Source organism: Numenius arquata, chromosome 9 (assembly GCF_964106895.1).
Source record: "Numenius arquata chromosome 9, bNumArq3.hap1.1, whole genome shotgun sequence".
Lineage (NCBI taxonomy): Eukaryota > Metazoa > Chordata > Aves > Charadriiformes > Scolopacidae > Numenius > Numenius arquata.
Genome location: NC_133584.1, coordinates 16,059,460 through 16,131,548, shown reverse-complemented (window position 1 = coordinate 16,131,548; position 72,089 = coordinate 16,059,460). Strand labels below are relative to the sequence as shown.

Genomic DNA, 72,089 nt, shown 5'->3' with positions numbered 1-72,089 from the left:
ACCTGGGAATTAAAGAATTGAAAGGAATTATTCCTCAAAGGGAACCACCCATGTAGTTAATTAGCAATGAGCCCTACCATGACAGGGTTCTTTTCCATAATTTTACTTTCACTGAACTCAAATGAATTGTATATTAGCTTTTAAAAATGCTTTGAAATGAAGATTTTTGGACTTAATATAAGCAGGCATAAGAGAATGTAAAGGGGGTTAAAAGTTCAGGAAGATACTTGAGACAAATAATTGCATAAAATGTGTCAGTACATTCTTGAGGAGGAGAAAAAGCAATGGTCGTTTATGAATGTTTAATGATTTTACTCTGGGATCAGTGAAGTCTTAATCAAAGTGGGATGCATACTTAGCCTGATCAAATAACGCATGGAGATTCAAATATTCTTTCTGAATACTAATGTGGCATTATACTTGGACTTTTAAGTAATCAACATTTGAAAAATGTCAGAAGACCTCCAGAGCCCATGGAAGAAATACATGATTCAATTAAACATTTTAAATTTCATGTCTTAAACATGGATATTATCCTATTTACTGAAATTAAAGTGTCTACTAAATGTTCTTTCCAAGCAGAATCAGGAATGATGAATACCATTTGGCAGAAAGGTATCTGAATATTCTCTTTAGCATCTGAAGCTGTTTATCTTCACCAAAGAGTACAGCAGGCAATAGTAACACATGCACAGGAACGTTGAAAGCTAGGAAACCCCACCCTTCCGTCTTATGGTGAGATTGCTATATTTACCCTACATCCAGCTCACATCCCCTCAAATTGTTCCTTCAGTGGGAGGCGTTTCTATTTTATTTTTATATGGAATCTGCAATACGCATATATGTATGTATAGATTAATAGAGCAAGTCACAAGACAGGTCCACAAAATCAGATATGTGCCTTTAGGTGTCCATAATATCACAAATAAGTATTTTTTTCTATGTTGAAAAATCCTTCTGTCTGAAACTCTGTGGATTATATGCAGAATAACTGAAATCTGAATTGACATTCCAGGTAGGTATTGTCTGCTGACACACTCTGTTCAACCAAAATAATATTTATTAATACCTAAAAAATATTTTTAGGCAGTTTGGGTTTGGGTTTTTTTTGAGGGAGGAGCAAATTTAATATTAAATGGAAAGATTTCAAAGTTTTCACTTAATTGTTTCCTCCAAATGTACTTGTGCACAGTACACAAGTCTGTGCATCTGTTTTCCCTATTTATGCCACGAGGAGTTTCATTGAGGGACACTGAGGCTCCCCTGAGTCTTACCTGTCTCCAATGCTATGATCCTGTATGCAGACACAGGATAAATGCTAATAGCTTGTGCTAGCACAAGGATATTATTTGCTCCAAAAAGACATGAAAACGGCTAAGTATTTTCTGGGAACAAAAGGAACCGGCAGGAGAAGTATGCTGCTGGCTTGGTTTTGTAAAACCTTTTCTTTTTTAATACTTAATAACATTGATTAGAAAGCAAAGTAAATTGCATCTAACTCCAAATATGACCTAACAGTTTACTAGGTTTTGTAGTGAATCAAGGCTACAGCTACAACAAAAACAATTTTGACTTGTCTCTGCTAAATTGGCCGTTTTCTGAAGATACCTGGTATGAGTGCTTCTGCACCCCTGGGCTTTGCTTTTATAATTTTCACTGTTATTACATATGTATACACACATTGCCTAAACCTGAAATAGAAATGATCATGAAATCACAGCAGTAGTAACATCATCCACCCATGATTTGCAAAGCTCCCTGTAACCCCTCTTCCTATCAGGAGGAGACTGGCTAATCACTTGCATGGAAGTTCAGCGATGGCCAATGATCACAAGCCAAACTCTCTTACTGTCAAGACACTAGGTCTATACAGAGAAAGTCAAGGATATTTAACAGCATGCAGTACAGTCTAGCCCATATATGCATTTATTTTAATGAGAAGAGCTTGATCTTAAGGTTCCCAATGCAGAAATACTTTTCATAGTGTACATGTCCCACAAAAGCACATTTAATATTTTAATATTTATTTAAATTATATACACAGGAAAAAGCCTAGCATCCCATTGTAAGAGAGAAAATGGATTGAGCTACGTAATGATTTTAATAAGCCAGGTTTGTGCAGCTAATTTTTGGGGGCTGAAGAGTTGGCTGGATAGATTACTTATGAAAGAGGGTAGTGTTCATATGATTTTACTATAGAGAGACTATCCAAAACCTATTCCTTGATAAATATATACCATATAAATCCATGGAAAAGATATCAAGCAGAGAGAAAACTCAGTGAATGTATAAAGACCAACAAAATGCACAGGACAAAGAACCGTTCATTCTTAAACTTTAGGAAATGGATGTTTGTCCCTTGTTTACTTTAATAATAAAAAAAAAAAAAAAACCAAAACAAACCACTAGGATTAGTAGTTCCTTCTTGTATATACACTGAAATAGCTTGTCCTTTTAGGAAGGAAATTACTAGGTTCTTGTCACTAACAAAAACTGCTCTGCAGTACTTTTTGCTGTCTAGTACTACTATGAAGTAGGTTTTTTGCCTACATCCAAATGTGTCATTAGAATGTTAAAATAAGTTATTCTAATACGCATTTAGAACTACTTGTGATCCACCCACTTTGCTTGTCCTTTTCTAGGGTCTTTTAAAGTGTTTGCTGGAAATAATTCCACTGTTACGATAGAATACCTTGCTTTAAGCATTATAGGCTGTGATGTAAAAAACGCAAACTAGCCATGCCTAAGGAGAACTGGACCCAAACAGAATTTTCTGACATTTATGTCTGTGGTATTTCCTTCTATGGCTTGATGGAATAAATCTTGAAAGTATGAAAATCATCAGCACTCATAGCAAACTCTGGAAAATATTATGAGCACTGTGTTGTTGAACTTCTTTTTTGGTCCTGGAGGTGGCCCTTTCAAAACACAGCTGAGCATCTTTGCCAGTGCTCAGTGCCAGCGTTGGTATTGCTCATTCTGTGCATACACTGAGCTCATGGTTTCCACCTCTGCTGACATTTGGCAGAATTTCTTTTTAGGAAGAACAAAGAGAAATCCTTATTTCAATGGAATATCTGAAAGAGCAGCTTTTCAAACAACAAAAAAAAAAATCTAGCACAGCTTTCTAAAGTTAGGTGCTTCTGGAACTTTACAGAGTTTCAGAGGGAAAAGGGTCCAATCGATTCAAATCAACAGCGTCTTGCCCCTACCAGGTTTTCCAGGATGCTGGGTTTGAGGGTTAATGGCATTAGTTGTGTCTAGCCGAAAAGGATACTACAGCTTACAGTCTTATGGATTCCTTATTCAATAAAGGAGTTTGGCACCAAATATTTGATGTTGCAGTCAAGAACCGATTTCTTGTCCCTGCTCCAAGTGGTTAGAGGAATATGCAAGGGAGACACAAACACCAGTTCTAAGGCTTGTCTCTTCAGGACAGCACTGGAGTATTGCTGGAACTAATGGTTCCTGACTGTCAGTTCCTGACAACCAAGAGCACAGACTTATCTATACTTGCTGGGCTTTTTGCAATTAGATTAACAAATCCTCAAAAAATTTAGATAATCTGAAACTATTAAAATAGTTCTTGTTTTACTTCCTTTCCTTTATGGTATTTATTTTTGAAAAATCATTGTTTTCTCCCCTAGGAATGCAGATATTTTGAACTAATAAAGTAAATTTAATATATAGGGCCATCTATACTGCTGCTTCCCCAAAATGGGAACATCACATGCTCCTTGTAGTTACCATTTGCAGATAGATTGGCTCCTTGACTGTTCACTTTAAAATGTTTTCATAAGTTTTTTTATCCAGAAGTGACATTTCTGCTCAAAATATCAGTAGAAACAGCAAAAGAAAAGGTTGGTTTATTATCTATGGCTCTCTACTGGAGGCTTTTTTTTCTGTCACTGCACAAATGCTAAGTGTTTAGATCTTAAAATAGGTATCAATTATTAACAAAAAGATGGTGGAGAAAGAAAGCACAGTTTTTCTGACAAATTACACCATAAGCAGAGTTCCATAATCCTTCATGCTGCATTTTCATTCTTCAGAGGACAAAGAGAAGAATGACTAATACATCAATTTCAGTGCTGCTCCCTCGCTCTTTTTGAAAAGCACCTTGCTATCTAAGACCACCCTTAATTTACCATCTTTTGAAGACAGAAAATGTAATGAAAACATCCATCTCTGGTTTCTACTAGCCCGTAATATTAAACATTAGAGTAATAGTTATTCTCCACCCACTCATCAATCACATCCCTGCTCCATGCATACTCCTCTGCTCTTCTGACGCCTTATATAAACTACCTAAAACGGACACCGCTTCTTCTCCTTAAAGAAATTTCTGTTGCAGAAGGGAATGAAAACTCTGAACTCTCTGAAGATAAGATGTACAGTACTTTCTTTACACTGATGATCCAGAGCTTAGTATTTTAATTCCTTAGTGCTGTTAGGGATTTTAGAATTCCTGGACTTCAACTCATCATGACATGCCGAGTGCCAAAATCCCACAGCAAGAGGTGTGTAGGAGCTACATAGCCAGGCACTTCAGGAAAATTAAGGTATTTATATTTATATATAATTTTCTTTTTCCTATATATGATACTCAGAGCCAACTCGGGTTCTCTCTGTCTGTGCCTCGGAGTGGCAGGACACAAGCCAGCCCTGATCTAAAAGCCACCTGACAGCATGAGCGTGGCACAGAGCCCACATTCACACGCTTGTTTCTCTGCAGGACTTACTAACTCAGAATTAGTGCCATGCTAATATGGTGATCTAGCTCTCAGCTGGCTCAGAGCACCACCAGGGTGGGCCTGTTTCTGCCCCATGACATGTCACCATACCCGCCTAAGGAGCAGGCTCCCTGGTCTGTGAAGCACAGCTGGATCATGGAAAGATTTACGAGACATAGCCGAACAACACTGGTCTCTGTGTTGCAAAAACTAATGGCAATTTCCTTTTAGTTTCAGTAGTAGAGACTGTGCTTTTCAGCTGCGCAAACTCTGCTGGTTAACCTCACTGCTGCCACAAGGTTCTCTGTGGCCACGATGTGCAGCCTCCTACTGACTAGTCTGTCATTCCAAGACTCCCACAGCAGCGCTTTACCAAGCTCTCTCTATTTTCCCAGCCTTTCAAAGGTGTATCTGGGGGTTTATGCCTGTAGTCACTCAGTACTGGTCCCAGAATGCTTTGTAGAGTCCCTGACTCCTCCTCCACAGTAGGGGAATAAATTTCAGATCATTTATGAATGCTCAAGGGCTAGGAAGTCGGGTGTCTAAGGGAGTACCTATGAGGGTGCAGTGCATGCTGAGCCCCCCATTTGTGTGTGCGTGTGTGTGAACGAGTGCAGTTGTGTCTTGAACAATTTTTTCAGTGAATGAATTTGGAAACATCAGTTTTCTCATCCTTTCATCTACTTCATTGACCTAGGCATAGACTCTGCATATCCTGAGTAAGACGATCACTACAGCCCTATGGACTTCTGCCAGGCCTTAGTTACTCCTGAAGGTCTCAACAGCAGTGAATCACAGCCTAGTTCTGGCATACATACCAGGGGCCCAGAGGCCAAGGATCTAATTGAAATCAGTGAGTTTATACACAAACGCACATACATGCACACAAAAACACATGCTTCACTTTGAAATGCATTCTTTTTCAGCTGAAAAATCAAACCAAGCCAGAAAGTACTCACAAGTACTTGCTAGCTGCAAACTACTGGGCTGGATACCATCCTGACTGGTAAGTTTGATGTGTGCAGCTTTGTGCAAGAGGTTGTCATCGTTGTTTAATATCTAGAAATATGTTATCTGATGCTTTTGATTTATCAAGGCTATGGAGTAAGGAACAGAAGTCCTTCATGTTTATGTTGAAACAATACTAACCCCTGTAACAACACTCTTGCCAGTCCCCTCCAGTTTCACATTTTCCTCTACGTTTTGCCATTTGGCAATTTTTCATGTAGAAACTTGGGCTATAGCTGGATCTAGTCCAAATATTTCATGTTATTTGAAAGCAGAGGGGGGGAAAACGAATATCTGATTTCCATACTACATTATCCCACTTGCTATATATCAACTGTCAAGGAGAACTCAACACTCACTGGCACTTCTTGTAGCAACAGCCGCAGTTTGAGGCAGTCAGGGTAGATTGTACTCATCTGAAATAAAGTCTTAGCTACTGCTGTTATGCTAACCTAGGGTTTCTAGCTGTAAACCAAGGAGTGAAAGGGAGGCCTCTGGCAGGCCAGGGATTGCTTCACCCACTGTGCTCACCTGGCTGAGCACTAGTGTCTTCCTCTGCTGCAGGGACACCTATAGCCAGAGAAGGTGCTGTGTTAGACACAAACTTGAGCCCTCCTCCTTCCCATCCACAGTGTGATCACACCTTCACATTTTCATGTGTTCACCTCCATGTGCTTCTTTTGTGGCCTCTGCCCTCGACCCCTCCTTTTTTTTTTTTTTTTTTTTTTTTCCATTTGATATACCTGACTGCTCTCATCTTCATTGGGCAGTCTTCCCCCATAAAGATGCATGAAGCATCTTGCTCCCATTGGATTTTGACAAAGAAGTAGGAGGAGGTGAAATATGAGTGGGATAAATCCCCTGACACCCTTCCACATAAGCCACCAAAAATAAGTCAAATGCACATATAGATGCTGAAGTCAGTTTAAACAAACCTTCTCTGCTAACCAGCTGGACTTGTTTGTGTTTGTTTTGTGGTGGTTTTTTTTTTCAAGTTATTTTATTAGCATAATTGAACTTTACATAAAAGCACTAAATGTTTTTATTTCTCACCTTGAAACAGACCGTTCTGATTAATCTCTTAGTATCTGTACTCAACCTTTGTTTACAATGAGTTGAGTAAATGCATCTTAAAGACCTACACTTCTTACTGGCAAGGCCAGGACAGAACAGACAAACAAAAAACTGTTGTTAGAGAGTCCAACAACACAAGGCCAACAGAGTAGGTTTGAAGGCCAGATAATTTCCAGATTTCCAGACTGATTTTTTTCTTTTTTCTTCTTCATTAAAGCATAACACTTTAGCATTGTTTTCAAATGCAAGTCTGGCTCCCAAGGACCCAAAAAGGGCATTTGCTGATAAAGAATGAAATAGACACGGACCTGTTCTTCTACTTGAGCCTTTTTGAGTCTCTGCAAGATTGCTAGTTTCCCAAAATGTCGATCCACAGAGACTTAATCTTACTGGCTATATGAAACTATATATCTGCCTCTGGCTAAACTAGAAGTGATACACATCCAAACAATTACTTTTCTAATAAAATACTAGAAGGTATCCTTCAAGCACCACTCCATCATCTATAATGTCCTGTCAAAGCTGTTTTAGTATATGCCAATATACTTTGTGAGTCCTTAGAAGAAAAAATAAAGGGAAAAAACAGAGGGGCAGAGGGGAGGCCTAGCTCATTCTTTCCTGCTTCAAACAGTAAAACAAGACTTCAAATATTATCCACTTGTAGAAGCATGGAACTTGGCACAAAATCCATGCCTTGTTATAGACTCCTGTTTTTCACTTTCAAAAATGATTTTAGCCGATATGGCTTGGGGGGGAAAAAAAAAAGCGTCCAAACTACAAATTTTGTTTGAATTGGCAACATGTTTTCTCTATGAGACTGCAAACTGCCTGAATGAATATCTCTTAACCATACCATTAATATCCATGCAGTATGGGCATAAAACCTGAAAACTCCCTCAACCTGACTCTAGATCAGTCAGTCTGACAGACGACACCACTTCTACTAAACAACTTTGCCTTGTTTATACCTCCAGATCATTTTGGTTAATAACACCAACGTTGTTAGTGCGGGGTACACCACAACCTCCAACTGGGTCTCCACCCCCCCTACAGAAAAGGGCCTGAAAGTTCAGGCCCCCAGGTAATTTCCCTGGCAAAACCAGTTTTGCCAGCCAAAGGGATACAGCAGAGGTGAGGTTTGAAGAAAGGTTTGTGATGTCCCTGTTGCAGCTGCCGGCCCTCTCTGCCTTCCTTATCTCTCAGTACCAGGTTGGCCATCACTTGGGGCTCAGCACCCTCCAGTGGAAATGGGTACCAGCCTGTAGAGTAAGCCCGTGCTTATTGCACCTCCTTAGGCATCTCTTTACTAACTTTTTAGCCACTTATTCTTTACAACTTTTCTCCATTTCATCTGCACAAAAGGTTTGTAGCAATAATGATAAATATACGCCCATGATAAAAGAAGCAAAACACCTCAGTCCTGACCTCCTCATCCAGCCTGAGACCACAGCTCACAGGCTCTGTGCTTGGAGCAGCCTGTTTGTCTTGCCCTCCTAAAGGTCTCTGCACCCTTTCATGTATCAGCATGATGCTCAGTGCTCACGTTCCACTTGGCTAGCCCAGAGCTTCAAGGTAGGTAGGGTGCTGCATGTGCTTCTTGGGCTGCTCTGCCATGCTCCAGTTCTGAGCCTACTCACCCCTGCCCAGTAATAAAGGCAAAGGTACCAAACACCTGCTCCCGTTCCTGTCCTGACATGCCTTTGTTCCTCTTTACTGTTTCTAGCATGTTCCACTACCTGTACAGAGGAAGAAATGCTTTATTTTAGTAAGTGACTGCAACCTGAAAACATCGCACATCCAGAGCCTCAGAAAGCATGAGTGCCAAACTCCCTCTGATCTGGCTTCTAAGCCTCTCAGGATCTGGCATATCTACCTCATTTCTCAGCTCCTCCAGAGTCAGGCTTCTCAGCCTCCCAAAGCACGTAGCTCCAGACTGTGATCAGAATCTATGTAGAATACAGCTTATTGCAAAACAAGAACCCTTTGTGCAGCAACATTTGCTGTATTATTATGACTAGTGAAAAGTACCCACATTAAACACTTTAGCTGATACATTGCCCAAATAACTGAACTTCAAACCATCAGTATCATGCAATTCTCAGCCTGTGATCCTTGTAATGCACTCCTTAACATACATACACTCTTCAATAATTCCACAATTCAAAAGCATAATCCTAATAATCCGTTTTCCTCAACAAAACACTTAAATATGCAGTATAGTTTGGGAACAGAAGCATGAAGAAAAAAAACCAGAGCTACCATCTAACAAACAACTTTGCCTTATTCTTCACAACACATTCTTGTTGGCCACAGATGACAAACGCAATTTAAGACAATTACAGATTAACCACAAATACAACCAAACACCAAGTCAGAGTTGATGCAGACCGACACACCACTAAACAGCCATAGTCTATAATATCTCTAAATTAGATAATTAGTTTCAATTCATTAATTCTTAAATTAGTAAACTGTACACCTGCTTTGGCAAAGCCTGTTAGCTTCAGCTGCAGCTCGATGTTGCCCTCCTGTGGGCCGAAAAAAGGAGGAGCTGTTGTGTTTCTTCACGCCTTCGCCATATCAAGAGAAATCTGGGCATGGTCCGCTCCATTCCAGCTGAGACAGAGTAAGCACAGATGAGCCAAGTCCCTGTGAATCATGTAAATGTAACATTGTTCTCCAGATTTAATCACTTCTGGACAACTTTTGGTAAAAGTCTTTTCCAGATTAGCCACAGGAATAAACATTTGCATCTTGCCAAATTAGCCACAGTTTACAGTAGCGTATTTGCCCATTCTTCCAGCTGAGGGAAGAGAGCTGATCGGTTTGCTGGAATGAAAAGCTACTTTTCATTTTTTTCAGCAGGTTTGAATGGCAGGGTGAATTTTTTTCATCCTTTGCCTCCTGACAGTCTGGGTGCCTGACAATGGGGTTTTTAGTCTTGAGGACCCCAGGCATAAACCATTTTTTCTTCTAATTTGATGAAGGCCTCTCCCGTGCCTAGGCTGGGGTGGATTTGTCTGCAACAGCCTCGTAATAACACAGTTAAGTGCTTGTCACTTGTGTGATATTTCCCATGTTTTTGTCATTTGGGGACTGTAGGTCCCCGTTTCTGTAACAGACTGAATTGGGGACCTATTTGAATTCTGAACTATGTTTGAGTTGACTTGGGGATGGCAGGTAGTTAGGCTGGTCTCCAGTTAGTCTTCCACTTCCTAAGGATGGGTTAAAGGGGCCAATTCCCCACCAGTAGGGGGTAGGAAATGCTCCAAAACCAGTGACTTATGAAACAGACAGCACTTAAAAATTGGGAAGATAATTATTGATCTCTTCATGACTGAAGCAACAGCCAGGAGACAAGATTAGAGTACCTGGGCTACATGAGAAAAGATCATACTCCTTTTCTTGTGCATGATGCACAAGTAGTGAGAGCCATGAGGAATACAGGGTAGTAGGGCTTGTTTTGTTAGTTAGATCGGTAATTAATAATTCTTCCTGAATCAAAGCCCCTAGGAAAATATTCATAGTGCTGTCATGGCTGTCACTCTAGCAAGGTTGACTCCCCTGAGACTACTTCAGGATCTGTGCAGTGCTAAGGGGAGGAAAAGGTGTTTGAGGCAGCCACAGGCAGTAACTGAGCTTCAGTTCCTCTTATCAGAGCAGCACAGCTCAGGTCTGTGCCAGGATCACTGCAAACCTCAGGGAGAGATGGTCTCACTTCCAGCCTACAAAGTGAGACTGTCCTCCTTCCTGAGATTATATTTATGGCACTCTGGAGCAAAATCACATCAAGCTCAGATTTTCAGTTCATTTATTTTCACCGAAGATGCAAGTTGCCTACAGCATTGTTCGAGACAAAAAAGGGTGTTAAATCTTTAGCAATAGAGTTTGACTCTACACTTAGTCAACATGAAGCAATAAATTGTGTAGTCTTGGATGACTGGTAAAATCCACCTCCCAATTCAGAAATGAACTCTGTGGCTGGGTTTGACTGTTGCTATAGGCCAAACCAACATCTCAAATCCAAACATAACCTCAAACTGAGGAAGCTGAGGTCAGACAATTGCGGCTTGGGTTCATGTCTAGTTGCTACCAAGTCAAAGGCTTCCCTCTGGAAAACAGAGTGCTAATGATCAAGTGACAATCCAAATGCAAACAAGAAAGAAGCACCGAGAAAACATCTGGAAGCAATACTGCAAGGAAGAGAACATGGAGACGTGGCCAAATGCTTCACTGCCAAAGAGGGGAAAAAAAATAAAAAAAATTAATGACAAGGGGCTTTTCCCTGACTGCATTCAAAGAGCATCAACAGAGCATCTGTGTAGAATAAAAGGCTAGGAGAGAAAGTACATACGTGGCTAGGGAATGGAGAAAGAAGCAGCTGCTAGAAAAGCAACTCCAGAGTAGCTAAGGAAAAGACAGCCAATTAGCACGCAGTCAGTTGAAATCTACACAATATATAGCATAATCAGCATTCAAATACATCTGTCCAATAAAGCCTGTAAGAGCCACCATTTTTCCTTAGCAAAATCAACAAGTTTATATCAGAAATTACCACGCACTGGAAAACCAAGTAAAATTTCTGAAATCTTTCTTGCCACAATTGATCTGTTGATTAAGCATCAGGATAATGCAAAAAGTCAAATTAATGAAAGCCACTGGAAACTTTTATATTAATACTTAGGCTATGGTGGCTGCTGACACAATGAATTTAAATGAATTCCAGAGACCGGCTGGCAAAGAAAATATGTTGAAGCAGAGGGAAATTTTTAAAGCAAATCTGTGCATTTCCTGAAAAGGTAATTTTGCTGGCGCTTGTTTCTGAAAGAAAAATTAAAAAAAAAAAAAATTAAAAAAGCTACTTTTCACTCTCCTGCAGCAGTTTTAACTTCAACAGAAACATTGCTGCTTATTGAAGAGCCAGTTCTTACAGAGGCGCCCCTTCAGGGCAGACTTCCAAATATTAGCAGATGGACAGAGATGCAGCACAAACATTTATTCTGTCCTGTGAGGTAGAAAGTAAGGGGCAGTAAAACACCGGTTTGTTATGTCTTATAAAAAGAGAGAGATGCATGTTGCCAAGAGCACCCATAGCTTGGTTTCCCTTTCCCAGCTCCCAACCCGTCTCTGCAGGAGGCTGTGGCTCCCACCGGGGTGGGGAGAGCCCACCGCCCGGCTGCGGGCAGGGCTCATCGTCTGTGTCCTCGGGAATAAGCTTTGGCACATGCCTTTGAGCTGAGCTTCTTCCTCACAGGCTGCAAATACGGGAGCCAACACCCCTCACAAAACATCAGGACACAGGAAAATCTGTTGTCCGAATGAGCTGCTTTTAGAAGAGCTGGTTCTGCAGCTGAAAGCACTTTTAACCTACTATCAAATTATATAATGGAGCAAGGGACAAATTACTGCCTCTTTCCAGCCCTGCTCAAAACGAGTTTCACAGGCTTTGTTCTTCCTCTGAATCACTTCAGCTCCAGCACAGTCTTCCAGTTGTTAAAAAGCCATTTCTGGAAGTGCCTTCATCCAAATGACAATTCAAATAAAATATACTACATGCAGACATTTATTTGTCCTTAATAGCACCTTCCTTGATGGATATATAATTTCCATACATCTAGGAGATGAAACCTGACCAGAGATGTGAAGAATTTGCGAGGAGGCAAGATCCGATGAGTAAGCAGCTGGTTTATTAGCAGCCGTACAGCTCTTGATTTAGAGGCTTCCTTCACTCGGAGCTGAGGAACATCTTCCGTGCCTGGTGCTATAAATGTCGGTCGGGACTAAAAATGGCAACAGGACATTTTTGTTGTTGCTTCCCAGCCGTGTCACCCGAGTCCAACAAAGCTGAACGGGTGATAGAGGAAACGGATCCTCTGGCAGTGGCGTACCAGTCCCATCCCTCGCATCCATGCCTCCTCCTCCTCCTCTCCCACAGCGGGGACGGCTGTCGAGGCAAAGCAGAGCCATGAAAACAAACAGGTCTCCCAGCGACCGCCCGGCAGCTCTGTGCGCACACCGAGCTCTGCATCTCTAAACTTTCCACCGATGTGCTGAAAGCCTGGTCTCTCCAGAACCACTTCGTACTTTCATAACTATCTGGATTGTCAGACCTGTATTCATTCCCTGCCAAGAATGACCTCTTAAGATAAACAAAGTATGAATTACCCAGCTGACAGCCCAGCTGTGGTCAGAGTGCTGCAGGATAACCAGGGCATCCAGTGGGACGCTGGAGAAGACCAGCACCGTGGTGTTTGTGAAACAGTGCTGACACGTCGCACAAGAGCAGCTCAATGCACCTTAATTTTTCCAGCATCCTGCTTTCTTTTTAAAGAAAGCTGTTCTTCCCTCCTTGCCCCAGCAATTGCTTTAACCTGACTCAGTACAAGCAACCACATAAGCCCCTGGGTAATTAAAAATATACTTGCTACATTTTCCATTCTTATACGAAAGAATGTATAACCCTTTATGGTCCTTTGGTTTTTAGTGCTTTTAGAAGGAGCAGAACGTTAAGTAACCACCAAACAAGTTAAAGACTAATCCAGCAAAAAATCCTTAAGGCTCATATATGAATTTCTTTATTTTGCAGTCAGTACTTTGAAAATGCTATTCCAGCTCACCACACCTATAAAGGAAACCCACAGCATGAAAAGACTCCATGTGATTCCAAACTGTAACTTTTCAGCTCACATAGAAGAGGGAGTTAATAATCTCCAATAAGAAAACAATTCTGCAGTTGTATTCTCTGATCTGTCACACCCATAAATTCACACACCAACCCAGAAAAAGCAAACTGGCTTTACTCACTAAGAAATTGCCTCTTCTCCTGATAATGACTTCCTTTGACAACAAAATTACATTGGAACAACTGAACTTTGCCAATAGAGAGTTTATGAGAGAGAAAGTGAAATCTTTGTGCTATGAGAGTCACGGCTCAAGATCTAGTCCAGAGCAGTTAGGGGAAATGGCATTATTATTAACAATGAATATTTATAAAACATAATAGACCAAGCATTTTAGAGTTTTAAGGCATAAAATGTAAACTATTTTTCCATTTTGTCTTTTCCTCTGCAGCCTACAAACCACATAACCCTGTTAACATATCTACTGAAGTATACAGTTTCCATTTAACTTCTTTCTACTTGACTAAAATGAGTAGACAGACCCATCAAATTAGAGCTGATAAAAATCGCTCTATCCATCTACCTCTTGTTGTTAAAAGACTTCAAGAAACAGTTCTGTGCAAATATTTTTTTAGTACAGTTTCAAGTTCTATCTTTTTTTGATCTGGCTTTGACAAGGTAAAATCAAACATATATATCACTGGTCACTTGAAATTGAAATATTTGATGGTGTTTTGGTAAGGACTGGAGACATCAAAACAAAAAAACAAAAAAAAAATTAAATAGGGGTTTCAATCTTTAGAACAGTAAGTGGTATCAAAGAAACATGATGAAGTTTTACTTTTAATTCCAGAAGGTAACAGCTATTTTCTCACATCCAAAACATTAGCAGAAAAGCTTGGAAAAGGAATCCCATCTCTCCAGGTACTTCACACTTCACCACACACACATCCAACCAATATCTAGGAAAACAATAAACAAGTTATTTGCTCCATTATGTACTAACACTGCCCCTGTATATTAATATTCAAACAGCAGCGTAAGAGTCAGAAATAGGATTTCATTAGAATGTCAAACGAGTACCCAAGTGCCAGGTGCAGCAGAGATTGTGTGCAGCGCAGGGAGGTGGAGGGCTCCCCGCAGACAAGAGGAGGGAAGGGAAGAGATGCTCCCACAGCACTGCTTTGGCTGGAGACGCTCTTGGCTCCTACAGTCCGGCAGATTCTGGTTTCATACCAGAAGACATTTTTAGAAAGGCACAGAATAGGACTAGGGAAGAGATCCCACACCAGACATCAGCCTGTTGGGAGAGTTTTGTCTTACTTTTTGCTCCGCACATCGAGCTGGCAGAGAGCTCTGTCTGGTATTTGAAGCATGTCCCTCCTCGCAGCCCCCTCCCGTCCCACCACCCCCAGACTCGAGTGGGACTGCTGGGAAGGCGGTCGGATAAATCGTGGATGCTTGCCTGGCTACTGAGTCACTCAGCTGGAGGTCAAAGCCAACCCTGCAAACTGAGACTCTGCAGTCTCTTCCCAGATCAGTTGCCAAACGGTATGAACAAATCAGTTTTTCTGAGCTTCAATTTTCCCATCTACTTACAAAATACTTTGACGCAGTTAGATGAAAAGCTATGCAAGTACTGCTCCATTACCAGACACTATTTCACCCTCTCTCAGGTTATAAATTGCAACTACCACATAAAAATGTGCATATGCAAGTATTTTTCAAGCCTTTTGAGGTTTTTAGGTATACATGTACAAATGCACACTGCCCAAATGTGAACATATGACTAGACTTGCATTCTAAAACTGTATCTTAACTATTATGTTTTAGTATTTTTGCAGCTATTATTTCTATCCTAATTTCTATTATCCAGACCCCATCATGCCTTTAATAAGCATCTGTAAAATTCGATTTTGGCCACAGGATGGCAGAGTATAAAAGCACTATTTTACCTTCAACTTCTACTCACCAGGGAAAAAGTATATACCTAGGGCAGACTGGTTTTTCTTCCCACTGTCTCTGTTTGCTCATACTTTTATTAACTAGGTTAAATACTCTGACTTCCCCAGCAAATTACAGAAGACAGTTTCTAGAACAGACATAGCATGAGATTAAATTAAGAAAGGTAATTTACAAAAAGAAGTTCAAAGTCAGAAGTGCAGAAATTCAGCAATTCACAGGCATGGCCCCAAACCAGATCTCCTTATTTTATTTTTCACACATACAGCTATTTTAATTGTGTTAAAATTATAGTTACTTTTACTTCCATTTTACTTAGCAGAGCTTTTAAGATTATCCTTGCAAGCAGCTTTAAGTAACCACCAACTGAATTAAATCATGTTGTATATTTACTCAATACATACCCAAGATAGCAGAATAAATGACCAGAAGCTTAGCAGACAGAAGGTTATTGTGGGACTACCCAAAACTCACTCCTAAATTATAAGCATTTTTTCTTGGTCTTATTATTCTTGGTTTAAGTTCAGTGAATTTGAGATTTGTAATAGCCTTCTGCCACAACTTCTAAAGAAAATGAGCACGCAAAGCACCATTAAATATTGCAGAGGGCTTTCTTTGAACTTCATGTGCCATGACTTAACCAAAGCATAATGCACTCCAACTTGCAGAGGGCAGCAGTTCAGTTCAAAGAGTTATAATGCTTCTGTAAATTATTTCCTGAGCAATAAATAACTACAAGATTGACACTGACCATTATTCCAGTATCTATGTCTCTACACACTGCTGAACCTATTGCTGCTCTAAAAAGGAAAGTGAAGTTTTTCTTTGGCATTTGACTACTTTTATTTCCGAGTTGAAGGAGGGATGGAGACAAAGAGAGGAACTGGAGCCTGGAGAAGCATACCATGAAGAAACCATGCTTCTCATTTAAGTAGCATTTATATTGCCAATGATACTGGCCGTGTTGCTGGAGTATTTTCTCCTTTCCCACAACACACTATTACAAAGAAAAACATTCATAATTCAAAACTGAGGAGGTTGGAAAGCTAGCTGAAAAGGATGAATATTCTCTTTATCAAGGTTCATTTTATACAGAGGGCTACCAACATGCTGAACTAAAGCCAGGTGGGAACGCAGAAAGCAGCTCTGTATCTACTACCAATTTCCAGGAATTTGAAAGAAGTGAAATGTTTAATAAAGTGGTAAGGAAGGACTGCAGGCACCTCTGTAATCACTTTACCAGTGGACCACAGGCATTTAGGAAAATACTGGATTCAAGAGAGAAGCTGGCATGAAGTATGGAGAAATGTCATGTCTTAGTACTCTGCTTGCACCATGAGACACTCCACCAAGCAACACACACTGAGGGCAGCACAGCAGAGTTACAAAACAATGAACCAACGTCATCTAAAAGCTGGTGAAAAGGAAACATAAAAAAGTAAACTGAAGTTGCAGGCGAGGGCAAACTAGGAGTTCCAACTGGTTGCCTTATGAATAAACCTCAGTGTTTCAACTGACCAAATGTGACAAATGACAGCAGAGGTGTTTGTTGGGGATTCAGCTTCTTAGAGCAGAAAAATAAAAAGACAGCAGACGATCTGCTAATTTCTGACGTGATCAATATATTTCACTGTCCATTATAGCTTGGCGACTGGATTGAAAAAAGACACTACGCTTCATGCTATTTTTCTCATGAATGGTAGAGCATGACGTGCAATGTTGTCACTAGCTTACTCAGTTCCACTGCCTCGCACTTCTAAAATCATTTCCAATGCATGAACATTTATAACTTTACTTTGTATACAATCAGTTGACTCCATTATAAAAAAAAAAAAGTTTTATTTCTTTCCATGTGAAAAGCAAAACTGAATTCCAAACCAGTTTTCTTCAGTAGGTTTTTTTTTTTTTGGATCTGTAAGCTTCGTTAGTGAAAGGAAAACATTCTTACAATTAGCAATAAACTCTCTTATCTCTTCCTAGATATTTAAAAGAGAAAAGATAAAAATCCAGTAAAGTTTGCTATAAGTTTTTATCATGAGAAAATATTCTGTGGAAGACATTCAGTCCGAAAGAGCTTCCTTGGCTTGTCTCTGAAGTAAAGCAGCAGCACTGCAATACAGCATGTTGCACATAAAATCCTCAGCTTGAAGATAAAGACATCGAAAATGAGAGAGCAGAAGCAGTATTTTTACATATGGGAAAGATAAAAACCAATCTACATTTATAAAATAAAAGTAACTATACAGTAGCGGTATTTATGTATGAGTAATAATAAATGCAATATAAAATAAATATATAATAAACAAAGTTTATTTTCTAATGTTTCTTTGTGAAGTAAGGAAATACTTTTTCAGCCTCATGAGACCAATTTCTTTTGCCTTAGCAAAGAGCCGCAGTTTTACTTTGCACATATTTAACTCCATTATCTAAAGAAATCAATTAATTCTGTAAGGGTATTTCCAGCAAAAAGAAAAAACTTTGCTTACTGCAGGCAACCTAAACTTTGTCAACAGGAATTTCTTTATATTTGAACACTCTGATTATGTATTTTATCTCTTTCCCTGCAAGAAAGCGTTTGCTTCTCACGTGTTAACACATTTCTGTAGTTCTAATGATTTACACTGTTCAAGAATTATTAGCTTCCTTCATTCCCCAAGTTGAAAACAAGACAAAATTAAAAACAAGCAACAACAACAACAAAAACGTATTAAACCACCACAGACCAATACCATGACAAACACCACCTCCTCTCTTCCGGGGACTTTACTCTGCCTCAGTGCCTCTGCTTGGATGTCCATCAAGCCCTGGTGCTATTCTACAGTTGCCAGGCCATAGATTCACAAGAAACGCCTCAGAAACAGAGAGCTCTCGCTGGGTTTCTAAAATACTAAGACAAGAAAAGCTTCACTCACCCCTATACGCAAGGAATGTGTCTTGAATTCCAAACTGTAAGAGTCAGGTGAGATCTCAGCATCCTTTGAGATAAGTCTTCCATTCAACAACTGTCTCATTTATCCTAAAGGTGCAGCTTGTCCAGGAAAACCAAGAGAACAGAATGGTGGACGTATGTCCTCTCAATCTTTGGCCACAGTGGTCTCAGATGAACTAGCACTTTAGGTGTAAGTATTTTGCAAACATGTTATCAGCTTAGGTTCTTGCAAGCAAAGGACACTTTGAAGCTGTACACACACACTTGTTCTAGCTGAAATTAATACTGACATCAGCGACCTGCATTCACAAATGTGGTTTCAATTCCTGCATGAAATATGTTGAAAAACCCCCTGTCTCAATACTTGGTTATTCAAAGTTAATGGGAAAAAAAATAGACTATTTGCCAAACAGTTTTAACGCCAGGCATGAGACCTGGTAGGCATTAGTGCTACATGCAGCGTTGTACACTGAGGGCTGCTCAGCTAAGGAATGATGACTAGGTTAGAGGATTGGCTTTACTTTTGAATACATATCTGCCCTCTAATGATATCTCTCATTTTCGATTGTACATGAAGACAAGACCCTTCAAGGAAGAAAGTTTGCAGCCATGAGCTCTTCCTGTTTGTTTGTTTGTTTTAATTATCTCTAAAGAAAGTTAAATTTGTATAAAAATAAAAATAGGCTGCCGTATTTTGACAACATTCCTCAAGTGCCTCCTCAGGGTTCTGGTCATAAAATACTCCATGCAGGGAGTAGTTCTGTTGTCTTAACGGCTGCAAAGTTTTCCTCTTCTCTGCAATATAATCTCAATTTATTTTCATTTTTTATGAGCTTCTGACTCCCAGCATTTGAATGCTGCTATAGCTTTATAACGTGCTTTTGTTCCCTTCAGACGAAAAGTAAATAAGAACGGGAACAACTTGCCAAGAACAATTCATTTATTTGCTTAAACAACATTTCAAGAACACCTGCACAGCTGTTTTGGAAACATACTTGTATCCCCATTCAGCCTTTCATGTCTGCGTTATCCAACTTCAGGTAGATTATGTCTACCTAACGATGAAAAATCCACAGCATTTCCCATACCTTTGTGTTCAGCTAAAGAACATCTCTTTTTTCTACTTTGCCATTTGAAGAACTAATATGGACAATTAATTCATGGGAAGTTCATATTCCCTTTGTGTCAGTGATATTTAGAGAAAAATCAAGCCTTACCTGTGCTCTTCTGTGGGCCGTAATTTTTAGAATAAGGGAAACACTTTTTTTCAAGTTTGAGCAGCACAACAAAAAAAATCCTCTTTGTAGAACAAGGTCAAGATACAGCCAGGCTATTGCAAAGACCAACCATGGGTTTGTGTTTGTGCACACACACGCATATGCTGATGGATAATGAGATGAAGACTAAAAAACCCTCACCAAATACACATCATGAAAGTGAAACATCACAGTGGTCACCTGCTCCAACAACCACCAGTGACGCCACAGGTCAGGATGAAAGGCTTGCCTGTGGGATCTGAGAAACTGCACTTGCCAGTGGCCCTCTGCATCCATCTCACCCCACCAGCGGTATGAACTACAAGAAAAAAGTATAATCGGGAAATATCTTCTATGCTTTTCTACAGACCACATCTCAGTTATACCCTTGATATACAATAGCTCACTAGTTCTGACCCAAAGGCATCTTTCCTTACCACAGAAACCGCACGTTAAAATTTACACTTCAAGAACACTTTAAAATAAAGATCCCTTGTCTCTGCCTTACTTGCTCCTGCCTTCATTTATGCAAAAGCTGTCGGCCACCCGTGCTTTTTTTTTTAATCCCTGCTGGAAAGCTGACATCTGGCAAACACATGAGATGCGAAGGGGGCACAGTTTGGATGGAAAGCAATGTGCACGTGTATGGCTGAGTGATGGGGCATGGGCAAGGAGTCCAAGAGAACAAAAAGTTCATACCTCCTATGGGCAAAATACTCTCATGCAGGTTAATGCACGTGACTGAAGTACAGGAAGAGAGAATTTCCTCTTTTTGCAAGTAATGCTATCAAGACCTCCACTTTACAATTCATGAGGGCACAGCGAAGACAAGTCTGAGAGTCAGATCTGGAAATTTTAAGGCAAAATACTACTTTTTATAGCAGGACCTGTCCTACTTTACATGGTACATGTTTTAAAGAATGACCAAACGCTTGAAATAGCTCCCTGGTTAATCACAGTTTGCAAAAGTGATTCAGAGATGATGAGTCTCTAAATTGGGCTGTGCCAGAAGTTCATTGCTGCATTGTGCACCTGACCACCTCTTACAGTCACCCAGTACTTCCAAAGATAAAAACTAGCTTTTAGTAGCTTATGCTTAATACTTTCTGCCTCACCTTCTCATGCACTGTATTTACTTCATGCTGGAAAACCTTCCTTTAAAAAGCTGCAATGGACTTGTGCTTTTGGGACTTGAAACTCACTAAGGGACACCACTTCTTACAGAAGTCTCTTCAGTTACCATCACGCCCAAGTTAGAAGTCTCTGGAGTAAAAACAACTTAAACCCCCCAAAATCCTCATCTCCTGTAAGCTCAGAGACTTGCTAGAATTCAGGAGCTAAAATACCAGAGAAGTTCATCCTTACAAAATATGCTCTGTTTTCTCCAAGCTCTTTATAAACATCCTGGGGGCGACTAAGTTGGATCCAACTACAGCAGCAAAAATCAAATTTCTCCGTAATCAGTGTGCTGAGTGCAACAGGGGACTGGAGCAGGTTACAGCACCCTCTCTCAGGTACCCTCACCAACTCCATCTCTCCATCCTCACTGCTGCCACAATAGGATGGAGAAAGACCCTATCATTCACATATTAACAACAGCAGTAGGACACACTTTTCCCTCGCAGAAGAATAACAAGTCTTATCAGTCATCAAGTTCCTTTAAGGAACAAAGGCTTGCACAATTATTCTGCTAGTTCTGCTGCGATATTACATGGAGAAGATAATTTAATTTATACGCTTGGAAGAATATGCTTTCATTTCAAACTGAAAATTACTACTCTAAAAACAAAGTGGAAAACAGTAAGGTTGCAAACCTCTTTTTCACACATCGCCACTGGATGAGTGTACATTGTGAGAGACAAGCAGCCGAAGTCTTAAGAAAGCTTAAAGCCTGAAGCATTAGTCAAGCCCACTTTGAAGGGTAGGACCTGATGTCTTAAGGATTAAGCATTGTAAACCATCTCACGGGCTTAAAGTGTTGCTCACGTTATCTGCCATTCCAACTGAAGCTGTGAAAATGCAAAGTTTTCATGCCTCATCTGTACTAAGACATCGTAGTAAGAAAGTAGCTCATACTAAAATTTGCCCTGCTACCTTCCTTCTCCCTCTGTTCCCCACTCCCAAAAGAGTGCAGAAACAAAACGGTGCCAAGTCAGCAGTAGTTGAGCAACTCCTTTCACAACTAAGCAAAATTCTTGGAAATAGAAGAATTCTGGTTTTCATCCAAAAGACTGTTCCTGAATAAATCTGTTACTGTGCGACTATGCATCTCCCTTGCCAACTTCAGGTACTCTGAGACATTCAACAACTGTAAACCAGTAGTAACTGGAGCAGGGAGCGCAGAGGGAACAATATTCAGGACACAAAACACAAGCAAGCTTTTTCATTGCCCTGAAGCGCTGCCTGCCATATGGCCAATATCCTCCACGATGGCTGGGCTCTCAGCTTTGCTACTCCTGAAGTTGCACTGATGCCAGAAAAGGCTGTAACTATGCTGAGCGAAATCCTACTTTTGAACTGTTGCCTTACTCTATTAAATACCTATTCAATTCTTTTAAGACGAATATGCTTTTCCATATAGCTGATTTCACATTTGATTTGTGTGCAAAATAATCCCGAGGGGCACTGCTTTAAATGCAGCCAAAACAGCTTTTCTGAAGTGAAGCTCAATCCATAAAGTTATCTTTCCAAAAGCAATAAATTACCAAGAGAAAATGACAATCATCTCTACATTTAGCAGCCTTAACATCACATCAGGATATCAACTGCTTCCCAGAACTACTCCTGTTAGTTTAAGATCGAGGTGCTGTAGGAACACAGCGCACTGATCTGTACCAATAGCTGCAGAAGGAAGCAATTCTGTGCAGTGAATTTTGAGCTTTCCTGAGCTTTGACCCACCAATGGAGCTGGTGAGGGTATTCGTTTCGGTCCCCCCCGACCTCAAAACGCACTAACAGACAGCCATCCTCCTGTAAGTGGGATGAATTTAAGATCTGGATAAATACAATGTCAAATGGGAAGATAACTACAGAAAAAAAAAAAAAAGATACAGCTAGCAAATAAAATGTTTCACTGAAACCGATAAAAGCATCTCTTTCCAATTCTGTTCAACATTTGATTTCTATACAAGAACAAGGTTCTTCAGTATTGTTGAGCAGGACTATCTGCTTCATTAGATCCAGAGTAACTTGTATTACTGACTCTGGGAAACCATGTTGGAAAGCCATGTGAAGTGACATTTCCACCTTTTGGGTACAACAAAATCCTGCACCATCAACTCTCATTTCAGTTTTAGTGTTGGCTGGAAACTAACTTTCTGTCAGAGACCATCTTTCTTGGCAGCGGCCAGAGGGAAGAAACAGAACAACTGGGACTTCCTGGCAGTCATAAATTAATTACTTATTCCTGCAACTCTACATTTAACTTTACTAGTGCATATCTCAGCTCTAAGAACTGACAATATCAATTCCAGAAATGCATTTTATAAAGGCTCTGCCCCCTAATTCATGCTCTGCTATGGAATCAAAAAATCCCATAATTTTTAAAAAAAAAAAGTCAAGTAATTTATCTGACACCTCAGTCACTGATACGTATTGTGTTCCCTTTCACTCACAAAACCAGCAGAACAATCTACTCTGCCATGCAAGAAAGTGAGGATTCAGTGAAGTGAACATTCAAAAAACACTTCTTTCAGAACTGAACCCACAGAAGACCATATCAGAAATAAATCAAAGGAAAATGAAATGCATATATTATTTAAAAAGCTCAGTAGCTGAAAAGAAAAATCTGAACAAATTCTTTCAAGCAGAAAAACAAAAGCAAAACTAGTACATGCACATGGGAGGAAGGAATGGTAAGTGTCTTTTTCTAGACTTTTCCATCTCTTTAAATGTCTTTGTCTCCTTATTTCTTACATGTGGCAAAAGAGAAGCTGTTGTAGAAGCCCTGCACTGAATTAACATTTATTCCATGAATAAAGTAGATGTGGGGGAAAAGCCATTACAAAAGAAAAAGGCACAATCAAACAGATTTCATTATTACTGCCTCATGGAAAATCTATCTTCTTTTGGGGCTTGTCATAGTCTAATTCCTATCAGCTCACAGTAAGAGCGGAACAGTAATCCTTTGAGGAAAAAAATGAAGTGACAAATACACATTGGAATTACTTATTGCACAGTGATGTTAAAGAAGATTAAATGTGTAAAACACTACTGAATGCCCTGAACATTTTTCAGGAGTATCAGAGTTGGAATAGTTCACGAATATGAAATAAAACCAAGCTATACTCAGCCTTCTTTTGGTTAAAAATATTACGAAATTCTCTTGCTCATATACTGCTGTCCCACCCCTTACCCACACCACAGTCTCTTCAAGTACTTAGCAGTGAAAAATAGAGCTTGATGAAAGCAGAACAAATCAAATACTTTATAAATGTCTCATCTGTTGCAGAGCACCTTTATGTCCCTGTACTCCCGAGGTTTCTCATACACTGCTGGAATTAAGGTTGCTGCTTTCCTCCTGATGCATTTATCTTCTATGCCCCAAAACAAATTTTGTTAGGAGACACGAGTCTTTAAGTGCTTTTAAAAGAAGTAATGGAAATTAAAAATAATTTCCTAATAGTGACAACTCTGTTTAGCCCGTGTGAGCTCGTGTACTCACGCTTTAACTAATTCAAGTGAACTATTAAGAACAAACTTTTTTCTGGTATCTGTCAGTTCCTAAGAAATTAATGAAGACACTTCCATACATGTTACCATCCACCTGAGAGGTAGTGTGCAAATACTCCATCAAAAGAAAAAAGAAGAGAGAATTTTAGCAATGTGAGCATGGTAAACGTGTGCAGTACAGTAAACATAGCATTACGTGTCACTACGTGACAGAGCAAATTAGTAGTTGCAAACATAGAAATTTAACAGTAAGTAAAGCCCTCATATATATATGTTGAGGGGAAAAATACACATTAAAAAAAATCAAATGTGACTGAGAACTATAAAATACATAATTAAGATACAAGTTATGTAAAAAAAAAAATCTGCAAAAGAACTTCCCCTGTGTGTTACAGGATTGTATTTTTGTGGGTTTTTTCCAAGAAAGCTCCTCATAACAGTAAACTGTCTGTAACGGTAAAAATATTATTCTGTTCTGAGTTAGCCTAAAAGGCTACAGGCAAATGCTCAGAAAAAGGTGATTAACAAAGACTGCTTTCATTCTGAAGGCCCGAAGATTTTCTGATCTGTGAAGTTTGCCTAAGCACAGGCTACATATATAGAGACACCCACTAAGGCAGAAGTGTTCCATGTCTGGAAACAAAGTCAGGGGATATCAACTTCCAAACATTAGCCTGAAATGGAGAGAAGTTCACAGTGTAAAGAAAGAGAAATGAAGAGAAAGCAAAAGAACTTCCTGTGAAAAGCCATGCCTTTTCACACTAGCCCACTTTAGCTCGTTATTGAAATTACCACATTTTGATGTATTTGCTTCAGCGTAACTTTAGTACAGTTACAACCCACCCCTCAAACAGCTGAATGGGGAATTAGCAGACACTTATTTTCGGTAACAGAATAATCTTTGGACTCTTCTCCCAACCCTTACAGCTCCAAATAAAGCTTCTGTTTAGGAAATGCAATATAAAGTTTCTTCAATTATTAGCAGGTAAAAAGTGAACTACTGTTTAGATCATCAAAAAGCCAGTATATCAAAAAGGCTGGTTGGTACAGAACACAAGAAACAAACATCCTGCCGGGGTCATTCTGAAAGTGTAATGCACTTCCAGTAATGTACACAGGCACCAACTCGCATGAGAAATAACTTCAATAGTAACAGATTAAATAAGCCAAAAACTGACACTTAGAGAAACCTACAATTTAAATACAGCTACAATTCTTTTAAAAATATTCATCAATAAATATAATTTCTGTAAAAACAATGGCAACATGCAAAGAAACTACCTAATACAGTCAAGTAAAAGCTTTTACATTAATTTAAAATTACCCTTTATTTTTCACAAGTTTTTCCAACACATTGTGCATTTTGGCACGGTAGACTTTGAGATAGTTTGCTTCAAGTTTCTTTAAATTACAAACAGTAGATACAGTAGGAATATTTTAAACCAATTTCTTTAAAATAAAAAGCAAGTTAAGACCCTTAGTTTTAAAAGAGACTGCCACAATTTCATTTTCCTGACACAAAATTCAAGTAATTTTAAGTAAGAGTAGAAAACTGTCTTTATAAAACATCCTCTTATGAAAATTTACCAGCGTTCTGAAAATAAACATCAAATTTCCAGTATCAATTGGGTGCAATTACACATTTAGAAAAATAACTCATTTTCAATGAAGGTCACTTGGTGAAGAAGAGTAAATTTTCAACAGGATGAGTTTTTAAAACAAATGATAAACCATTTTTTCTTAGCTAAATTATTTAATCCTTGCTCCATCTCCGCAATTCTTTTTTTTTTTCTTTCCTCCTAAAGGTATACATTTCGGTATTGAAAATTAATTAAGAAAACAGGGTACTGAGATGTTTTTCCCTTCAGTATATACTAGCATATGGAATTATTGCTTATCCCCAACAACTGTATACAAGATTCATTTGATTTTGTTTTTATGTTGTGGTTTTTAATTGGTTGGTACCAAATATACATACACCACAAAAACTTTAGCTGTGTCACCTTACTGAATGAAAACCACAATAAACTTTTCAGATAATTTTGTATCTAGGGTTGTTTGGGGTTTTTTCAACAAAGAAATGGATTCATTATAAAATGCTTCTCCATTTTCCCTCTTTACCTACTTTTTAAGACAGCAGAATGGAAAAATAAGCAGGACATGTTTACTTTGTGACTCAAGGCTCAGAGCAGATATTGAGAAATCTTCAACAATTTTAAAACATTTTCTTTTTTTCATTCTTTTAGCCCAAAGTAACTTTGCTGTCTAGGAACAGTAACTTAAAAGTTTATTTTATCACCATCTTCCAGAAGAAATCTATAAATAAATGTTTATGTAAAGAATCAAACACTGCTGAAGAGGGAAAAAAATAAAAAAAATAAAATTAAGGATCAATAAATGATACTGCAATGTATCTTGTGCCATTCAAGATAGGGAGTCCTTCATGTAAATGCGTAAGTCTTCCTGGGTGCATGAAACTCCATCCTTTTCTGGGAGACTCAATGGAGCAGTTGTACCTAAGAAATTTACATCCACCTCCCTGCAGCAAAAAGAGAAACAAAACAAAACCCCAGACATTTACCTTCTGTTTTAATCGAGTAAGGCCCTTTTCATTTATCCACAACTTCAAATATTTTACTACTATTAATAGGCTATTAACAATATTTTTTACTATCCCTAAAAAAAGGTCGTTTAAATGACACCACCTTCAGAGCAATACATAACAGACATGCACTTGCAATCAGATTTCCTCTTGCTTTGCTTTAGCATTCCCTGGACAACAACTCATTGAAGCAGCGCCTCTGACAAACAGATCTTCAATAACTTTACTGTAGATGATACCAGGGAGAAGCAAATCACGTTCATAGGCCCTGTTCCAGGACTGCATCCCTGGCCAGGACAGCATTTAAACAAATCTTAAAAAAATTAATCTGGCTGTTGCTTTCATACTCAAGGTGTATTTTCTAAAGTCATGAGTTTGAGAAACTTGCAGTTGTTAAGTAGGAAGGTGAATAATAGAGGTTACAAACAAAACAGGTTAAGTTTCTCTACTAGTCAAAGCTGGACATTATTGCCACTGCCCTGCCTATGTCCATACACTGGGGACTGTTTTATTTGAATCAGTATCAGAGTAGAAAATAATTTATTTCAGAAAAAAAAAAATAGGAACAACAATTGAAAAATTTCATTCTGTGGCTGGATTTAGCTAAATTATTTAATCATTGCTACGGCTAGATTGGATCTTGGCTAACATCTCCGAAGTTTTTCTTTAAACCCTTTCTCCCCCACTGTCAACCAATTCGGCCTGACTGCATCAACAGTTCTAGAACCTGCAATCAAGCAAATTTAGTACTTGTCAAAAGAAACCAAGGAATAATATATCTCAATTTGTGATGCACAACTTTTCCTTTTCATCATGGTGTTTAAATACATCCATCTGGGCACTAGTTTGGAAAAGATATTAGACAGTCAAAGGACATATTTTAAGTCAGGAAATTGTCAACTTACTTGAAAGTCTTCTCCTACTTTATTGAGAGCGATGTTGATTGTGAATGTAGAGGAGTCATGATGAGGTCTGAGTGACCGTTGCCTGTCAGGGCTGTATTTTACAACAAAATTCAATAAAGCATACCCCTGAAACGAAATACACAGACTTCAACATGTGAACTTCCCAATCACACACATGGTTCTTCGGGGTTTTTTTGTTTAAAGTTGAGTTAACAACAACATTCTTCTATAACTACTGCTACATCACACATAAACTTACCAACCAAACCAAATAGGGTATAATAAAATGCTTAGAATTACTCATGCCATGCAGCAATTATCTGCAAAAATTTTAAACACATACCTTGGTATAATAGCCAGCAAATACTTTTAGCGTTACTGGTGCAATGAACTCTCTTATGAAATGCAGCCATTCATTATCCAGTCCAATTTGCTTCATATGAATATCATCAGTTGGGACATTTTCATAACCTCCAGAAATACGGCTGTCCTAATGAAAACACCATAAATAGCCTTGAAATATGGACATGGAATGCTTCTGGCACTTCTACAAATATTTATTTGAAACCTGCAGAATCACAAAACTGCAACAAAGCGATGCTTTAGTGGGCATATGTGAGCTTACTGTACAGTAATTTCACAGCTAACTGCTGTGGAAAAAAAAAACTGCTGAGTGAAAATTGGAAATTTTTTGAAAGGTCAGTCAATATTTGGATGTGTTTCCTGTAAATAAGGGCTTCCTGGGGTAATGGTTTTATTCACTGAAATGTAGAAGCAACTGAAGTTATATCAAATCAAGGGAGTACAGGTCGCAACTTCACATGGTAATAAACATTGAAATAATTTCAAGATAAAAGTATGTTAAAATCCTTTCCAGAGGCTCCTCCCTGAAGTAAAATAATGACTGTAATTTATCTCATTTCCAAGGTACCACATTTGTGAATATGACAAATATTTCTCCAGTTTTAGCAGTAGTTAATGAATACCTTGAACTTTCTCTGTAAACACAAACACAATAGATCGTAACATTTGTGGGTAACTGCTTAGAAGGAAAAGCGTGACAAATTAGTACTGAAGAGGTAAACGAGTAAAACTCCTCTGAACACTTATCAACAGCTATCCAAGATCAACACTGGGTAACTACTAGAGCAACTGCACCACTGTCAGTGCCTGCATTTACTAGTTCAAGGTTAATTGAGGAATGTCTCTAAATCTACTGAACAACAAGCTACGTGGCAGACTAAACTAAGCATTTTGTACCACAAGGCAGATGTCTCAGGTCATTAGCAACTGTTGAAATGTTTGTTTGTTGCAGTACACTGTGACTTACTATCATAAAGATACTCACTCATTAAGGTCATGTTTATATAGGCTGACACTTACTTGATGTTTTCCACCAGACCATTGTCCAAAATGTTCCATTTCTTCTACCAATTCATCACAGGCGGTGTCAGAAAATATGGGAAACCAAAACACATCTGGACATGGCTACAAATGCAAAAATAAAAATAAAAAACTACATTCATGTCTTTCAGTGGAGTTAAGCTTTAACAGCTACATTTTATTTTCAACTGCTAAAAAAGGACATCTTCACTTTTCTCGGTCACTAAAGAATATCAGCTCTTCACATCTGAGAGATGAGATTATTCAGATATATGTAAATATTTAAATTTTGTCTCAACCCACAAGCACATGCTTACAGAATGAAGCAGAAAGTACAAGCTACCTTGTAAGCCATGACCCAGCATTAACAGCTGCGTTACTGTACCCACATATTCTATGCCTTTGTTGCTCTAAATAACAACCTAAATATTCTACATTACATGCTATTAAGAAAAGCAGTTTAAAACTTAATGTTGTTTTAAAGACAAAAACAATTTATATCAGCTTCTTCGGGAAGAAAAGTTCAATAAATGACTGTCCCTAATTGTCACAGAACTAACCATCCAACACTGGTACAAAAATTATCTTCTTAGAAGTGCTCTGTCCAGATCAGTTGCATGAAAGCATGCAGCCAGGCAGACAAAAAAAGATAAAAAATAAAGACCTCACCTTGGATTCATGGTTGCAAGACCTTAGAGAATCCATAGGGAAAGGCACAGCCCAAGGGAAGTGTCTAGAAAAGCTTGCCTTTACGAGATATCAGAAAGCACAGCAATCTGCTACAGAAATTTTATTAGGCCTTCTGCTAGTGCTGTTAGCTAGTTCAAATAAATAAACTAAGTCCATCTGTAGTTTGGAGAAGGAAATTACTTGGACAACTACATTATTCTGAGCAATCTACCAATTATTTTTTGAACTCCTCTCATCTAGTTTTCAAAATGGCAAAAATTCAGTTCTGATACAAAACATTAAAAAGCTGTTCAGCCACAGACCAAAACAGCATTTGCATGCAAATAGTTACTATCTGCCAACTTATTATCAATCAGTTCCACACATTTTATGAAAACTACTTACACCCACCTGTTCTACTATATTATCAGTGAAGATCTTTGAGTAGTTTGGATTTATATAGGTTTCCTTCCAGTCCTAAAAAAAAAATAAAAATTGAAAAACATTAAAACAGAAAAAATGAATCTATAAGTAACAAAATATAATTTATATTCTATTTGTTTGCTATACTGAAAGCACTGGAAGCAATTAAACAATTTCTTACACCCATAAATGAATTGGTTCTCATCATGGCAAAAATCACGACACCGATTATATCAAGGCCGTATCTCCAACTCCTTACTCTAGTCATGAGTTGGCTTGTTGATATGATATGTTGTCACTTGCTTAAGCAGGCGGTAGATAACACCTTTTAGTGTATAACCAATATTTAGTATATAATAAACAAGTGTTCCCCATGTAAAGTCTTTAAATTCCGAGTTCTTTATAATATATACGCTTTACAAATTTTTCAAACTGTTTCACTAATAATGAGATGCATACCACAGGATTTTCAAATATCTGCCAGAGGTCGTTATTGTAGTGGGAGGTATTGTAATTGGCCGTAGAAAGAAGTCTTCCAAATTCATGTCTGTTGGTAATGTACATGAAAACACCCTATACCAAGCAGAGAAAATGTCATTAGCAAAACTGTCCATCTTAGCAAAAATGTTTTTTAAAAGTCTGTTTGTTTATGCCTGCACTTTCATAAAATATATCGCACACTTGTACATATGTATTATACATGTGCTGCTCATTTAGCATCTTTAATTTTCGAATTGTTGAGTCTAATCACCAACTAGTGTTCATAATTTCTTCTCTAGAAGCATTTGGTTGAATGTATTTTCTAAACACATTAAACCAAAACATGTATTGTTCATAACGTAAACCCACATACAGTTACAGAAAGGAAAAAAACAGAGAAATGGTTGGTTGATTTGTATTCCAGAAAACCTAAGCAGACACACTGGAAATACCTGTTCTCAAACTGAAAATACTCATACAAGAAAACCAACACCTAGCGTTTAATTTCTGATTAAAAACTGAAATAATAATCTAACAATAAAAGTGCTAACGCAAGTCAGAACAAGAAACTGATTTCAGAGTATTCACTACATGATCTTCTGGTGAATTGGCCTGAAATAAAAAGATATCGGCAAATACAGCATAAAAGAATATTCAGATCAGGGTACAAAACAGCTGAGCACTGTGAAGTGTGTTCACCTACGCAAATGTTGCAAAATATGTGCAAGGTATCAAGTGTGGTAAGATACAGCTTCATTATCAAGCTATTAACAGAAGATATTAACAAAACTCTTGATTAGAAATAGTAGCAGAAAACAGTTCTTTTCAAAGAAATTTAGATTTTGTTTGTTTGGGGGTTTTTTTTTAGTTTACTGTTTTTCAGACTAAAACATCATTTCAAATGTGCTTGTGACTTTTTGATTTGCAGCAGACAAAGGCATTCTTATTTAGATATTTTGGTATTTCTTTCTATGTTTCTGTCTGAAAAAGAGTTAAACTGTTAGAAAGATAAAAATTATTAAGTTAAACCCGTGCCCAGTTTTGGGCACTTACCGAATCATAGCTGCAGCAGGAAGAATAAGGAGGGTCTGGGTCAAGAAAAACAGCTTAAAATGACAACAATTTCGCAACTGCCCTGTGTGGTCACCAAGGGGGTCTGGCTGACCTGCTGGTCATTTGAGCTTTACTCTTTTCTAGGACTGCTGAAACAATTTTAGCTACAGAAGCACAGCTTCAGCACACCTTGACCTCAGAAGCACTGAGAAACCTCCCCGAGGAAACAACAAGCCTCTCAAAGACATTTTGAGCTGGTGGTCATGAAGAATCTGTCCCTGGCAAAAAACTTGAACCTTAGAAGACTGAAGAGAAAGCTAGAGCAGTATTTCATTGGAGTAAGTAGACAGAGAAGTATCTTCCTGTGGTAGAATAATACTGCACGTAATAATAACTAATGAATAAAAAAAAATAAAGCAACACCTTTGGGGGTCTGAGCATATGGAATGTTTCCGAAGAAGGGGAGTCTTTTTCCCTTTGTAAAGTCTAAAATGAAGGAGAATCATCACATCAGTTTTCTGATACATCATCTCTTTCTCTTTTTCCCGACTACTATTAGGTTTCCACAGTTACATTAGGGAAATAGCAGCCTTTGATCAAAAGCTGATATGCCTTTACAAACAACATGCATCTCCAAGCAAAGCTCATAATACACATGTCAAAGCTGTTTCCACCAGCCCCTTCTTATCTGCTGCAATACAAAAACAAGCACGTACCAGACCATCTTACAGCACAGACTGAGAAAGAGGAAAAGAGAAAGCAGTTTGCTGATGAGCCAGTCAGATTAGTTTAATGAGTGCATGGAAAGCAGAGGTTTGCAATAACTGATGCTGAGAAGGTTTGAATACAACAGACTGGATGGGGATGTTCTGAAGAATCAGTACAAACAAAGGAGATCATGCCTTGTTATGAGGGAATAAAAAAATTAATACTTGCCAACTTTTCTTGTTCAATTCAGCAAAATTATTTTTCAATGCTACAGTGTCTGGAAATAGGTCTGGTTTAGGTCTTATTTGTTTCTGTGCTGAAACTAGTGTAGATATCAGTAGAAATCTGGGTTTATATATTCATATTTTTACAGTACAAACAAGTTTTCTCTCATTACTTACAGCTTAATGCAAGTAACAAATTTCTGATACAGTTTTAATCTATCTGGAAAAATAAATGAGTAATTCACACTCCCTAAGAAAATTTGTACAATTTCATATATCACTTAGGCTTTTCATATCAACACTGCCTGCCACTAGTTCAAATATGTATCTATTTAAATATAAAATTGCAAAATATTCCAACTTAGTCTGCTAGTGCTATATACACTGTATAAAAACGTGCATAATAGAGATGCTCTAAATGCATTGATATGTTTGAAGTCATAGACAGTGGAGAAGTTGAGCCCTCTTTCATCCTGTTGAGGTTGCATCAACAAGAAAGGTATTCTAACCTCAAAAGGAATTTTCAATGCATTTAAATAAAAAACATCATGCAAAAATCTCTGTTGTCAACAAATGAAAGAAATACACCTAAAATGTTCTATGTCACAAAAATTGGCCAGTACTTTGAATTAGAAGTAAAAATATATCATCCAGGATCAATCAAGTGAAGCAGTCAAGCGTAGCAGGACACAGAAGAAGCCTGTGTGCTTTTAAAAGCAAGCTGTTATAGATACACCTTACCATTTCCCTGGCATTCCTGCAGAGAGCCATATCAGGATCCAACTTATCACGCATGAAGTAATTCTTTTCTTTCATCTCCGATCTGAGAGTTTGTCCCTTAATTAAGTATATATTAGCCATATAAGGAATATTCCATACTCCTCTGCAAAAAATCAAATCAAAACAAAACAAATAAACAAATTCAAGCACTTTAAAGTCATGAGAACTACTTTGTTGCCTATTCTATCAAATCAGCATTGCTGAATTTGCTGACAAGACTAAGCAAGTTTCAAGGAAATGAAGCTGAAAGGTTCCCAAGACATTTGAAAAACTACAGCTGGACATTTGTGGACATCTCAAAACGTAGGCGTAGGCAGCAATTCAACTTTTATGAAGTATTGTTATAAAAAATAGAAAGGTCAAATTCTCTAAGGAGTTTTAGCTACAAATGTACTTCATGTTTCCATAGTTAAGGCAATCAGTCAAACTCTTATAATATTATTCTACACTACCAGATGGAGAAAGTAATTCTAAACCAGATTTTTAAGTGAGTTTAAAGACTTCACTGAGGCTTCACACAGCTGCTCTGACCTCCTCACACAAATACCCATGGACCACAGCAGGCCACATATCTATGTCAGTTGGGCCAATATCACACAATGCTTGCTCTGCATTTTCTCCCTCCCAGGGCGATGAGCACATCTTTCAGTGCGACTGAAGATGAGCCGGTCCTATTTAAGCAGTCAATCTGTTTCAGACCTTTTTGTTCTTCCAGGGCAATGAAAAGGCATCACCACATGGTAAAGTCAAGCTTAGAATAACTTATATCACATTCATTTAGGAGAAAGACAAATACAAAAGGCTATGTGACAAAAGTATTTCTCAAGAGCTCCTTAGAATGTACCTGACGTGATATACAGGAAAAGCCATGAAGAAATTATAGTTGTTCAGTTGATTAAACATTTGCCCCAAAGAGATGAAGAAGGCATTTGATGAATGAAACAATCATTTCTTTTAACTCTGGCATACAGAGTTTTGGGTTTGCTATTTGCTTGTCTTGCCATTTTCTGTATTATGCACTTCTACAGCAACCAAACACAATCAGACAGGTACTAGTAATGACTATGGCCGTTACTAATATCAGCTTATCATGTGTGAAACTCTTTCCTTTTTTATTCAAGCTGTGAATGGGATAAAACAGATGGGAAAACAAATGCATTCCTATGAAACAGAAAAAGCTAAACAATAAAACTAACCTAAGCTGTTCAGGAATACCAGTTTGCATGAAAATGTTAAGAATATGTCGCTAATAACCATACTGGATGCATTGACTTTAAAAATTAGCTTACAATTACTTACACTCTGTTCCCTTGGACAATATCAACATAATCTTCTGATCGAGCATAATAGCCATCCGGGCTCAAAGCACCCCAGAAATTGGACCAAAGCTTCCCATGACGAGTTACAAGCGGAGCAATTATCTTTCTGTGAAGTGACATATTGAATAAGCAAATATGAGGAACTTTGAAGCATTTGAAATTCACACCAGGAATTGTTGTTTTACAGGGAAAAAACGCTTTGCAAATTGCTGACCTATGAGCCCCTTATGAACTATGGCAACCAAATACGACAAGTAAACAAAGGGGATCTAACTCTGCAGAAACAGATGGGAACTTATTTTCTCTGGATGAGCCCCAGAGAATCCATTCGAGTTGGGGGAAATTCTGTAAAATCAAGAGATATACTAGACCTGTTCTGTTCTATCAGTATTCTTAAAGTTTTCGGGTTTGTCAGCACAACATCTGCATCTATGCTGAAGTAATATTCACATGCTTTATCCTGGCGACAAAGGTCCCTAAAAAGAAGAAAAGGAATGGTTATCTTGCACATGTCCAGAAAACATTCATAAACAACACAACAAAAAAACGCAAAAAACCCAAACCACAACCAAGTGCTCTACTCATATTGCATTAAAAGCCCTCTGTAGTGCAGCATAGTATAAGAAAGGTGTTGTCATATTACAGTAGTGTGATAAATTAAAAGATTTAAGAACATGGACCAGATGCCTTATATTTTCCTTTTAATAAACTAAGTGATCTCTAACCTTTACTAAGTTCAGTAAGAGCTACTATGCACTGTCCTAATGGAAAACGGGGGGTGGGGAGGAATCAAACCACTAATTTATATAGCTGGGTATCAGTACAGTCACTTAATAGTGAAGTATGAGCTTATTAACTACGCTTCTCTAGTAAGTAACTGCATGTGGCTGTAACACTGCCTTTGATTCTACAGATGTCATCTGCTGATCTGCATAGTAATTGAAACTTTATGGAGAGTGTAATACCAAAAGTGTATAAAAATATATATTCAAAGACCTTTTCTTAGTCTTCTTGTGACCTACAAGGATAACACCACTGGTAAAGAGAAATATAAAACAATTGCAGAGGCAGTGAACAGAAATTAGAGAAAGGAACTAAATCTGTCCCATAGACTATTTCTATCAGAATAAATTATTTGCATAGGTTCCCACACATTCAAGAGAACCTTCCAGAGAAAGCTTCCACCAAGTAGAAGACATGTTCTACTGTAAACATAAAAGATACACAGACTACATTTGTATGCTTCTGGCAGGGTACACTTGCTAGGTTAAGATCCAGTATGGTGAATTCAGCTTTCCTATGCCAAGAGAATAGCAAGAGATTATAGTAAATCAAATATACTTTTAGAGGAAGGGGAACAAGCAGTAACTTTCTATCATGTGGGTGTTATTATTTATTTTGCCTATTTTCCCCACTATTATCAAGAGAACTTGAATTAATTCCATTGTAACAGCTTCAACATTAAAATTATTTCAGTTTCTTGCTTTAAAATGTCTATAAACAGTTTTAGTTTAAGTTCCAAGTGATTTTATTGTGACTCTTTTCTATCACTTCAGAAGATCTGATAAACGGTTAATGTGACAGGTTACATACAAGTCAATGCAACTGCTGGCATGGCATCCTGCCCGCTCCTCCTCCATTCCCCTCCACTACCTATCACAGCACTTCACTCAGCTTGTCTGTCTCCCATAAGGATTCCTACTTGTCAACACCTTGTGGGGCTTTTTGTTCAAACTTTCTTCTACTCAAAGATCTTTAGAGGTATGACTCCGTTGGAATCACAGTAGAAGGTAGAGCTTTTTTATTCCATAAATTTAAGCAATCTTTCCTCTTCAAACTTGACCACTTCAGATGAGTAATGATTTGAGCCAAATTTTTAAAATACCAAAATGACAGAAATGGTCTTCCCACTACTGCTGAAGTCACGATGTTTGGACACACATCCATAATTTAAATCTTCGGTCAGTCTCCGGTTTTGCTTTAACTGACATCTCCCCTTCACTGACAGTTTTCTATCTTATGTATACATGTTTTTATGACAGCAATTCCGTAATCAGCACTCTCTCATGTAATTGCCCCAGTTGAAACCAGCAGGTTATATTTTGGCCACAACGCAGCCCAGCAATCAATTTTTAATGGCATTTTCATACATAATCATGGCATGTCTAAAGAGTTTACATAAAGCATTAGTATATATGTATACGCACACATAAGTTATAATGGCCAAAATATCAAGGTTACTATTCTGATTGTACTTTGCCTCATTTTTCCCCCTATTTCTTTTTATACAGCATTGAGGATTAGACCCCCAAATGACAACATTTCCATGTTTAAAGTATAATCCTCCTTGCATTTCCAGATACAAGTCATCATGTCAATTGTGAAGTGTAAGTATTGCATTTGCACTTTAAAGTCACGAACAAAAATCTCCACAAAACACTTCCAGTTTCAGGTATACAGAAAAAGAGTTGTAAAAGTTTCTGTCAAAATTAACAAAGCAAGCCTACTCTTAAGAAATTCATGCATCTTCTCTTTAGGCTTTCAATGTTGCCAAGTACCTTTCCCAAGGAAATAAGAGTAATCCTGGATATTCCATGCTTTGAAGTATTACCTTCTTACAGTGTATGTTAACCTCTCCAGATGTAGAAATCCCAGATTATATGTGAAACTATTTATTATGTATATCAAGGTCACAGAAAGGAACAAGTGGAAAGTGCTTTCTGGCAATACTCATGTGTATAGTAATACACTTCCTAATCTAAATTCAATGGCTAAAACCTTTAATCTACTTGCTTGACGCTCCACATGCTTATAAACTAAGACCAAATATTGAAAAGAAAGCTATATTCTTGTACATAACTTAAAGCCATTTCAGTGTAACGATTAATAAAAATTTAGTAGAAGGCCAAGATTTTTTGTTGGAAGTGTGAAGTGAAGCTCAGCAGATCAGCTTGCAGTATTTTGTAACCAGAGCAATGTTTAACTTTGCTTACAAACTGCAAGCCCATCTGGAACAGTGACCTCATCTGAAAAGGGAAAGTGTCACTGCTCTTCTCCTCATCAAACTTTCCACTGAGATATTCCAAGTGGCTAGTTGTTTATAATGGTAAGACATATAGTTTACTCAATTTCTTTAACATTGAGTCACATTTTTTTTTTAGACATAGATTGAATTTGCAATTAATCAATACATCATTTTTATACCTCTCACAGTTTGGAAATACAATTCCAAAGAATTGTATTTGTGAGCCTGAAGGGAGAGCACTTCGACAATTTGACAGACCCGTGAGGTAAAAGGTGCCCCAGATACAAGTCTGCAACGCTCACTGAAAGGCTGGGTGACACTGCCTGCCATTTAGGATTACATTTTTGCATACCAGGCTTAAGTATCATTACCACAGTTATCACACCTAGAATCTACTGAAATCAGATATGGGTGGGAAAGTTGTTTTTCTGCTGCAACATGCAAAAAAAAAAAAAAGTTCAAAATGTTCCTCCTCCATCTGAGGCTGAAACCCAAAACTAAGAAGCAGCTCCAGAAAATCAAAGTCTCTCCAACAGAAATCACCTGACATCTGGGAGACACAGATTTAATCCCTGCTCTTCCCTTAACCACAGATACTTGTCCTACTCGCAGGACTGAAAGGGAGTCCTCTCGTGTCCACGTCATCAGTTCCCATACCAATGGGAGCTTGGAGAGAGACTTAGTATCTACTTGCTTTCAAGAAGCACGTAGGAGACCCCAAATTCAACTCAAAATTCAACAGTGAGGGCAACGAACTCTATAACCGATACTGATCTTTCTACTATTCTTCCTGAAACTTTTGGAAGCTTTCAATGTAAACTTTTTAATTAAAGTGTCCACATTTCCACTAAAAGTTGAGATAAATCACATTTTTAAAAAAGTTCAGGAAAAATCCTAGCTAGTTCTATTACTAACATTTTTGAGGGAAGAAAAAAAACCAACCCCCAAAAAAGAAACCCTGGAGTCCATAATTACTTGGGGCAAAAAGGATACCAGAATAGAAACTTTTTATAAATAAAACCTCAGAGAAGTGAATAAATTCCTGTATTTCCCCACTTTCTGTTATTGCTTGAACACATTCCATACTGTTATTCTACTTTTTCTGTCATAACAATCCTGTAACAGCTGGCTGAAATCTCCTCTCCAAACAAGGCAAACCCAGAAATGAATTTTTTCTTAAAGAAAAAAGAACTAACTGTAAGAACTCTAATATATTCCTTGCAGACAAAGGCTTAAAAAAAAAAAAAAAAAAGTGTTTTAAGGGATGTATGTGCAGAGAAAAATATTCAGACAACATGCAGTTAAACTTTCCTTCTCTATTCTACTTTATTTCCCTTCCTTTTAATTCTGTTTCAGCCCACAATAAGGAAAGCTGTGCACTCCTGTTTGTCAATATTGTTGAATTGTAACAAGTCTTTGCTGACTGCATAATTTTTGGCCCTCTCCAACACCTATCCAACTTTCACAAGTGCAGGACAGGGCTTTTTCATGTCAAGAAGCAGCAAGAAAGTAAATGTTTCAATTATTCATTATTATATGAATGAGAAAAGCAGACATGCATGGCTATAGGTGAAAAAATTGTTATTTTCTCACATTTATGTTGATACAAGAGAGTCTCATTTACTAAGAACTGCACCATGATTTATCACCACTTTTTACTGAGCCAAAGACGGGGGAAAAAGAGGTAAGGAGAAAACTGACCCAACCACATTATATATTCAAAAGTATTCTGCTGAAAACAAACCAGACCTTCAATGCTGAAGTTCACTCTTTTCTTTTTTTTTAATTCTATCACTAGGCACTGAATATTATTAATAGAAGCCTGTTTTGCTGCTTCAGATAAATAGACTTTTTGTGTGAAATGTGCGAGGAGACTAAATTAACTCTAAATCTACTGGAAATTAACAGAGAGATACTAAAACGGAAATAAGTACTAAATGGAAAAAGGGAGAAAGCAAGTGTTTGAGGCAGATGGAACAAAACTGTAAGTCAATAATGCAGATAGAAGGAGGAGAAAATTAATTAGAAGACTGAATATATCAATCTCTGTAAATCAAGCCATTAAACAGGTTTGAAGAATCACTCTTTTTAAGTTATTCCCATTGCAGTATGAGTGAGAAATAAATAAGGTTATTATGTTGGAAGCCAGCTGAAGGGTTGAAAGCAAATAATTTTTTATAGTATCTGTCTTTGCCATGAACATCCCGTGCTTTTGAGCTTGATTTCTTTGAGAAAAAGTGAAATGCAGTTGTTCCAGAGAAGTTGGTAATGTTCACAAGGGCAGCGAAGCAGACCAGGAGTGCAAAGGAAGCAGCAAATGAACTGACTCTGCTTCAGTCAAATTGAAAGGAGCCATCAAATTAAGTCTACATTGTTCACATCAAAGTTCCCACTAAAGATTCTGCCTTATGGTGTCCATACAACAACAAAGAGGAAAAGGCAACTCCAGAAATTCCAACTCAGTTACATGTAATACACATTACTTCACAAAGTTTGCAAACATAGTACATTTGCTTTAGAAACTACTGGAAAAAAAGAAAGAATTATTTATAAACCATCTGAACGGCTGCTTACACTACTGCTGCACATGTGCAATGTTTCCTAGAAAGGCTATGGGAGAGGCTTGGACCTCAGCCAAATACCAGTTTCCCAGTGGCTTCAGCACAACAAAACCCCATTCAAACAAATTTCCAAGAACACCACGGAGACTCGGGACTAAACCTTCATTTTTCAGTTGATGCCATGAACAGCCTATGCTATGTTCTTAACCTCTGAATATAAAAGAAAAGGGCTTTTTGAAATTAATTCTCTGACACCCATGGAAGATTTGGGAGAAATAAGAGTGTAAGAATGAAACCTGCTCAAGGGCCACAGTGAGGTTTTGTTGGGATCCTGGTCTGTAAAACTCCATAATCTCGCTGATGGACATACTGGGAGAGCCACGAGTAACTCTGGTAGTAGCTAGTGCTGGAGCCACTGAAAAGATCCCTTGACAGGCAAGTCTAGCATGGGATACATATTCCAGAGTTGAGATTGAGGCCTGGTAAGTGCCAGGTTCAAAAGCTAAAGAGCTGGATTCCCTGGAAAGAATGGAAGGGAAAAAAAAAAAAAAAAAGCAAGACCAAGGATAAGATAGTCAGTTGCCTTTACAGTTGCCTTTTTTCCCCCTGAAAGCAGAAACTTCCGCTAGAGCACTTCTAAAGGATATTCCTGTCTCTTTGAACCATAGGAAGAAACAGAATTCTTTCACCTGTATTTCCAGGTCAAGCTTTAACCATATTTTTACTTAAATGTAATGTCATTTCAAAAAAAAAAAAAAAAGGGAAGAGGAATTAGGATAACAAAAGTGCAATTGTTAAATGCATATCCAATGCAAGAGGTACTTCTATTCTGTGAAATCACTCTGTGTTAAGTTACTTTGAAAAAGTTTTGGATAAAAAATAAAACTAAATACATTTTTAGAAGGTACACTGCAATTAGAATTTCTATTTACATTGACACCTGTTTCCATCTTTTTTTAAAAAATTACTGCTACATATAATTTTCTGCACAAACATCAATAAAAAGCTTGTTGTATTGGACCATCAATTTTATTTCAATACCATTCTTTTTAAGATATATCTAAACTTTACAGTTTATGCTCTTCATGTTTTAATATATAGCTATGTTTGAGATAACTATAATGTAAGAAATAATCTGACACCTTTTATTTCTTTGTAGTCTACTATTGCCTACGCCTTCTTTAGAAGACAAGATGACAGACTATCAAAGCAGTGCAAACCACAAAGATGTTTTCACAATGACCAACAGCTTTTTATATTAGACAGACACCATAAAATACTCAACAGTTCGTATCTTATATCTAGATCTTGTTCTACCAAAAAAGCTCCCACTTTTAAGATGTGAAGTTGTTAGTGCATAAGGTCCAAAATAATATAAATAAAAGATGAAAAAAACATTAGCATATGCATCATTGTAATAGATTTATAAATTAGAATTTACATTCCCATGTTCCGGGCTTCTGCTTGACTCAGATTTTCTTCAGGTCCAACAATTTTTGTATTTCTGATAATGTTCTTGGCTTTTTCCCAGAATTTCTTGATGTGCTTTTCATGGTAAACCTCCTGTAATTATGTTAACATTGTTTATAGTCAATGAAAAGTACAAGTTGCTGTCAAATCATAAACATAGTGTCCAGGAACACATTGTATTCTATCCTAAACAAACAGATGGCAAACAGTATTTGAAGATACTCCAGCATATCTGTCATTAAGATGAAGCTCTTCTGTCCAAAATTTTAGCAAAAGAATCCAACACATCAGCAATATAAATCAAAGCTGTATCTCCAGACCAATGATGCAAGATTCACAGACTTGATATTTTTTCAGGATATTTATTTTACAATCCTCAAAATCCATCCTACAACCTCACTGGTACACAGGTTTTTATGCCACTCCAGAATGGCTTTAGAGAGGGAGCTGCCACCTCTACCCATGTGGACAGTCACAGTCTTCATTTCTTTAAAATGTAGTCACAGTGACTATTTCTATAATTTCTGATTACCCTACCTCTAATTTAAGAAATCTCAGCTGCACGCCATGCTTCCAACCCCATGCCCTCATTTGTAGCTTTTACTTATTATGGCTGACATTAGAACAACTAAAATATTGGGTAGAGTTTTCCCCTTTATGATAAAAGAGCTATGCAGTCTTTCATATTGATTTCAAATACCATATGACTTCTGGCTGAAGCAAAGAAACCTACCATAGCCTACAATCCCTATGTACATATCACATTCATCACATTAACATCCACTTACAAGAGCACACTGAAGACTTTAAAGATAAGCTTTACTTCTATTACTCAGGCTTTCTGTGCTATGATATCAACAGTAAAGCATGCCAAGTGAAAAAGGACAGAATTGTATTTTCCTCCCATTTCTCTTCCAGCCCAGTTTTTTCCAAAAGACTCCACTCATGAAAATATCAATACTGAAATCACTGGTCAAGCATCAGCAACACCAGATCATTAGGTAATTAGCAAAAAGCATTAAAAATATTTTAAAAAGCAACTTATCTGTACTGCCATTCAAAATATACCTGGAGCACCAAGAGAAACATAAATGCACTGGGGTATCAATCAGATGAAAAGCAAATCCAATGTCAACTGCTATAACTTTTGGTCAGTCCTGAAGTGGTCAGGCAGTTAGCCTTGATGGTCGTTGTAGGTCCCTTCCAACTGGAACTATCCTATTCTTATTCTACTCTATTGTTTTATGTCAATCATTACTTCCCCCAGAAGCATATACTTTAAAATACAATCTTTTCCATTATTAAAAGAGAAAGAACCTAAGCAGTTTGTTTAAACAGACTTCAGTAAGCGCTGCCACAATTTCATTTGTGTATTTTTTCCATTTCTGCATGCTAAATTCTGAAAGATTATTTCTTCCTATGCAGTTTAACTATGTACATATATTAAATCCATATAGTCCTTCACACACTTTCATTCATACCATAATTTCCAAAATTGAAGCTTTGCACAATAGTAACATCATACTTACGTTATTGTGAATGAAGATACTGAGTGCCTCCTTTGGGTAGTCCAGAGTCAACAGTCTGTCTAAAAATTTGGGTAGGAAAGGAGTGGGTTGTTCAATGAAAACACCAATTTTTACTCTTGGATATTCCTAAAAAAAATGATATTTTGACACAACCAATAAGACTTGCCTCCTTTCTAAGATTAGTTACACTAAAAAACAACTAATGTCATGTTGTAGTAACTCAGGCCACACAGCTTTCAGACAATAAAACCAACTAGTTCAAAAGTGCTATTCCCCCTGTTTATTGACTTCACTAAACAAGCAAAGATAATGGATTTAATATTGCTAGAAAAGCTTTTGAATTCCAATAACAGAAACTGGAAGTAGAAAAGAATGTATTGTGTTTTTTAAAATTCTTGCTTTAACAAAATAAATTTAAACAGAAAAAAAGTATTTAAGGAAACACACCTAAAACTGCATGGCAAACGCATTTTTTGAAAGTACCACACACATACATGGTACATTTACAAGAAAATATAGGGAAGACCAGTTTTTAAAAGTAGTTAAAGAATTAATACCACAAAATATTTTACACTCATCTGTACTTTAAGCCAAAGACTGTAACACCCTTCCACACACTTGTATGCACTATTTCCCCCAACCACTCTAAGTGGGCTCTGCATTATTTCCCCACTCACTCATTTTATCAAGACCTTTGATGAACTAACTAGAGCTTCTCCCCTTGCATCCAAGGATACTGAAGTTTTATCCACCTTATTTTAATGTGAATTCACATCTTTTGAACAGTGGGATTAATTCCTTGTTTGTATGTGCTTGATATAGAGATCATGACCACTAAACCAAAACCTAGACAGCACTTTTGTGTATTCCTAAAATATATTATTACCAAAGAAATTTAACCTTCAAAGGCCTCAGACGCCTACATAAAGAAAAGCACTGATTAAACAAACATTTTTTCCACCTCTAAAACAGACAGTTAGTATAAACATCTAACCCACTACAAGGCTCAGAGAAAAACCTTACATGAGTACAGAAGGCTGCAAGCTGGCTTTCCTTAAGGAAGCCAACACCCACTTGAAATGTGTCTGGATAAACCAACCAAATCAAATACCAGTGTGCTGGTATTTCACAGTGTCACTGTCTACATCGGAAATCCAGAAACATACTGGCAAGTGCACCAGATCGGAAACATGAGGCACTGATGTTTACCCTGACTACCTCCTATTCACAACTTCATCTGCAAACCTAACACATACTCATGCAGACATCCCAATAACTTCACAACAGCCGATGAAGACAAGCACACTGATGTATTCTTGAAAAAAGCAATGGTGATATTCTCTGGCAACCACTCCATTGAGGCTGGTGTCATGGTAACTGGTACTGCTGATTGCGAGCGACAGGGAAAGCAGCGTGTTCCATCAGGCTTGCTAAGTTGGACATGTATGCGTCCTACCATTAATAGGCAATAATTTATTTTGCATATTTCTCTAATTCTAAGGCATTTTCCTGTTATTCTCCAGGACAAAGAGAAGGAGGTACAGGCTGGATCTGCAAAGGTTATAGGGACAATCAGGAATTACTAACACTCTTTCAGTACTCCAAAGTGTGAACTGCTCGACTCCCATGTCTACACTAAAATCTCAGGAGTGTGAACAAAGAAAAGCAGTGTTTAAAAAAATAAGAATAGAAATTCCTGCAAACCACATCTCCTCAAAGCAGGGAGTTCATCAATGTACTTCACATCAATGTTCATCACAAAAGGAATGATATCCTTGTGCCCATGATAGAAAGCAGTATTATTTCAGCTCCTTGTTCTAGGCTGGAGCTTATCTGTTTTGTACTGCTAAAGTCAAGGTCTGTAGGTAAGCCCAGCCCAAAATGTTGAAACCACACCACCTCAGCATATTGAGTCAAGGACTCATTCATTCCAGAATTCATCTAAAGGAACTGAAAGCCCAAAATATAGCTAGTATCAACAAATCTGATTCTGTACTTGCTTATGAGAAGAACAAGCAAAACCTTCAGAAGGTGTGAGTGCATCAACGTAGAAAGTTAAATAAAACAATATCGGAAGAATGATTAGAGGCACAGAGCTTGTATCACTCTTTTCACTGAAGATTTCTTGCTAAGCAGCAACTGGCCAGGCCAGACAGAAAGTGCGTTCAGAAAATGAAATATTGTTTTTACTCAGAAATGCCTGAAGTAAACACTTACACTGAAGCCAAGGAAAAGTCTCGTTATTTCTGCTGGCAGAGTGAGCGAGCTATGAAGTCCAAAGAATGAATTACAGTAAGGAAGACACATTCCAAGTAGATTTATAGAAACTATAGGAAGCTATCCAGTAAATCATTGCAAGTTATTCCTAATTACTAGATTTAAGATTTATCTGTTCCCCAACCATGTTTTAGTTGCCAACACCATTAGGAAACACTTAGACAACTTCTTTTCCTCAGGTAAACTTTATGTTGAGAAGGTAAACACTATTTCAGCACAACATTCAAATGTTGTATTTTCAAAGCAAAATTACACTAAGATACAATAAGAATCTGAAAGTTATTACAATTCTAGCAATAGTTTTTTAAATTTATATTCCAGTCCAAAAGCTGCTTGTTGTCCAGAAACTCTTTCACTTTGTCCTTTCATTACAAAGATAATAAGCCGCTACTTCTTTCATGCTATCCTCAACATGACCCTCTAAGACCTGTTCTCATTCAAATCTTCAGTACAGAACAGAAATGAAACAGCTGCTGGAGACAGCCTGTTAAGAATAATCAGAATGTTCCTTTAAGTACAAGCCTTACATTTCCACATGGTAGATCTTAATAAACTTTAGGCAGAGTAAATACTGAGTAGAAGCTGAAATATTTGTAGAGACACTAAAGATGTCATGCTTGGAACCAAAGAGCCAAAATAAGTTCCCAAATATTTCATATACACACACATGTGCGTGTATGTTTGTCCTACGAGAATTTTGAAGACTATACTGATATCCAATCTGTTACATCAGATTTATTCTACAGATACACATTTGCATATACAAGGTGAAGCAGTTTTAACTATTTCTCTATATCACTCAGAAAATAGTAACTGCAACCATGTTACAATTAATTGTTAACCTCTATTTGTACCAGAAATTATTAAACTGATGCATATTCCAGTTTTTTGTATGTCTGCAGTTAAAAATCTGAAATATCTAAAGAATTTTTCTACCTCCCAAAAATTCTAATTATTCACTTGAATCTTGCACAATTCAAAAATGATTCATTCACCCTCAGTGAACAGAGGTAAACATCTGGAAGGCTTTTGGGGATGGGATCATCTTCAGTAATATTGGGAAAACCTGTATTAAAATGCATGCATAAAAACATTTCTAAAAATACTGATATTTCCAGTAAATTAAAATTCCACATTTACAGTTTCATGTACCAGAAAAAATACCCTGAGGTGTCTACAGAACAAAATATTGCATACTGAATCTGCTTTGCCTCAGAAATCACTATACACCTATTAAATGCATTCAAAAGAGTTTTGTTCTTATGAAAAGTATTCTTACCATTACCGTTGACAGGTCTAGTAAGTCTAAATCACAAATACTGCAACCAGTCTCCCGTGTCCAAGCATTGGGGATATAGTTTCCCAAATAATTCAAGTGAATCTGGTAAATAAATGAACAATTCAGATTAGTCAAATGTGCATGCAAATGATGATTTGAACCTTTTAAAGAACTCAGGCTTACTCATTGAATCTCTTACACCCAAAGACAATTGACTATCTTTTTTTTTTTTTTTAAGATTAAAAAACCACAAACGCAAACATGCAAAAATAGCTGGTAAAAGCTTTTTCTTCTTCTTTTCATTTACAAGCCAGAGATGATCTTTTTCCTAGCACCTACATTTATTGCTTCAGTCAAACCAAAAATTTGTTGCAAGCATAACAACTACCAGCTAAATGCTTGCATGACTTCCAAGACACAGACTATAGATCATTCAGCTCTCAAAACCTGCTAGGCCTGATTTCAAGTCAAAAATGAATATAGTTTAATTCTCTTCCCAAATATGAGAATCATCAACACTTTACACAAAACACAAAGAGTGACCATAAGAAAAACACATAGCAAACGTAGGAGACAGGTGCTCAGATGATGTATTTTTGACAGTTTATGCCAAGATTCAGAAGCCAGCCAGTCAGATACGTTTTAAAGCAGCATCTAGCTTACTAACACATTTTGAATTGGCACTGAACAAAATATGTACTTTTTCCTGTTGATGGGCTGCCTAGGCTGCCCTGTCCTTCTGGATTCCATGAGAAGCTTGTGCAGAACTTCATTCTTCCCTACTGCCTCTTGCACTGGTCAAGGGGTCTCTTATGCCAGGGAAAGTCTGACTGAGGGAGGGCTGCTATTTATTCCTGCTCTAATGCCCTCATCAAAAACTGGAAAGATAGAATATAATTTTGCATAGAAAACACACTCCAGGCCAATACTCAATCTTCATTTTATCATATTTTGGGTCTTTGTTTATGCATATTATCATACTAGACAGATTATAAATAGAATTGCTCAAACTCAGTTTCAGAGATGTACAATAAAGTCTAAAAAAATTAACATTTCACAAAAAAAGACACTGCACTTGAGCAAAAAAAATTTAAAATTACATGTTAGGTTGTCAGATAATTTAGTATCTATTTCAAAGAAGCATGTATGACTGACACTATTTACTAATCTGCAAACTGAAGAGATTAAATTAAATACAAACCAGAAGGTTTTTATAAACAAAAAACTTTTACTATTTGGAGTTAGTTATGGGAATTACTTTCGTGGTATTTTATTTACTAAGTAGTGAAAAAAATTTCCGATCCCATTATCTTATTGTCCTCTTCTACTCTATGTTTAAAACAGAACAACCTAATCACATTGACAAAGTGAAGAATAAAGCAAGAGTTTCCTCTTTGTTTTTAAACTACATCACTACATGCAGAGATTGAGTTTTGTTTAATGTAGCATAACTTGTAGATTACTATAAAGAGTTCCAACCTAAACTGCTTGCCCAACTGTAAAATACAGCACATTTCTTTTCATTGGCAAAGTGCCAGCAAAGGCAGTGATGATAGATAACTTCAGGATTTAACTGAGGCAAAAATAACTGCAGGAAAATGGAAGGAATTGGTCATATATTTCACCACTACCGAGTGGTTATAAGCCAGAGAATGGCATCATTACATTCACTAATTCCAAAGATTAAATACAGTGCAAAAAACTAAGAAGAAGCAGTTGTTGGGGTATTAATGAGTTTCAAGTTTTATTTCATTCGCCTGGGAGGCATTTTTCTGGAAATAAGTAGCTACAGTAAGGAGCTAACAGAGGCTGTTGGAAATTATACACCTTTACGCTTCTTTGCCATGTAACAAAAAAATCCAACTACCATATGACCAAAACATAGCCATTTCTCCCAGAGAAACTGTGCCAGGTCCTCTGGACCATTGAATCCTTACACGTGGACAAAAGCTGCCAAAACAGCTGTTTCATGGGGCAGACAGTGATCTACCATGAACCAAAAGCTCATGAGCCACAGGTACACTGCAGGCAGTGATCAATTACACTGAAGATGCAACAACAAAAGCCAGCTCTGCGTGTGTATACATATACAAACACACAGACATGCATCTATGTTTTTTATATATGTGTATACAAATACACGCCAAGGTCTGGGGCAGGATCAGATGTGTTACTGTTTTGTACTGCAGCCTGTGACTCTTGGTTAGATTTTTCTCCCCCTGAAGACCTATTTTTCTGATTACTGTTTAATTACCAGATAGCCATTCTTCATTAGCTTCAAGAATTGTGTTGTGACAGCGAACAAATTAACATAAGCTTACTCACTTCTAGAATCCTATGTAACAATGAATTCAGGAGCAGAATGAGTTGTTTCAGCAGCAATATCAAGTTAGTGATAGCAGCAAAACACGATGGAGCGAGCCATTAGAATAGTTTATCTTTGCAATTCTTATTAACATTAACTGGAAATGAGCAGTGGTGGTGTGTTATGACTCTTTCAGACTCTCCCACCATTTTTTTTGCCTCTATTAAAACTGCCATCTGCACAAAAGTTAAAAATACCTGACCCTTACTTTAGTTGGGCCATTTCCATGAATGGTGATCGGTAATGTGTCGTAGACAGAATTTCTTGCTCTTACTTTTCCTTCTTCAAATTTCAAAAGCACTTCATCTGAAAATCAACAAAGATCATACAGTAATAACAGTTTACCAAAAAAAAGGAAATTTTCAGACCTTTACGTTCTTGCTGATACAATATACCCTACTGTTAGTGTCATTGTCAATGTTACTTATTTGGAAGCTTCTGTTCGTTTTAACTGGATCTTGAATTCTAAGCTCTTTATGCTAAATAAGGTCAGATAAGAGCTTGTCATCAGCAGCCTGCAGTATTTGAATAAAGTCTTCTTTAAAAACAAAACTAATTTTGTGCAAATGCTATTTATAGAGAAATCATAGTTATTTCAGATGTAATTATAAAATGTTGTTCCATAATTCGAGATTAAAGTTAAAAAAGGAAGTTTGCACAGGTGCCATTTTTCAATTTAACTTCATGACAATTAAATAAAGGAAATTCCACATTATTCCATATTCCATTTCATTACGTATAGCCATTTGCTTAAGAACATTTAAAATATAATTTTAATTACCAGTCTTACTCCTGTATGTAAGTTTGTGAAAGGCAGATGGAAAACTGGTTCTTAACTTTGTATTTACTGCTAACTTTATTTATTGAAAACTATTTTTTCTATTTTAAATCAAATATTTTATCAATGGGCGAAATCAATTTATATTAAACCCAAGAGACCTGTAACCAATGTGGTAATCAGGCTTACTCATCCTAATATTTCTTTAAAACAAGTGTATGTTTAAGGAATGATATTCATGGTTAAGTAAAGAAAGTATTAATAACAGTTAATAAAACATACAACGTGCAAATCATATACTTACCAACAGCTCCATTTAGAGTCTGGAAAATTGTACATTTGTGGTCCAAAGTAATGTTAATGTGTTCCTGAAATAAAAGTAGCAAAGATGTTGAGGCATTCTAAAAGCCATTGTTTTTACAATACTGTTACAGTTATACTGCAGTGGCAGCAAGTAATCAGGCAAAACTAATCTACATATTCAACTAAGATATAATTCCTAATTTTACACTAAAGTTTTCCATATTCCTGCATTGTGAAGCTGTATAGCAATCAGTTTTATATACACAAAGACTTGATCTAAACTTGAACGATAAAGGTCATAACTCCCCAAGGAAACTTCAGTTTTGGCAGTATAAGCTAAAGAAAATTTGTGTCTTATCTTTAAAAAAAATTAGTAAGTCTTGGCCTAGCAACGAAACATACTGTGTTTCACAGTCTCAAAAACCAAATCTAAGTATCACGTTAGAACAGAAAAAATGTGTTCCTAATACTGTATTATTGATCCTACTTAAATTCTTATTTAAGTACCTTGTTTTGAAGTTTTAACCTTTAGAACACACTTAAATACCCTTATACAGATAACATACTCTGTTTTAGTCTTCCAAGATTGTTACATATTCTACAGCGTTAGGTATTACCATACAAAAAATTAGTGCTAATGTATAGTACATTATCCCAAGCTAAGCACCATGGAGGCATTTTGCATCACAGTGCAGTAGTGCACTGTGCAGAGGTACACATTTTTTTCCAGAAGACAATCTGTTTAGACAGCTTCTGACTTTTTTTTACTGCTGACTTTGATGCAGAATCAGCTTTAATGTCTACACCCTGTTCTTTCAACTGCATATCTAGCATCTGACTTAACTTGCATAAAATCAATTCAAACATTAAGGGCTGGAAGGAATGTCCAATGAGGAGCAGCTGAGGACTTTGGGCTTCTCTAGTTTAGAGCAAAGGAGGCTGAGGGGCAACCTCATTGCTCTCCACAGCTTCCTGAGGAGGGGATGTGGAGGGAGAGGTGCTGATCTCTTCTTCCTGGGATCCAGTGACAGGATGCGTGGGAATGGCTCAAAGCTGTGCCAGAGGTGGTTTAGACTGGACATTAGGAAATATTTTTTTACTGAGAGGGTGGTCAAACACTGGAATAGGCTTCCTAGCGAGGTGGTCGATGCCCGAAGCATGCCAAGTGTTTAAGAAGCACTTGGGCAATGCCCTTAATAACTCTTTAACTTTTGGTCAGCCCCATGTTGGTCAGGCAGTTGGACTACATGCTCATAGGTCCCTTCCAACTGAAATATTCTACTCTAATCTATTTCTGTACCTGTATCTAAACATGCCTGATGTTTCAGGCATAACTTAATAGAAAAACATAAATGTATTTCAGAAACTGCCTAAAACATACAAATACTCAAAAATCAACCTCAAAATTGTGCAATATCAGCTTTTAAAAGTCTTTTTGCATCAGTACATTGTTAACTTTCGTTAGCCCTCTTTTTCCAGCATCAGGGCCATGTCTCTGACATCTATCATTCTTTAATGCTGCTACTCAGCAGAGAACTTTGTTAAGCTAGGACACAGGAGGTCTTCACCAAAAATTTACAACACAGCTTTATTGAACGTATCTGCACAAAAAGCTGAAAAGTGAGAGGCAGCTGCAGGCAGGATCTGAAATGGCGGCAAGCCAAAATATAAAACACTGGATCAGCAAGTAGTTCAGTGACACCCTGGAAAAATGCCACATTCTCTGGCCGTCAAACTGCCAAATACATGGGACCCTCATTGAGATGAATGTGTCCAATCATATACCTCAGAGCTATTATTTCTAACAACGAAGCACAACCTGCCTGGATCTGCAGACAGCCTGAAATAATATATCAAGTCATGACCCTTCGGAAGCCTGTTCATCACTCCAACAGGAAGAACCTCCAGAGAACAAACACAACCGTCAACATGGCACTCAGGAATAAAGAGACAGCATTCCTTTTATTTTTATCTCCTGATGTTTTATGAGCAGCAGCATGTTATTTCAAGCAAAAAGAAATGAGAAAGCCAGTCACTACCTACCCTTGCCAATGGGTCAACATAGATTTTGGTGTAAAACAGCTGGTCATCATCATTATCCTGCAGATTCCATTGCTGCACAATACGATTTATATACGGAGCATAACCAATAAATCCTGCAATATCACACACACATAAGTTATTTCCATAAAAAGCAGTACTCTGCCAATGCTGTCCACTGGTCAGGGACTTCACTCTGACTGTTTTGTGCCAGCAAAGGAAAAGTATGAAATTCATACAACTTGGCTCAAAATCCAGTTTTCTTTCTGTGATATGTACCAGTTCTGTTTTAAAGAGTTCAAAATTAAGGTTATTTTTATACTAATGCTATCTTAAGGGGAAAAAATAGGAAACAGATTTGTTTAGAATGGTCCTGGGAACTCCAAAACATGCGATTAGACTACCACTGTTCCCAAGAAGCCCATCTGGGGAAAAAGTTTCATTTTCATCAATCACTTCTTGCTGGCAGAGAAGCCTGAATCTAATACTGCCAGAATTACAAAGATAATTGAACTCAAACCCAATATGCGTTATGTTTAAGGCAAAACAAAAAAAAAGAGACAGGGCAGGTAGGTGGGGTAAAGAAGGGAAGGAAAGGAACGGGGACACTCCCAGATCTACATGCTGCCCAGCACCATGTAACTAGGAGAAGCTACATATTGAGCTCTGTAGCAGTTAAACAATATCAGTGTCATTCTACGTATTAATCAACTGCAAAATTACTACCAAAGCTGGCGTTTAAACGAGGTCTCCAGAATTAACACATTGAGATCAACAGGAGTAACTCAGGCTTCTCTTGGAATGAACTGCCTAAGCCATGCTGACAGGTCAGGCAGAGCTACCAGCACATCTACACTGTATGCAGAAATCCCCAAGAACAAGGTAGCCAAGTCAGGAAATTCTGTGACCCACCTAAATTGTGCCTATAAATAGCATGTACTGCTTTGACTTGGCTTGCACAGTAGATTGTTTCTTAAGTACATTCAACAGATGGCCATTGGGTCATCACTGCACAGCATTTCATTGCAAGGCACAGATGCTTGCTAGGCTACTAGCTTATTTACCTGCTTTTTACAAGTTATTGCCAACAAATACTATGTAAGTTTGAATGAAAAGTATTCTTGAGCACAAAGAGGAGCTATTTAAGATGGGAGGGGAAGAAGAGGATAGCAAATACAGTCCTCGATTTTACACTTGGGGATTTCACGAACAGTTCCACCTACAAATACATAAAACAGATAACAGAAGTGAGTCATGTTCAAGTTCAAGAGTTTAATGTGTTCAAGAATCTCACTTGCCTCCTGAGTTCAGGAATCGTTTTCCACTCCGGACAACAGGATACTTGTCAGCTAGCCTTTTATCTGGCCAAATTAGTCCATCTGCTGCAAACACCACTTTATGATTAGTTTCCTGAAATTTCTTTAGCAGTTCTTCAGGGCCCCCTGCGAAGATAACATCATAGCTGAAAATAAAGAAAAGAAATCCATTAGATTTGTTTACTTTTAATGCTTTTGTGATCAAGACAACAAGTGGCTGGACTTTAAAGTGGCTGGATTTTAAAAATCATACAGACAGCCCTTTTATTCTGAAAAATTACTCACTGGATCATGTTTTACAATCATGTAAAAAACCTATACCCTTCTAGGAGAAGAACTCAATAAAGTTTAGTTGCCCATAAACTTAAACTGTGTTGCATCCTGACAATATATAAGTCTCTCCTTCAACTTCTTTAATGTGCTGAAGACTTCAGGAGGCTCTAAGCTTCATAATATCTATTTATGAAAAACTTCACCTGCATTTATGTGTTCATCAGATTTGTCTCCCAACTCTTACTGAGGACAAAGACCCAAGGGTGGAGGGCTCATCTCTAAAAACAGCAAAGGTCAGCACTATCCCAAAATGGAAAGAAACATGCACGGGTTTGGCAAAGTTCATGCAAGAATATAGTATCACAAGCCTAGTGGTTTCTTGTTGAACCATATCTAAATCAATGCCTCTGTGAAAAACAAAACAAAACCTCAAAATATGTATAAATGATTATCAAAATATGTATAAATGATTATCCAGAGTGCAAGGTTCCTTTGTTTGTACTTGAGATCTACATATAAAAGCACTAACATGCAAACCACCTGAAAACCACTTCAAGGTTCATATCACATTGCATGAAACCATGACACAGTAATATTGGAATCGTGTCATAGATTAGTCTCTGGCTGAAGAAGTAGAATATTTGGATTTAATGGCAGCATCTCAGCCTCACAGCCTCTTCTTCTGAATGTAGGTATATTCTTATTCCATACATTTACCTTCGTAACTGAAAATCATCAGCCTGATACAGCGCAAAGGAATGGTACAGCTACCAAAAATCAAAAGGTTTAACCTTGACCAAGATTTTGTTCTTGCAAAGTCTTTTAGCTGGGCTAAGACGAAGGACAGCAGAACTGTCACCTGCAGTACACAGAACTTTTTGGATTGCAATGTATTACTCAGCAATAGCACCAACAGATCAACCATTACCGAATTCTGGTACTCTTATTACAGTTCTGAAATTATTTTAAATGTACATTCTTCAAAGGGGATCTCATGCAATTGGCCTAAGAAAACTGAACAACAGCTGGCTTACAAATGCAAAAGCGAAGACTTCCACCACAGAGAAAAGTATGAACCCTGGAGAGGAAGTGTTATGTAGTCTATATAAAGCAAGTGGGTTTCCGAAAACTCTCACTGTTTTGTTATTCTGTAACTTCGGCAGAAGAATGTATTAAAAAAAAAAAAAAGATTGTACATTTTGGAACTTCCCCAGTTTTGCAAAACCTGCCTGTTTCTGCCCAGACATACAGGAATACACTTTCCTCCCTTTTCCATTCAATTGGTGTAGCCCGATTCAAAGCCAGCATAAGCCTGAAGAACAAGCAAGAAACAGGAGACAAGTTGAAGACAGACAAAAACAGAGATTTGTCTGAGGCTTTAACTTAATAGCTTATGGCAGGCTGTGCTTCTCCTCTTTGATCAGGTTAGTGCTGCTGCTGCAATGACTTACAGCTGCGGGAAGGAACCAAACACCCCTGGAACATTGCTTCCAAGGACTGTCATTCTGGAAAATAAAGCCAAAGTTAAGCAACATGCTGGGCTAGCCAGAGGCTCTGCTTGTGAAAGGGATATGCTACTTAATACAGCACAGTTTATAATACAAAGCACAGTACAGAGCTGCTAAACTGCATTACCAGTTATTGTAAACTTTACACACTAACGGGTATGATGCTGGAGTATGAATCCAGCTCGGACCTACGTTTTCCACTAATTTTCATGGCCATCTGTTTTGCCAAGAGGTGACACTGCCATCATACCTCCTCCCGGGCAGGACCTCCACCAGCTTTCCACCCCTCGCTGCCAGTCTCTCCATCAGCTGCTTTACGAGGGTCCTGCTTCTCTTTCCAGGCAATAGGAAAACTTCTAGAGTAAAGCTAAAACCTATAAATCCATCATTTGCCTTTCTTACTTGCTCTGTCAGATAATGCTCAGTCTACCCAGCACTCAACTCCTACTGTCAGGAAGCATTCACCTCAGGTCTACACCATTAAGACTATCACAAAACAGGTCCCAGGACTATCCTTGAAGTTTATACTGTTATTATGGGTGATGTACATGAGTTACTTTAAACAGGGCTTCAAAATTTGACAAGGAAGAAGTGTGGATATATCCAGGAAAAAGCAAGCTGCCTTGGCAAGCTGGAAAAACTCAGATACTCTTTTCATTTATTCTTCATAAATCCTTCTGGTTAAGTAGAAAGCAAGAAAAAAAAAAAAAGAAAGAACCCAGAAAATTTCCACAACTCCAGTCCCATTTCCTGAAGCTCTCAGATGGCAGATGTTTGGGGCTGGAATCCACCCATCCCTCCTCCTCTTTTGCAGCAGTAAAGCATCCTGGCTACGGAACCAGTGCTCCCAGCAACAGAGGCAAACAGCGACAGTGGCTCAGGTCCTCAAGAATTGAACATGCAATTTTTGCATCCACAACTTTTATAACAACAAGGACTTGTTACTATTGGAGCTGCAGGTTAAGAGCTCAAAACACAAACAAGAGAGGCTTATGAGTAACCAGCAATTCAGGTCCTGTATTTCATCTTAACTGGACCATTCAGCCACGCAGCCATTTTGTCATTTACACTGCATCCCCATCAGGATCACACCTTAGCCATTTTGAGATGTGTAGAAAATGTAATTATTCCTTGCTTTGTGACAGATGTTTACAAAGAAAACAAAATAAAATAAATAAATAAATCTTAAGGCTGGGGATGGGGGGCGGGGGAAGCAAACTGAGAGGCTTCAGAAGTCTTCCACAATACAAATAGCTGGCTGTGGGAGTTCTGGATGAACAGTCACAGCATCAACCATTTTATCCAGTCTACACTGGCCATTATCCAGTTCAATCTGAGATGGTCCAAAGTAAACCAGTAGTTAGCTCTCACAAAAACAAACCTAATTTAAATAGTGTTCCATCTGCAGGCAAAGTGTTTTGCTATCTGTACCTAGACACAAGCTGTCCACAAAAGTCCAAACTATTTCCAGAATTGTGAGCCATATAAATAACTGTTAAAAAAAAAGCAAGAAGCTAAGTTTTTATTTTTAAGTAAACAGTTCACTAGAAATGGTTTGCCTAGTTACAGTAAGTAAACCAGACATTTCCTTTCCCCCCCAAGATTAATATTCCAAATGCTTCACAATGAACATAATGAAAAACACTTGAAAAGGAAAGGAAGTTCACTATATTTGTCTCTTCCAAACTTACTGCTACATTGATCAACATTTAAATCGCAAACTAGGATTCCTGGAAACGAAAAAGCTCATTAGAATTAAAACATAATGCTAGAATCAGCAAACTATTTTTTTCTCCTATTTGGAACTAATTCTACCAGCTTTAAATCAATATGTACTTGGGATTATGGACCTCAAGAATTTGGGAGGCCTTAAATCCTCTGATTTTTCATGGCAAGAAAGATTATGACACCTGCAGTTCAACACACATGGTCCTCTGTACTCTCTCATCCATGCCAGCACACAGCCTGCCCCTCTAGAGAATAAATTATGTTAGAGAAGAATTTGAGCTATACCCAAATCTGATAACAAATTTGCATATTTTACCATATAGGGACAAAATAGTGACACATCAGGATAACAGATTTGAAAACAAAGAAATTCAATAAAAGTAGTAAACATTTGGGAAACATTTGATTCATCTGAGCATTTAGTAAAGAACAAAATCTCCCAAATTAATCTTAAAAAGTTTCAGCCATTGCATGATCAGCAGGACATCATCAACAAACATGTAATATATTTACTTACAGATACTTTTTCCACTTACCAAATGCAAAACCGATCAAGTCAATAAGAAAAAAATTCAAAAACTGAACGTGTACCTCCAAACTCTACGTTACTTTTACTGTCAATAAAGCCTAAAAAGAAAATTTTTGGTGTAACAAGTTTCCCTTAGAAAGGTTGTTCATAAATTGGTTAAGATGCTTTACACATTGGCTTTCTAGCTCTATCTTATCATAAGAGGTAAAATTAAAACAGAAAAATGAGTAGCATCTTTACATTAGCTACCAGTTAAATAGGCTACTCCAACTTTCCTAAACACCTACGCAAGCACCTTACACAAAACAACAAATGAACTTTCCAGTAAATACCACTGTCAGACCACTTTCTCTCTCATTATGTCTGCTGGACAAATCCTGCCAAACTTCTAACTTGCAAAAGGGTCCCTAAAAATTTTTCAGCTGTCAAATTTTAAAAAGTAAGTACATTTTAAAAAGCAGGTTAAAGCTGAAAGAAAATTCTGGAGCAGACTTTCCATCACGGCTCAGTAACAGCAGCGTGAACCCATGCACGAACCCCTCCAAGCTTTCACTCGGCTACCTCCCCAAGGCTGCCTGTCTGCAATCCAGGCTTCATGTCCCCAAGTTGAAACTTGGTCCTGTGCCTTCCTTGCAGGGATTCTTTTAGAGCTGTGACCCCACTGTGGTTAACGCTAGTGTGGAAGAGCTGGGCAGCCGCTGTCAGCTAGATTCTTAGCTGCTCTGATCATGCTCTCGTCACACGAGCAAAAGAAGAGGAGGAGGGGAAAAAAGAGCAGAAGGAAACAATGGAAAAAGTGAGATTTGAACATGTTTGAGCTCCCTGTTCTCTGTGACATGCAGAAGCCTATCTGGCCTCCAGTGAGGATGTTCAAGCATAGTTGTGCTATGAGCTATGATCTGGCATCTACAGCACCGCTGTCTCTCCATCCTTCCATTGCACAGACAGCACAGGCACCGGGGGTATATCTGCCACCGAGCCTCTTGTTTCAGTATCTCTAACATGTAAAAGAAGTTCTTCTGTTAAGTGCTCTCCTCAGGGCCCATTTTCCAGCTTTCTCCATATCACTGTTACTTCATGGAATAAGATCATACTCTCGTCCCTACTGTACACTTTATTTCTGGAGCTGCTTTTGCTCCCCCCCCATTCCACACTCCCAGCCCACAGCCACGTCCTGCCCTCACCACAGCTGAACAGCAAGAGGACAAACGCTTGCCTAAAAGCCTGTTAGCTCCCAATAACATTTTTTTACCCCCTTGAGGCAGTAGAACTATGAACAACTCTTACATCTGTAATCCCGTAAAAAAGAGTAGATTGCTCTGGGAGCAATCTACTATTTTTATGAATGGGGAAAAATGGAAGCAAACCCTCTCAAATAAACAGCGAGGGGGAAGAGCAGCATGCAACTTTCAGCATGTCACAGCAGCCACTTTTGCATGCCTACCCAGACTAAAATGTAAAGGCAACAAGCCAGGTTTGCTCACCATTCAACAAACATTATAACCAAGTCCTCTTGATCAGCATAGCTTTCTATGCCTTCCTTTAGCAGTCGAACTTTCTGTCCTCCGCCAATAGAGCTAGGCAGCTCACCACCTTTCCACTCTTCACCTTTTCCAAGTACCTGGAACAAGAAAAAAAAAAAAAAAAATGCTTTTTGCTAGTACTCAAAACCAAGAGGCTTTTTAAAGCAGACCCTTATTGAAAACAGATGCTAAAGCAGAAGCAACACATTAAAGCATAGCAAGCCAGCATTTCCAGCATCGTAAGTTTTCCATGTCTGAAGCAGCATTCAGCACAATGACATCACTGCAAAAACATGAGAGAGACATTTCTTAACCAAATAAGAATCGAGCAATTGCCTGTTACCACCATTTATTCAAATGTCTCCTTCAGAAAAAAAAAAAAAAAAGAAAAAAAGAAGAAAGCTAATTATTGTTTCGAAATTTGTATTAGGAAAAACATTCTGAATGAGACCTTTAAAAGTCAATATATAGTCAGTTTAGGAACAGGAAGTGTAGGAGACCTTAGTGGACTGGGGTATTACTAATACAAATTCCAAGCTGCAGACTTTCTGAAATCCCTCCAGAACACTTTTGTACACGGAAGGGATAGGTGGCTGCTAAAATCAGCTGAATAAAATTCCTGCCTAGCCAAGTGCTATAGCAAATTATATCTCAAAAACAAAAAAAACCACCTTACACTTTTTGTGCATTTTGAGCATAGTATTTTTGGAACTTCTAAAACCTGGAAGAACTACATTGCACTATCTTTTGGACAAATCTGCAAAGCTAACAGATGTATCCAGAGCTCAGGCTTCTTGGGTGCTTTAGTACAGCATTATCACATTAGGAAAGGTTCTCTCGGTCTTTCAAGTTCAGTGGCAGAAGTCAAACTTCAGAGATCAAAATAATTTCCTATTTATAGTGTAGGCACTGTGGTAAGTAAGCAGAAAAATTTCATAACATCATCTGAATTCCTGGATTTTCTCTTGCAGAACCAATTTGTGGGGAAAGTTTAGAAGAAGGTTACTGCCCTCCCTTTTTCCCAAGGTCACACGGAGGCCAGCCTCAGTACGTGACATATGGAGACGTGGAACAAGGCAGAAGAGTCTGGCAAGTATGGGAGAAACGTTTTGTCCTCTCGAAGAATTACAGGTTCTCGGGAAACACAGTGAAACTTACAGATGTAACCCTCCCTCTTTTCCTGCAGCAGGGATCCAGCCTTGTTAAAGAAGGAAGGAGACATCCAAAGCCCTCTGAGTGCAATGCAGCTTCCGGAAGTATTCATGCAAAAAACATTAGCCACACTGAAAAGCAAGGCTATATGATAAATCATGACAGAACCTGTAAGTGACTGAGGACCCTGATCACAATAGCTACTTATCTGTAAAACAGCTCCTAAGGCAATGGAAGAAGCACCCTCCCTTGGTCGTTCACAGGGGGACCAGCAGGTAAGCAACAGGGACAGTAGCAGGACCATGTGCAATTGTCCAACTCAACCCCAAGCTCTGTCATTGTTTTACTTTGCCCCAGTACGCAAAGAAGCTAATGCAACTTCAGTTACTATTGCACTGTTTCTGTCTTAAAGGCTGTATAGTATGAATATTTGGTATGAAATCATACAATACCTTGACTGTGTAGTTGAAGTGCTTTGCAGTTTGCATGAAACGGTGAAAGCCATCAGTTTCTTTAGTTGCTACGGTATAAACTAGCAGTTTATCTGAGGGAGAAAAAAAGAGAAACACGTATTAATAACAAAAAAAATGCACTGAACAGCAGTGGATTGGAGGGTTTGAGTTGCCTGCATCTCATTCAAACAGAGGAGGCAAATACACTGTCATATTATAGGCGTGAGCCATTATCAAACAAGAACTGCTCTGGACAAGGGTGCTGTATTTAAAATTATCCTCAGGAAGAGGAAGCAAAGAAATCTATCTACTCTGTAAACAACTAGCTTAAGACACGAAAACAAAGCCAGTATGACTACTGGACAGGAAGAAATTTTCAAAACAAAAATAACTTACTACTTTTCAGTCTGAGCTAATCCTGTGAACTCTTATTACAGGACTGAATGGTACCAGAGAACTTCACCCAACCTCAGTAACTCCCCTGAAAGCAAGTAGTTCATATTCTTCATGAAAACAGGGCAAAAAAAGAACAACCATGGAAATCGGTCCCCCAATAGCTTTTAAGTCCTTGGGCAGAGCCAGAAGAGTAAGGTTGGGTTTTTTTATTCAGAGCCTCTCTAAATTACAGCAGCACTAATTTTGCCCTCTCACTGCATGCAGGCAAATGACCCTGCAACCGATTTCCTTTTCACATACCAGGACTTTTGACGTAGTTTAACTGAGGCCATGAATTCCCACTAAACAGCTTCCCGATTAAACTACTGAACAAAATTCAGCACCTTATGCAATATGCTGCATAATCAAAGTACATAATTCAAAGCTATGAAAAAGACAGTAGCCCTAATCCAACATCAAATATTTAATCAGACCAGCCTGGACCCCAGAGCACATTGCAGTTCCCCACTCTGGTCCGAGTTCAAGCAACAGCTACCCTCTAAACAGAGCTCATGAAATCAATCGTTACAAGGAAGTAAAATTAATAGCCTCTAATAAGCATTCTAGACACTGTGCCTGTTATTTCACTTTCCCAAAAAACATCCTCTGGGTTCATCTTCACCAGCACAGTAAGCTGTACTAGAAGTGGTTGCTGTGAAAAATATTGCTATTAACCCTTCAGCCTCGTCCACAACTACAGACACCAAGATGTCATCCTGAGTGTATTCAAATAAATCACCGCTTGCCCTTTTGTTTTATTTGACACTAGTGAAATTAACACACAAGATGATGATCCACTTCCCACTTTGTAGAAGAAATGCACCTCGCAAGTTAATCATGTGATGCTCTGCAGCCAAGTACCAGAGTACTTCAAGCATTCCTCTGCTAAGTCAAGTAAAAATACCTGTAGAAGCACAGATGTAGTTTGCAGAGCAACATAAAAACCACATGTTCTAAATGAAATTCAAGTCTGTCTAAAATAGCCATAGCAGGCAAACTATGGAGACTAGCCTCAGGAGCCAGATATTTTTCCACTGAAATAAGGCTTAGATTCAGCACTAGTCAACAGGTCGCTTCCAAGAACACTCCTACCAAGTCAGACAGTGTTCTGCCTAGTCCATCCTCAACAGCAGCTGTAACAGCGTACATGATGAACAGCAAGGATAAGATAAATATATATGATGCTTTCTCTGCTTTTTCTACCAGTGTCAGTTTATGGGTTTTCCTGACCTTGATAGGGTTTCCCTGTGTTCTGAAACTCTTGGTCCATTTCATGATGTTGCTCTCACCTGGTCACTCCTTGAACTGATGTAAACCTTAAGCAGTGACAGCGCCGTATGCCCAGCACCTATTCCACAAAAAACATTCTTCTGTGCCCTGCGCAGGGCTCCTACAGTATCTGACACAGCCCAAGTTCTTCAACTACAGACAGCACTTCTACCTGCCCTCCCCACCACACACAATTTTGTGCATTTCTCTCACATTCTGCTACAGCTTTTTTTTTTTTCCTTTGGCTCCTTTTCCTCAACAGTCCTAGTGAAGATTTTAACTGCTGGTTCTACTGAACCAGACTGACAATCCTGCAATGCAATACACAGCAAAGAAGAAACTGGCAATACTCAAAATACTTCAATCAACTCAACTTTTTCTCTTCTTCCTCACTTAAGTGCTAGCAGTCTTTTGTAGGCAAGAATCAGAAGAAAATCCCATGAGTACATTTCAGAAGGGCAGAAGGACCTCCAGAGAGGATTCCAGTGCAATGCATTCACAGACACACAGACAGACATAAACACAGCAATAATGGTTCAGTACCTTCAAAATCATTTATCCTAAAGGTCATGCAATCTAAATTCTACAGAAGTCACCACAGAACATATCTTAGACTATGACTAAAACAGAACTGAGGACAGAGGATATAATTTTTCTCTATGGAACAGATTAAGTTATGATTAATTTTTTTGTTCAAGCATTGCATTTCCAAATCAGAGGGAACTGGAAAAATCTGATTGTACCAGACTGCCCTGCCAAGCCAAGTGAATTCATTATTGAAAGTTTCCTAGGTGACCAGTCAAGCACTGACTATAACCGTGGAATTTGGTTTGGGGTAGACATATTTCACACCTACCCCTTCCTGAGAAATGGTAACAGCAAGGATTTCAAGAATCTGTACTTGACAACATGATGTAAATGACAAAATGTGGAATGCATCAGATTCCTCCTGTAGTCACTAAGTCAAAGAAAGACTAAATCAACATACAAGTACAGTTTGGCAAGCAAAAAATAATCTACCATTCTTTATGGGTTATTGTTACTCCCCTTTAATGGAACCCACAGTAATTCCACCTACACATTGCTCATGTATTTCAAGAGTCACTATGAAGCCTTGTATGTTACTTGAGTTTTGCAGAATAGAAGGAAAGAGAATGATGTGCCAAATCATAAGCGATTTCAGCCTGAGCTATATAAAATGGAGAAAGCTGAGCAGACAAATAATGCAGTTTATATTGATATGAAACTGCAAGAGAACCTGTATTACACTTACAGCCAATGAAGCAATCTAAGCAGGCTGCCTGAGTCAGGTTTGCAAACCGTCACAGAACAAACAGGAAGCTATTTTTATAAAGGTATTATTCACATTGGAAAAGTTTTCTTTTTAGCATACTTGCCAATGGTCAATTTTTTAAAATTACAGATTAAGACATTTAAAAGGCTTTATTTCCATGTCTCTGCTGCGCCACAGAATTCTAGGTGTATGTGGTACTTAAATAATTTTTAAGTGCAGCAGAAGTGTAATTATAGCATTTAGAGTCCATTTAGAACCAGAGTTTCTTTATAGACTCTTTAGTCTTTGTTGGGCTTTTTTTGGAGGGGTTGTTTGCTTGGGTTTGCTTTGTGGGTTTTTTAAGAAGTAATCAGTGTCTGACCAAAGAGCAGAGCAACATGCTTTTATTCTAAAGCACCTATAGCGTGTATGGAGAAACAATGCAAAGCACATTAAATGATAGCTACCTTGGCACATTATAGAGGGTATTATTAACCAAATGAGGAAAGCAGCACCATTCTCTTCTAGCTAGTAAAACATTACAAAAATGTTAATGTAACTTAATGTAATGTAATGTAACTGTACAGACTCCTGTAACTTTATTTAGATGTGACAACTTGCACCAGTTCTACTGGCAGAGATCCACAAAGTGTAGCATGGGAGATACTGGTTTCTTCCGGTGAAAATGAATGAAGAGAATGCTTCTGACCACCAAATACTTTTGCTAATTTCTTTTTAACCTTTTAACTTCATTCACTTTGAAAAATCTATTTTTTGTTTGCTACATTTAGGTATAACAACCCCTTAGAACACTGGATTTGTGTTACTAGACACAAATGGGACAAAAGTGATTTTCATGAACTCACAAGAGTGTAAATGTGCAAGTACAACAAAGATCCCAGGGAAGTAAGTTTATCCAAGTGCCATTTCCTTTTCAGGATGTGCTCCGCTGCATCTATTTCAACTGTATCTACCCCCAGTGTCCCTGCTGCACAGAGCAGGTTTAGTCCCACAGAGAGCCCTGCCAGTGGAGGGGTTCTGTGCAGCACCAGAGCCCTTATGGCAGGCCATCACACACAAATGTCACTCTGCAAGGTTGTGTGACTGGCCCAGAGTCCCCAGCAGCACTGCTGTGCCAGTTCCAGGGCTCCAGCTGTGCAATGAAGACCCAGATGTAGCAGCAGAAAGCCGCCTGCAATTACTCAGACCCCAAGTTACCACTGTGGCCCAGTACTCCCCAGCAAGCAAGCCGCAAAATTCTCAGTCTTCACAAGAACCCCGGGATGACTTCTAGCTGCAGCAACACTGTTCCTGCTCCACCATCCACTTGGGCACAACCCCCTGCCCTGCCCTCCACCCAGGCATCTACCCTAAGCAGCTCTGCTGTATGGTCTCACATACAGACTTGAGTTACCCAGTTTCTTAAGTCTGACTATCCCCTTCACACAAGGGGATGAACATGCACTCTCAGTTATATTTTCCAACGGCAACAGCATCCTCAAAATGCAAACATACATGAAACAAAGAACACTGCAGGCGGTCTTAGCCCTCCACACTCGTAGGGTACTGGGACGCCACAGAGGGTACAGGCTGCCTGGCAGGGCTGGGCTCCCCAGCATGCAGCCTGCCAGAGGCATCTTGGCAGTCACTGGAGGGGATTACCAAGCTTGGCATTTATTTCCACAAGTAAAGTCAGTCTGTGTAAAAAGGAAATGCAAACCCTATACTGAAGTTCAACAGGAAGGCATGAAGAAAAAAAAAAGAAAAAAAAAATCTCTGAAGAGCTTCATGCCAGGTATGAGGGTGCTTAAGTTACTAGAGTGCAATTATTCCAGACAGCTTCCCCATAGTTACATTCACAAAACAGCTGTTCTGTTTTGAAAACAAGCCTGAGAGAGCACGCATTTGGCCAAGAAAAGTATATCCAGTGACAAATAGTATTCATGCAAATTAGGAAACCCTTTAGCACTCAGGTTGTGAAAAACAACACTGCATATAGAGCACACGCAACATATTAGGAAATCCAATGAAGGTTTATCAAAACATCTCACTCTTTTACTCAGTCTTTTGTGCTGCTACCATGAGGGATCTGACTGCATCATAAATATTTATTTCCAGAAATAAGAACCATAAACCAGAGCCTTTGTCTTCAGTAAACTGCCTGGTGAGGTCTAAGCCAGGAATTGCAGTGATCTCTCTCCTTGTACCTTTGCATCCTTCTTTGCCAAGATTGCAGTCATTCCTCACACACCCACACGGTTTTTATTCATCTTGAATGAACGCTGACAGAGATTACTACATAATTTCTACCAGGGGTTGTGGGCACTGGTATGGTAGCTTCAGAGCAGCTGAAATTGCTCACAGCCACACAGGAGCTGACATTTAGTCCTTGGGATTCAAGTACCACAGACTTCTCTGGAGTAGGAGTGAGCTGTAAGATAGAAGGAAATCTGTGCATGGTAACACATTACTAAAATCTATCTCTATCTTTAAAATTAGTGTCTTATAATGGTAAACAATGACGTTTGGTTCCTGGAATATGGTTTTATCCATGCTCTAGTGTCCACATAAAACAGTCTGCTTTCCTGTTTGCAGATTACATCCCACCTAGAACTGCTCAACGGAGTAACAACTGTGCATCAACCTCTCCATTAAATGAGCAAAGAGATGTACAATTGGAAAACAATTCACCAAAGGTTCCTAGCAAGCAAATAAACAAGTTGCTAGAGATCATGGAAAAAGCTTGGGAACTGGAAGCATACTAGGAATGCCTCCATGGACTAAAAAAAAAAAAATAAAATAAAATACATACACACTGTCAAAGAAAGGTCAGGTAGTACCCTTGGGAAAAGATGGACGAGACGGATACCTGGAAGAGGCACATGGATGCATCTGAGCCTATTAATGAAGCTGTGAAATTGTGCCTATTATTATCTTTCCCGCATCTCTGGAGATGCGGGAGACCAACAGGGCAGTTTCCCACAAAACAAACAAACAAACAAAAAAAAACCCCACCAACCAACCCACAGACTGGATTTAGCTCCACATAGGAGCACGCTTCCCCATCGTTAAAGTGACACACTAAAGCAGAACACAACTGAAAAAGTACTTTCAGCCTGAATTCCTCCCATCACACTTCAAGAGGACAGTAATAAGGAATGTTCACAAGTAAGCTGAACTGAGAAGTAGCTCTCAGAGTGACAGTAAACAGCCCCAAATAACTGCAGACTTCTGATTGCATTTCCGCTATTATTTATTGTTTCCACGGACTAACTGTTAAAAAAAAAAAAGAAAGAAAGAAAATAAAAGGAGGGGGGAAAACTTATTTGTTTTCAGATTGAAGTTTTCAGTATGCCTGTTTATTTCCAAGGCAGGCAACCTACCCCATTTATAACCATCTCAAATTTATGAGTTTGGACCTGGCCATTCCACTTTCCCTTCCAACTTCTGTTCTCAGCCAGTAACAAGAAGATGAACTAGAGGAATCATCCTCAACAAGTTCTGTTTTCCTTCCTTATGCACCTCAACTAAAGCACATATTCCACCAACAAAATCCATGTTCCGAGACTTTTACAGTAGTCTGAGTTAGAAACAAAATGTAATGAGCAGTTTCCTTGACCTTCCATCCACTCTGCTCCCCTAAAAGGGGAGTATTTCTGTGCCTGGAAAAGAAACCATAGTGTTCAGCTCTACCTTCAGCTTACCTGCTTGCACACCAGAAGCTCTTGGTGGGTGCTTTCCAGCACATCACGAGCCCTTTTCGGGAAACTAATATAATTGCCCTGAGAAGCATATTGAATACAAGATGTTTGAGTTACTAAATGAAAGGATAATAGCGCAGGTCGAGCTGTGTGCAGGTCAGATTACAGTATATGGAGGCATGGTCCAGAACTGGGATTCAAGATTTAAGAGTTTCTCATAACTTCATGATAAAACTGGAAAATTTTGGAAGAATAAAACTTTAAACACTATTTAGGAATACAGTGTCGCTATATAACTATCACATCCTCTAACATCTCTAACAGATGAGTTATATTTCTGGAAGATATCCTGGAAAATGTAAAATACAATATCTTCTGAAAAGACTAAACTTACTAAGACAGGAAAAAAATGGCTGATATAAAGCCTGTTGGAAAATATCTTATTCATAGGCTCAATTGCTGTTTTCTCCATAAAACTAAATAACATAACAGTCTGAGTTCCCAATTAACTGCAAAACTGTGAAAGAGCTTTTAAAGACAATGCAGCACGAGGTTTAAGGCCGCAATAGTAAAGAAAGCATTCAAAAAACTGAAATGGATCATTGGGCTACATAGTAGCGTACAGAGTCAATACAGTTGTGATAACTTCCCAGGCAGTTTTGATGACGTTACTGAAACCAATTCTTCCATATGCTTCTGAGACATCTTGAAGCTCTGCGGATAGCTAGAGGGTCACCGATGGTGCCAACAGCAACTTCCCTTCCCTATTTATATGGACTTAGACTGTACATTCAAAACCCAAAGATCTGTTAAGCCAACTGAAAAGTTGAAATATCAAAAAGCACTTTCAAAATCCAGATTTTTAGCACAACACTATATTTCACTTAAGGCAATATTAGACTTCTCAAAGGAAAAAAATATTTTTTTCCTATAAATAAGAGTTACAGCCTAAACTTAAGATTATATGTCAAGTAAAACTTCTGAAAATCCGCATACTCCGAAACGATGACAAACAGCTGGAGACAGGAGAAACCCATCATATACAATGTAACCATGATTACAAGTTAAACCTACATACATACACTTGGTTAATGTAATCCAGCAGCAAACAAAGAAGATCTTAAGTACACAATGTGAAAAACACAAACTTTAAACACATATATCTACCCAGTGTCAGTTTATATGACGTACATACGGTCAAATAAAGTAGTAAGCCAACAGAAGAATTTCTGGTCAAACAAAACTTTTGGCGTAAAGAGGAAAAAGACAGAGCCATCCAACAGCTGTTTATCTTCCCCCAGGATTCTTTAGAAACATGACAATGTGCCGAAATAGCAAACATGCTCATCTTTTCTCAGGAAAGAAACGTGCATTACACTCCAGGAGGGGAGAAAGATAACTGGTGCATAAACAAAACTACTTCATATTTGAAAGTTCTGCGGTTTTTTTAATCTGATCTTTACATTACACAGTCAACTTCTGTTCCACGCAGAACACTTTGCTGCATGCCTCCACTCATCCCACAGCTTACTGTTTCCCAGAGAGGCAGGCTGGTTTCAAAGTCCCATTAACTGTAGCCATGATCACCTTTAAGATTGGATCCTCTGCCACTTAATAGCATGGTTGGACTGTTGTTAAAAAATATCCTTGGAAGGGAGACAAAATATACTTGAAAAACTCATGAAAGATTGGAGAGCAATAAGATTTAAAAAAAAAAAAAGATGAAACTAGAATTAACAGATCGCAAGTTAACAGTCATGGGTTGCCAAACATACTGATTTCCTATACCAATACATGAGATAGGAATTTCTAAGAAGCAATGCTTCAAATAAATATTAAAGGCCAGATTTTGAAGAAGCAGACCTTCATGTACAAACCTCTTCTGAAAGTTTGGTCTTTTTTCCTCTGTATCACAAACCTCCTGTTAATCACTGCACTTCAATACATATATGTCTTGCTGCAATACACAAAGAGCAAAAGAGCAGCACAAACATATTTACGTAATTTCTAAAAAAGAATGAGATTCTTCTTGGCTAGCTATTCGTAAATTTTTACCTTCTCCATTTTAAACCAGACAAACTAAAGTGAAGTTAATCAAAGTTTTGTCTTTTGATATATAAGCATAGTTATTGCAGAACTATTTTAGGTACACCTTTGCTACCACCTGATCCTCAAAATGGTTCAACCTGCAGAAAAAAAAACCTGCTGCCTTTAAAGCATTGCAAACAGTTTATGACCATAACTGGCATTTATGGCTATCAGGGATCACTCAATGCAGGACAATGGGCTGTCCATGGAAAACCCTTCCGATGCTTCCTCTGTAGACCTTCCTGAAGTTGCAGAGCAATAGCTATCAGTATCAAAACTCCATCCCTGTCATAAGCCATGGAATGGAACTAGTAAAAGCAGCAAGTCTTCAGAAGCCAACTAGGGAAAGAAATACAGAATGTATAGTTTCCCAGTTTCAGTTACTTTTGAATAGCTGGTACTGTTGCAGCTTCCTCAGCCCCAGTAAATTGTTACAGGGTTCTCCCTCTTCTCACGTATTTCAAAGGAACAAAGAAGCTGGGTTAGCAGAAATGTGTGCTTTTAATAAGCAAGAGCTGCTCTGAATTTTCTCATAACATAGAATTTATGCTAGAATAGCATTTGCCGTGCACACGGGCCCTGGACAGGACACCAATTTATTTTTTTTCTTTTCTACTAACTGAATCCAAACTGAAGTTTTCCAAGACTTGGAAAGAGACTTATCATTCAACAGTCCCATTACTGTTAAATGCCATTTGCAATCTAAATCCATTTATGAAGAGGTGAACATTGCAGTAGCAACTGTGCATTTCAGAAACTAAAGTTTGTTATGAAAATACTGCAGAATTTCTCATGCAAAGAAGTTCTCTCACACTTTAATTCACAGCCCTGTGGGCTGTGAATTTCCCTCTTCCATGCATACTGACTCAAAACAGCAAGCCTGCTGTGCTGCTGCTTACTACCTGTCTTTTACCACATCATTTCTGATGTTACATAGAAAAAGCATCCAAAATGCTTACACGGAAATGATCAACTGTTGAATAGAGCCAGTTCTAAACAAACTAAATAAAAAACCACCACCCACAGCCTATATCCCTGTAACTACTTTTCTGTATATGCGTATATACATACGTACACTTTCAGACAAAGATTAGCAGTTACTCCCAATAATAACACACAACTGATTTCAGAAAACATTTGAAAGCTGATCCTGTCTCAGCTCTTAATTTACTTTCTTTTAATTTAGTAGTATTGAATATACAGTCAACAAGAGCTCATTAAGACCTGTATGTGCACGCATCAATCACCCGTGTCAGTCCTGGGTGCAGCGCTGGCTGGGGCTCAGGCCCACGCTCATTCTAACGCAAGACTTCCTCGTTTCGATAGCTGAACAAAACCAGACACAAGCAGCAGCAGTCAAGAGTTTCTCCATCAGCTTCAGTGGCCTTGGATGAAACCTTGTTTACTAAACCAGTTACTCTGTAGTAAAGCAAAGATAAGACACGTTCCTTAGTGCCCAGATAAGAAAAAAATTAAAACAAACTGTTTGTAAGTGGCATCATTGCAATGCATGGAGCAACTCCTCCAACAGGAGCTGCCCAACTTCCTGACAAGTGGGGAACAGATCAGGTTACAGCTGTTTATTAGTGCCCAGATAGCAATCAGACCACAAAAATCTTCTTGAGAGTGGGAGCGGATGGAGTCATGGCACAGGCCGGGTGTTGCTCGAACATGCCAATTGGATGGCCCTGCTATAAACTGTCATCGGGGCTGTGCAGCTGAGAGCGGGACACAATTAACATCAGCTGTCTAAGTGAGAAAGTTTACTCAGCTTTTGCCTTTTAGTAGCCTTGCCCTCTCTGTCTCTCTCATAAATATGTATCTAGAGAAGAGCATGCTTCTTCTTAAGCTGTTGTTTAGCAAATCCAGCTGTTTAAACAGAAGCAGTCACACACAGCATCAGGCACTGTTAGAGTCAGTTTTCTGACAGCAAATCAATCCATCAATGAAACTCAGCAGTTAAGATTTGCAATAACGGTTTCTCCTTAGATTAGTCTTTGCTTAAAAGGGAGGAGAAATCGGAGCTAGAACTGGAGCTGTTCTGAAGATATGTAACTGTCCTTCGTGGCTACACCATGGTTCATGTTGTCAGCGGACGCTACCACCCCGATTAGTCAGTTCTTTTGAAAAAACTGCCCTACAGCTTCACATCTGGCCCTTTGTCCAGATACTGGACATGTGTCCCGGTTGGCGGAACAGAAACACAGGCCACGCAATCCTGGAAGGAGAAAAAAACCCCATATTTTTCAAAGATCCCTTTTCTGTGTGAACAAGCAACTTAGAACTCCACACTTGTGAGATAGAGGTAGTGCCCCGCCTTCAACAACTCAGCCCTTCAAATCATGAGAAAGCACCCAAACAGCAGTTCTGGCACGAGGCATCATGACATGTCATGTATGATATGTATTTCAAGGTG

The 72,089-nt window shown here is 38.3% G+C and overlaps 1 protein-coding gene across 1 annotated transcript; it reads right to left on the bottom strand.

The window, feature by feature from the left end:
* Positions 1 to 25,564: 25,564 nt before the first annotated feature.
* Positions 25,565 to 63,182, bottom strand: PLOD2 (procollagen-lysine,2-oxoglutarate 5-dioxygenase 2). The gene is made up of 20 exons (XM_074153592.1): positions 63,155 to 63,182; positions 60,908 to 60,999; positions 59,265 to 59,401; positions 53,725 to 53,888; positions 52,430 to 52,542; positions 50,388 to 50,451; positions 49,514 to 49,611; positions 46,941 to 47,042; positions 43,385 to 43,510; positions 41,827 to 41,948; positions 35,171 to 35,275; positions 34,780 to 34,905; positions 33,442 to 33,583; positions 32,192 to 32,254; positions 30,695 to 30,808; positions 30,224 to 30,289; positions 29,144 to 29,248; positions 28,104 to 28,250; positions 27,761 to 27,886; positions 25,565 to 26,792 (listed from the first exon to the last, which is right to left on the bottom strand). The coding sequence occupies exons 1-20, from the start codon at positions 63,180 to 63,182 to the stop codon at positions 26,637 to 26,639; spliced, it is 2,196 nt and encodes a 731-aa protein (XP_074009693.1). The 3' UTR covers positions 25,565 to 26,636.
* Positions 63,183 to 72,089: the final 8,907 nt, after the last annotated feature.

What these genes read in the sequence shown, in the direction of transcription:
- PLOD2 (XM_074153592.1), bottom strand. Translation starts at nt 63,182, where the DNA reads ATGACCTTTAGGATAAATGATTTTGAAG. An exon ending in GACTCTAAATGGAGCTGTTG is followed by an intron (nt 49,612 to 50,387) that starts GTAAGTATATGA and finishes GTTGATTTTCAG; the next exon opens with ATGAAGTGCTTTTGAAATTT. An exon ending in GAAGCCCGGAACATGGGAAT is followed by an intron (nt 35,276 to 41,826) that starts GTAAATTCTAAT and finishes TCTTCTTTTTAG; the next exon opens with GGACCTTTGTCGCCAGGATA.